The sequence below is a fragment of the Melampsora larici-populina genome, assembly GCF_000204055.1.
Source record: "Melampsora larici-populina 98AG31 unplaced genomic scaffold MELLAscaffold_38, whole genome shotgun sequence".
Taxonomy (NCBI): domain Eukaryota; kingdom Fungi; phylum Basidiomycota; class Pucciniomycetes; order Pucciniales; family Melampsoraceae; genus Melampsora; species Melampsora laricis-populina.
In genome coordinates, this window is record NW_006768802.1 from 31,913 (window position 1) to 104,001 (window position 72,089).

A 72,089-nucleotide genomic window follows, 5' to 3' on the forward strand; every position below is an offset into this window, starting at 1 on the left:
TGCCTTCTCAACTTTATCTTCAAACATTTCCTCATAAGTTTTCACCCTTGCATCGCAGTGCTGCTTCCATTGAGAATCAGTCATCCCAGCTTACTTCTCACCTAGTAGCCTAATCCTATTCACCAGAGCCTCAGATATCTGGCAGGAGGAACCGTATAAAGTGACTATGCTTTTTTTGTGGTCAATCTCCTTACCTTGACCATCATAAGCTTTCGAGGGAGTTGTATAATGGGGAATCTACATATAAACAATCTTGGATTAAATAAAACCAAACAAATGATCCAAATCAAAAATATAATGACTTACGGTTGTATCCCACACCATATCTGCCACACCATTACATACACCCATAGCTACCTCAATTCCAAAACTATCTATACAAAAATTTGCACCTTTAACTTCTCCAAGCTTCACCGAGCCCTTTTCACCATTCTCAATTCCTTTCTCCTTATCATATAGTACTCCTGATGCTTTTAGAATCAATCCCCACATTCCAAAACCGTATCTAGTATGATCCTTGTCAGTGTGTGAGTAATTGTAAAACCCTTCACACGTAACCACAAGATTAGAAGCAAATACCAAACCATTTTGGGTTAATTGCCATTTTAATTCGTGAAAACCTGGTACCTTTGCTTTCAAAGCAAGAGCAACATTCGTTTTAAATACCTTCAATGATAAACTAGAAAACCGTTCCGCCCAAAAATCTCTTATCCGATGATACTCTTCCATCCGTTCTTTATCCGTCTGGATTCTATCTATATTTGCAGAGGTGAAAGCGTTTAAAGTATAGGGACCTATAGACAGATATTTCCAAAATGGTGATATCTTATCCGAATCAGTAAAGAATTGGAATTATCCACAGAAGGCCAATCACATACCTGCGGATTTGTCTTTCTCACATCCACCTCGCCATCCAGTACAACCCATCCAGCCAGATAAAGGCTCTTCTTCCTCTTCTCCTTCTTCTAGTTCGCCTTTTTTAAGCGAGGAATGAATCTTGCACTGATTTCTAGCTCGGGCATGAAGAAAGGTTGTTGACATAGAATGATTATATTTATCCCTAAGATCCTTATCCATCTTCTCAAAAGGAGTGAATCGGACAATCAAAACAATAGAAAGATCCTTTTTATTAATTACCACTACAGTACCAGAGTCGATGATAATTTTTGAAGGTACTACTAAAGGTCTGTCAATGATACTATAACGAAATATGAATTTAGTATTTAGAGGTAAACCTAATTCTTCAACCAGTTGTCTTTTTAATTGTGTTCGCTTTGCATGATGACGACGATAAACCTGACCAATCGTTTTTTCTTTCCTGTATTTAGCACGGGATTTGTAGTAGCTCGGAGAGGTTCTAGACTTGAAGCTACGTACATGACTACCCGCTTTTTTCTTTCGAAGTGTACTTCTTTGACGTGTCATCATAAAATCAGGTGTAAAACGAGGATTGTGAAGTTACACTACACCAAATCAAAAATTTACCATGGAGTTTAGAAAAGTCAAAATGAAGAAAATTCTGAGCAATGCTTAAGGGGTTGAAAAAAATTGAAAAATTATGGTTGAATCCACCTTTGATGTCTCCTTCTTTTGCATATTTTTTCATATTTTTACCTTTAGTGTTGAAGATGTTTCAAAGAAAAATGATGTTGAGGTATATTTGGTCAGAAACCCAAATTATGTCCAAAACTAGCAAGGTTTGGGCAGAAATGTTTGAATATTCACAAAGACACCAATTTTTTTCCAATCAATTTGGTAGTCACAAATTATGAAAGCCACACCCAGGATCTACAATTTTCATTTAGATGCTATAACCATTGCGGCAAAGATTTATAAGCTTTTCTTGCTTTGCTGATGGGGACTGTGATTGCTGTACCTTGGTCATTTTTGGACACATACCGCCCATTCCAATGTGTACATTGTAAATCACACATTCAGCATTTAGAATGCAAAGAAATTACATATGGTGAACCAAAATTGACAATTTTATTTGTCTCACAAGATTAATGACTAAATAAGTGCCAGTTTTGGACAAAAGCTGGGTTTCTGACCTGATATACACTGCTGCCATAACAACATGAAAAATATGCAAAATGATAGGCACATGCAGGGCTATGCAACCCTTATTTTTTCATATTTCTCTGACCCCTTCTGCCGTGTGTATAATTTTCTATGTTTGCCTAATTTTCTAAACTCAGCGGTAAATTTGCAATCTGGTGTAGTGTTACAAACTACAGATAAAAGTTAAATTGGGTACCACAATTAGTTCAGTCTATCCGATCATTGATAAGCAGATAGAATCAATAAACATCATAATGAGACTCACAAAAGGAATAAGATCACCAGTAGTATCAGAAAAGTCGAGTCCAGCTAAGAAACTAATCGCTTCTAAAAATCCAAAATGTGAAGGGGAAAATTGTTTGTTTTCATAAAGGCAGATAGAGAGAATTGAGATAAGTTGATTACTTACCAAATCCTTTGGAATGTACTTAATGAATTGTTGGTCGCTGAAATGATAACCTGGGAGCTTTATTCTGGTGAGTTAATTATTGAAATGAGATGAATAAAGAATAACCCAAAGATCTGAAAGATCCAGAATTGAATGGATTTAAGAAACGATCGATCAGTTTCCAAGTCAATCAAGTATAAGAGTAGCATGATGATTCTACTAACCTAAGCCGATTCCTAGCACAGAATCCAAGTAGTGAGACTTCGTTCGATAGTTTGATTTATGGAATGAAACCAAGAGAATAAGAGCGAATAAAAATATTTAATATAGAACTTCCTCCCTGAGAAGGCCGAATTCTCCCGGTTCGTAGCACGGAGTCCGACAACAAAGGAGAAAGCAGCTTCAATCTGCAGGTGGAGAGATCTTGTGGCGATGAAATAATGATTTGGTCCTTCGCGATTCAATGATCGCAGGTGGAGGCTGCTGGAGGTAGTTTGTTCATTTGAGCTTACGCGGTATCCGGATTAGGTCTGGTTTGTACCACCCGGCTCAAGCATGGGTTAGGTTTGGGCTTGTATGTTTAAACCATTAAAATTACCATCCCTACTTCCATCTCTTTGCTTTGAATCAGACAACGAACCCCAACCTCAGATAAACGAACTTCCTTAAGATGGACCTTTCTCATCAGTACGACAACTTTACCTTTGGTCGGTTCAACAACATTCGTCACTTCTATACTCGTGATTACCATATGGGTGTCGGGGAACCTCTTACACTTGAACATTTCAACAATCACAAACGATATCCAAACCATGAACGAGTAAGTAATCAACTGTTTCGAAACCATGTTGCAACCTCGCGTACTAATACTAATATATCTCATTATCTAGGCGCAACCTCATACTTGGGATGGAGAGACGATGGAGAGGTATTGGTCAAACTTTTGACAAGATTATCAAGTAAGTAAACAAATATTCCCAAACTTATTAATTAAACAGTTTTTGGTATTGAACTAACCAATTATCTCCATATGTAGCCTGAAGATCATCCACAACAACATCCGGTCGCTTGCTTGCAAGAAAAAACAACTGCAACGCCTTGCTGCTCAACATGCTCGAAAGACTCAAAACCGTCAACTTGCACCTTCTTTTATCATTCATTTTTAAGAATTGACCACCACATAAGCAATTAGAAAATGATAAAAGTTTTTGCCTATATTCTATAATTTTAATTGATTTCAGATGTTGAAATCAATTTGATTGAATTATGAAATCGGATCAAATTGAAATTTTACTTGATTTTTCTTTGTCAGTCTCAATCTTTCATTGAGACTTACTTATGTAGAAAACAGCGGGCTGAGAGAGTGAGATAAAGTGTCCTATGTGAGAATATTATTAAAGTCTCACGCATATGTGAATATGTTTCACATATGCGTGAATATGATTTTGATATGTGAAACATATTCACGCATATGTGAAATGTAATCACGCATATGTGAAAAGTATTCACGCTTATGTGAAACATATTCACACATATGTGAATTTATATGTGTGCTTCACATATATGTGATCCACATTCACGTATATGGGAATATGTTTCACATATGGGTGAATATGTGAAACATATTCACGTATATGTGAATTTATATGTGTGCTTCACATATATGTGATCCACATTCATGTATATGGGAATATGATTCACATATGGGTGAATATGATTCACATATGCGTGAATATGTTTTACATACATGTGAAATGTATTCACGCATATGTGAAACATATTCACCCATATGTGAATTTATATGTGTACTTCACATATATGTGATCCACATTCACATATGCGTGAATATGTTTCACATATGCGTGAATACACTTCACATATGCGTGAAATGTATTCACGCATATGTGAAAAATATTCACGCATATGTGAATTTATATGTGTGGATCACATATATGTGATCCACATTCACGTATATGGGAATATGATTCACATATGGGTGAATATGATTCACATATGGGTGAATATGATTCACATGTGAAATGTATTCACGCATATGTGAATCATATTCACCCATATGTGAATTTATATGTGTGCTTCACATATATGTGATCCACATTCACGTATATGGGAAGGAATATGTTTCACATATATGTGAACTATGTGACTGTCCATCACATATGTGTGATGGCAGATTACGTATGTGTACCTCTGTCACATGTGGGTGATCTTAGATTTCACGTATATGTGAAATCTGATCATCAAAGTATTGGGGTGAACGAATTTTCAACCAACACCCCTACTTCTCTACCCCATCAAATTGAATTCTTCATTTTTCACCTACCTCAATTCCTCACCTCAAGATGGACCCAAATACTAATACGACCATTAGCTCTGACCCTACTGCCGATACGAATCCTGCCGATAAGAATCCTCCTGATACGAATCCTGCCGATCCGAATCCTACCGATACAAATCCTGCCAATATGAACAGTGCCAATAACACTTCTGCCGATTCTTCGACTAGTGCCAATCCAACTCTTCCTTGTCCTCCTGCAGGAGGATCCTATGAAAGCAGCGCGGCCGCTGAGATATTTCTCAAGAAGTTTGCCCAGTCGAATGATTACGCTTTATCATCGATGGATTCAAAGGCATGGTTCAAAAAATGGAAATGTATCCAAGGCCCAAATCAAAAGCAACTGCAGAAGCTAGCGAAGGATCCACACGCCTCGATTCCGACTTGTCCTTTCATAGTTTCCGTAAAATACCAAACCAGTAGCAAAAAGTGGACGATCGTTATCGATCATCCTAATCACGATCATGGCCCCATACCGAACTTGAAACCACCTAAGCTCCCGTCTCTGGTACCCACTCAGCCTAAGAAACGAAAACAACGAAGTGATGCGATTGTTCTCGACCTTACTCATGAATCTGAAGACCCCGACGAAAGTGATCAAGAAGCTGTTGATGATTACAAGACCCTCAAGAACATGATGAAGAAGTTTGATGATAAAACCCAACGCTTGCTGATCAGAAAATTCATACGAGATTGCGAAATCACCCAGGTGCTTTACGATTCAACAAAAGACGACCAAGTTTCAGCCAAGATTGTGAGTTCTTCTTGTATGAGTGCGAATGTTTGTGATTAAACCTCTCAAGCATTTGTTCCTCATGTTTCTTTGTTTGATATGTTTTAGGAAGGAAAAAAGAAGGGCGAAGCGAGCATCATATCCCGATCACCCAAAGATGAAGAAGAAGAAGAGGATGGTGAGAAGGTTTGTTTATAATTTTTATTTGATCAGTATTGAACATCAGCTGGGTATCTGATTGTTTCTTTAATGTCTTTTAGGAAGTTACGAATAAGGGCAAAACGGGCATCATATCCCGACTACCCAAAGAAGAAGATGGAGAAGAAGACGATCCTGGCACGGTTAGTTTCTAATTTTTGTTCTTATAATCTTTGTTCGATTAGTATTGAACATAGTTGGGTATCTAATCCTTCTCCGTAACGTTTAGAAAGTTACGGAGAAGGGCAAAGCGAGCATCATATCCCAAACCCCCGAAGAAGAAGATGAAGATGAAGAGGACGCTGGCAAGGTTAGTTTCTAATTTTTATTTGTTCAGTATTTTACATTAGTTCGGTAGCTGATCATTTCTTTAATATGTTGTAGAAAGTACCAAACAAGGTCCAAAGCGTCATCGAATCCCGATCATGCAAAGAAGACGAAGTGGATGCTGGCAAGGTTAGTCTATAACCTTTAATCGATCAATATTTTATATTGAATAGCTGATTGTTTGCCATTGATAGGGAAAAGCCACTATAGAAGACAATGGAGTTAGGCCTGAAAGACCTGACTCCCCCCTCACCTCGCAGGGGGAGGATCCGGATCCAACCCCTGTCACCACTCGAACTCGGCATGCGGCTCGTGCGGAGAAGAAGGCGACCCCGTCTGATAATATAAAAGATGGAGGTCGTGGGACTCGCAAATCTGTGAGAGTGATCTCACAAACTTTGGATGAAAATGTAGGTCCGCTTTGAATGTTCAACTTTTCAAAGCTCTCTTTTCAAAGCTCTGACAAACTTACTTTTGGTTTGGCAGGATCTCCCAGTAAGCAAGCGCCCGAAACGTTCTGAGATGCCAAAAAAACCTGCACCGGGGTCGAAAAATTTGGAACCTGTAAGTCTTGTTTGGAGCTTTGATCAGTCTCCAAAACTTGCAATCATCAAATAGGATTTGGCTAACATACCTATTAGTTTTCGCTTGAAAACATATCCGCCACAGCACAAGAACAACGTGAAAGACAAAAAAAAGAAAAAGAAGAAAAGCTCTTAAAGGCCAGCCCAGAGGAACAAGTGTTGATTGTGAGTATCTAACCTTCAGAGTATCAATATCACGATCTTTAATATACTGACATACCTGGCCTGGCGTTTTTAGAAGTGGGACTTTCTAAGAGAGCTGCCTAGGATGCTCTATCCTTTTGTCAAATCAGCAACAAATGTCGAAGGGAACGGACTATGTGCTTTTGCATCTGTTGCGGTGTCACTTGGACGTCCTGAAAGCGATGCTGTGAAGGTGCGAGCGACAATGGCTAGCGAAGTACGAGCCAACTACGAATGGTACAAGGAGCATTTGCCAAGACTCAGCGCATCCGGCACGACTGTCACCCATATGTTGAATATACTGGAATATGGCAAGAACCACGCACCACGAAGGTTGTGGTATCCAATGCCCGGTGGCTGTTGTGTTATAGCAAATGCTTTCAAGAGACCAGTCATATCATACTCCTCGGTGGCTACTGCATCATGTACAACTTTACCTTTTTTTTCAGCCCCAATAGGTACTACTCGACCAATCATTCTTGGCGTCATCTGGGATACTCACTGTATTTCTCTGGACCTCAAGTTTTCTCCCACCCTACCAATTCCTTACCTCCATCCGGATTGGCGCACCCTCAGTTCTCCTAAAGCCAAAGATTGGAAAGATTGGTTTGCTGATAATATCGATGTATATAAACAATGGCGCCGGGAATGCTTAATGATCACTCGTCCAAACTGTGAGAAGGGTGTGATCTCAGATGATGATTAATGAGCAGTCCCTTCTTGTTATACCTTATAAGTTCTTGAATAGGTTTTTTAATCATAAATTGAATAGATATCTTGCTTGTGACTTGTTTTTTTCAAAGCTTGTTCTTATTTAATTTGTGATGAATCAGCCTAGTAATTTGAGTCTTCTATATATCTCATGAGATTACTGATGGCAAATTCCCCTGATGTGCTTGCCTTCACATATGGATAGATGAGGTTGTGAGGTCAAAGTCTATATGTGACTGAAAATGACAATCACGCACGTGTGGTAGCATATGTAATGCATGCCGCAGTGTAGCGGTGAGGCTGATTCCCATATGTGTAATATGATGTATTGTATATTAACATGTGTGTTTTGTTATTATAGGGGTGTTTTATTTACATATGCATTGACTAAATTCGCAGATTAGGATTCCTAAATTCGCACATTGGTGTTCACATGTATGTGATTGGTATTCACATATATGTGACTGGAATTCACATATATGTGATTGAGATTTACATATATGTGATTGATATTCACATATATGTGATTGAGATTCACATATATGTGATTGAGATTCACATATATGTGATTGAGATTCACATATATGGAGCTGGGATTGGCGTACATGTGAATCAGATTCACTTATATGTGAATGGCAATCACATACAATTCACATATATTTGATTGAGATTCACATGTATGTGATTAAGATTCACATATATGTGATTGAGATTCACATATATGGAGCTGGGATTGGCGTACATGTGAATCAGATTCACATATATGTGAATTTCAATCACATATATGTGATTGAGATTTGCATATATGTGATTGAGGTTCACTTATATGTGATTGAAATTCACATATATGTGATTCATATATGTAATTGGAATTCACAGTATTCACATATATGTGACTGGAATTCACATATATGTGATTAAAATTCACATATATGTGAATTCAGATTCACATATATGTGATTGAGATTAACATATGTGGAGCTGGGATTTGCGTACATGTGAATCAGATTCACATATATGTGAATGCCAATCACATACATGTGATTGAGATTTGCATATATGTGATTCAGGTTCACTTATATGTGATTGAAATTCACATATATGTGATTCATATATGTGATTGGAATTCACATATATGTGATTGATCTACATGTATGTGAATATCAATGATTAATATTCACATACAGGTGATACACTTTCACCTAAGGGTGATACACTTTCACCTACGGGTGACTGGTTGGTGTAGGTGTGTTTTGTATTTACGCATAACTCAATTCACATATATGTGATTGAAACCACATATATGTGATTGGATTCACATATGTGTGATTGGATTCACATATGTGTGATTGGATTCACATATGTGTGATTTGTTTGGATTGGCTTGTTTTGTATTTGCACGTGAATCAATTCACATATGTGGCATTGGGATTCACATATGTGTGAATCCTTGGTATAGGTGTATTTTTTGTATACACATTCCGTGGCAATGACAACATTCACATGGGTGTGAATGGGATTCACATATATGTGATTGAATTTCACATATGTGTGATGCGGATTTCCAATATTGTGGCTGACCTTGACATATTAGCCATTATATAGTGGCGGACGGCGCTACAGATGTTTCCATGCCTTTTCCCAATGGAAGCAGCCCTCAGAAATCACCTTGAGTCCGACGCGTCGGGACGGCGGCGCGTCGGTGGGTGGCGTTACGGCTACTAGCCGCTAGGAACGGCACTTTTCCTACCGGCTTATACTCGTGGGGTCGGGTAGCCACAGGTGGATTATTCTAATCCCCTTGATTGTATTTCTAGTTCCGCACTCTTTAATCAGAAAAAACCCAGCACAGTCGAAAAGTAATGAGAAAAGAACAATAGAGAAAGAGATCACCCCCATACCTAGTTCCGCACTCTTTAATCAGAAAAAACCCAGCACAGTCAAAAAGTAATGAGAAAAGAACAATAGAGAAAGAGATCACAAAGAAGAAAGAGAGAAACGGAAGAGAGTTTGTAGAATCTAGAGATAATAGCCCTAACTGTCACAATCCGTGATATCTGTCACACTCTCCTGTCACAACCTCTCTTACACCCTCCCCACCTAAAATTCTTCCAACCCCTCCTCAAACATTCCCCACTACTAATCCATTATAATCCCAATGAATAACTAACTTTATATAAAAAGAAGAAAATCGAAAAAAGAAAAGAAAGAAAGAAAACAGAAAAAAACAAAACAACACAACACAAAACTCAAAACCAACACGTCCCGTGCTACTACGCCATTGACCACGTCCTAATCCTTAATGACTGTCCGCCTTGCCTGTGAAAAGAACACAAATTGTCCGGTGCTCACACAAGTGGCCAAGGTAATGTTATGAAAACAATAAAGGGAAGAGAAACCCCTCGGACTGGTGCATACGTAAGGAGGAGAATTACTTGCACCAAGTAGTTCCTCGCCAAAACCTCATTCCATCACCTCCGTGTCCGCCATCTTGTACAACTTGCGTTTTGAAGTGTGGAAGGTATCATGTGTCTTATCACCGTCGGGTAATTCGAGCTTGAAGTCCCTGCCGTCGTTGAGTACACTCACAACTTGATAAGGACCGTCATACCTAGCCCGTAGTTTAGCAACCTTGCCTCCCACCACCTGAGACCTATTCGCACTGTCTACAAGGACTAAGTCTCCCTCCTGCGCACCCAATTCTCCGCCCCGTCTCTTATTGTCACTACTCGAAAAATTAAGTTTTCCGGGCGGAACACTTAAATGATTTATGTCACTAAGTGATATTCAGAACACAAATACCCCCTACCACTCAATTCTGGGGCCTAGAAAACAAAAGCCTGCGAAGCTGTTCTTTTCGTAACAAATCCCACTTGTATCCCCAATGATTAAGCTTCTGAAACCTGGCTTGGATCATCATCCTTTGTTGTAAATGGCCTCTTTTAAATTCACCATGAACCGGATTACTCTGCGGCTGTTTCTCGTTTGTACGTCGAAGCCTTCATGGAATCTTGATTTTGTAAACATATCTTTGTTGGGCTTTGTTATCTAGAGTGACCTGTTGATAAGTCCCGCAAAATCCCCACTCAATGTGGTCAATAGAAATAAATTCCGATGTAAGTCTCCTTTCATTCCTTTGATTACAACCCTTCACAACCTCGTATATCTTCTCAATTCTTGTGAGCCCCAAATCGAACGACCTGCATGAATAAGTTGGACCACAACCAATTATAAAATTTTATGCTACATCAACACAAAGTATGCACAAGTCATATTTAGACACCAGTGCAGAAAGATGAACCATTATTTGATTTGTTCTTCTATCCGGCAGTACTTTCTTCTCGATACATTTTCAGCCAACACCTCTCTAATTTGATGCTTGAATTCCTGTGGATTTTCTATTCATTCCGCTTGAACCAGACTCGATACTATTTTTTGTGAACTTTTATATTTCATTTGGTTGGTTTCTCCAAACTATCATATTCTAACTTGCTCATGCATGTATTCCTTTATTGATCAATCTGACCTTGAACTTCTTAGGTCGAAGTCCTTCATCAAGCTCAAACTACGTTCGGGTACGTTGGACTGAAGTAAGTAAATATCTCCTTTTCCAGTTCATTCGTACTGATCAATCTCATCCATCAGATAGATATAAAAACCTCGCTTGTCGGGTTCTACATCGTGATGGCCAACAAATCAAACAAGAAGAAGACTTCTCCAAGCAATGAGTCGACTATAATGGATAGCAATACTCAATCAGAGGGTCCGCCACAACCGCCACCACCACCACCACCACCACCAGGTCACTCTTCTTCCAAGCCGCCTCATGAGCATCCTGCAGCTTCGCTCAACTCTACCTACTTCTTGATTCAAACACTACCGGACAACCTACGAGGATTCCTCGATCACGATTATGAAAATAAAAAGGAATCTTACAAATGTATTGATTACTACCAAATCTTGACTCACTTCGATCCGGCAACAAAATCTCGCCCCAACCACAAGAAGGCCAAGTTGATTGACGAGTTCTTGGTGAAAGTTCTGCCTCTCATCAAGCCGTACCAACTGCCTGTGCCACCGTTACCGATGCAGACTGAACGGACTACACCGAGGGACTTCAACCCACTCTCTCGAAGAGTTTGTCGACAGGATCTTGCAAACGTTATCTGGGAATCCGATTCGTCTGTTGTTATACCTAAGGCAGCAACATCAAAGGGTCTACTTCATCTGTATAAAGAGCACGTCGACAAAGATCTCCGGATCCCTGGAGACACCAAATACATCAGCTCTCCCAAAGTTGTTAAACGCCTTGAAGTCAAGAGCCTTCTCATGGAAGAGCTTCGACTTAGCTTACAAGATCACGCTCCACATTTCTTCATTCACTCCATTCCAATGACTCACACTGTCCTTGTAAACCTCTACATAAAATTTGTTCTCGAAGAATCTGTCCAACCTGGACTCTTGGTACGCGGGTTTCATTACTCGCTCTTACGTGCAGCCCCCTAATCTGGTGCTCAAGTTAGTCCAAAGTTTCTTCATCCGTTTTGAATCCTTCACTTGTGAGAGTTTGTAACTAACCCTCCTATATAGTCTGCTTAGTTTGATGCTTCCCGATTTTGTCTAGTTTAGGTATGTCCATCTATCTCTATGTGTGTTTCTTGTATCACACTTATCTGACTCCGTGTCCATTTTCATATTGGTGATATGAAAGAATCTCATATAGTCCCGTGTTTGTGTCTTTGTGAAACAGCCGTTCAATTTCCATAGCTCATACTGGTCAGACTTGTTTTCCTTCATGTAAGCCTTATCGTTCCCCTGTTGTTGCTGGCCGAATGATGACAGCAACTCACGTAACTGACCACCTTGCATCTTTTTTTTAGACAAACTTCAGCATGTTTGAGTCTCAACTTGAGCATCTCACGTTCTTTTATATTGTTAAGCCATGTGTCATTTCCAACTACTCTTTAACTCCCGATCTTGTACTTTTGTGGATTGAAACAAACCCTTGTATCAGCTGTTTTGATTTAAGATATATATTGTATGTGGATAATTGAGAAACTTGAAGGTCTTTGAATGTGGATATAACTCCATCTGAGCACCCAGCAGAATTGTCTTTCTCACCCACCGTAGCTCTTATAACGTGAAATTTCTTCTTTCATTTCTTAACTTTTGTGGACTCATACTCTCACAGCATGCCATTGGGCGCAAAGAAAAAGCAGACCCTTCATCGCGTAAAATGTGTATGTCGCGCATATGATTGTTATCTTGGTCAATATGTTGACGCCTCTGGGATAACTCAAACTGGAGTGGAAGTCTTACCTGACACACTTGCAGCCCACGAACTGGCTGACCAAGCAGCACAAGCCACCTCCAGTCTTTCTAATCAGAGAACAGCAACAACTTCTCGTGCAAGCTATCATACAACAGGTCAAGATACACTTGTTGGGACTATATCACGCCTGAACTTAAATTCTAGCAATCCTGAATCTCCGTCCCATCGCTCTAACTCTCATTTGTTCTCACACAGTGATCTATCTCAGGTGACTCCTCTTACTACACAAGATGTCATCTTTACCAGGCGGTAAAGAAAACTACTGACATAGAAAAGTCCTGAGGAAACAGGAAGAGAGCTAAAAATCTGAAAAAATATGCACCTTGTTCCTAGATGTTGGGGCGTCATGACGAGTATTTTTTTGTATTTTACACACAGATATTGGTTAATGTACTAACAATAAAGGCTGAGAATCATCAAAAACCCACCTGTAACAATACCTGAAATTTGGCCCTTGACTTTGAAGACAGGATTTTGGAATCTTCAAATATCAATAACTTTTGAAGTTCTGGATCAAATCACTCGATTTAAAGTGCATTGCAAAGGTGAGCCTTTCCTCTACATTTTTCATTGAGACATCATATCTGTAGCTGGTCTAAAAAAGATCCTACAGAGCTATTCATGCAGAACTGTTTGAACATATGTAGAGTGTTTAAATGACTAGATAGCACCTTACTAACATTATGAAGTGTGAAGGAGAATAGTTCAGCTTTTGAATGAACCAAAAATCGAGTTATTTGGAGCAGAATTGCAAAAGTTATTGAAGTTTTTAGACCACAAAATATTGTCTTCATACTCATGACCCATATTTCAGGTATTGTTACATGTGAGTTTTTGATGATTTTCAGCGTTTATTGTTAGTACATAAACCAATATCTGCGTGTAAAATACAAAAAAATACTCATCATGACGCCCCAACATCTAGGAACAAGGTGCATATTTTTTCAGATTTTTAGCTCTCTTCCTGTTGCCTCAGGACTTTTCTATGTCAGTAGTTTTATTTACCACCCAGTAAAGATTACATTTGGTGTAGTGTCAGCTGGAATTGGTTCTTGGCTCAGATATCAAGACTCACATTGATTTCAACTTGATTTACAGGATCACCCGCCGAACCCAACTGCTTGCTCAGGAACAAGAACATCACTTGACAGGGACCCCGAACAATCGTCACCCTTGTTAAAAACATGTTTGGCCGCTAGAGAAGCCAAAGTAGCTGGCGTAGAAGTCTACAACTGTAGTATGTTGGTTTTTACTTTGAACTGAGTGTTGTACAATTTCCTTATGCCTCTCTCCTTTATGGACACGCAGACCGGTTTTACGGATTCACATTGCAAGAAATGAACCCAGTACTACTTCATGTTGTTCTGGTTGTTACGATCCTCAGCATCCTTGGCAATTTGTCGATGAATACCGCTACATGGCTTTTTGACTGTCTCAAGATCACAATCAAACTTTGGTTAAGCGGAAGAATCAACATCTTTCAACCCCAGATCTCTCTTACAAAGCCCGAGGAACTTGTCTTGAGTTGTATTCCTAAAACTATCACCACTGCAATCAAATGGCTGAATGTTGAGCCTGTTCTTGTTGAAATGAATTGCTGTCAATCTTGCTTTGCGCTCTACTCACTCAACTGTACCCCAGAAAAGTGTACTCATCACTACGCTCAAATCCCAGGTGGACCTCCCGAACCAGCTGACCAACACACTGAGACACTCTCTTCAGAACCTGCGTATGAGCCTGATAACTCGGATTTTGTAGACAAAACCTGTGGTCATCCGTTGCTGCATTTCAAGCACAGAAAGAAAAGACCGCTTAGGCGATACGCCTTTCAGAGACTTTCTGATTGGATCGCTTGTTTGCTCTCTCGTCCAGGAATTGAAGCCAGACTTGATGAATCCCTCAAAGAATCTCAAAAGGCCTTCAATTCAAAGGTAAAATGGAGTGACATCCATGAATCAAAAGTATGGAAAGATTTTCGTGGTCCCAATGGCAGTCAGTATACAGCTACAAGTGGAAACTTGATGTTTGCGATGTTTGTGGACGCCATCAATCCTTATGGAAATAAGATAAGCGGTAAACATGCATCAATCACATTTGTTGTCTTGGTATGTCTCACTCTACCACTTGACATTCGATATCAACCGGAAAACATTTTTTTAGTTGGAATTGCACCTGGCCCTCGTGAACCTGCACTAGAGCAGATGAATTGGATATTACGGCCAATTGTGACCGAACTGAAAGGTCTTTGGGACCCAGGATTACTCTTATCACGCACCCATCAATACAAAGATGGCCGTCTAGTAAGGGCTGCATTACTAGTATTTATAGCTGATATCCCAGCCCTTAGAAGATCATTGGGTTTCCCCAGCGCAACAGCAATTAATTTTTGCTCAATCTGTCACCTAACTAAAAATGAGATCAACAACTTAGATCAAAGTACTTGGCGAAGACGCACCACAGCACAGCATAAGATGTGGGCATACCAGGCGCGTGACTCAAAAAGCATTGAAGAACGAAAAAAAATCTTCAAAACTCACAGTATTAGGTATTTGGTATTAGTTGAACTCGAATACTGGGACATCATTGATTACCACGTAGTAGATTCCATGCATAACTTGTTGCTTGGTCTTCTGTCATGCCATCTGCGCAGATTCTGGTCAATGGAGGATATAAAGAACGACAAAGACAACCTACCTCCAATAACAAAAACAGAGCTTCAAGATCTTGTCTTTGAACACTCAGAGCTGCGACCATCAAATGACAAAGAAGTTCAGGAGTTTGATAATAAAAACGAGGAAGCAGATGGGGTTTCCTTTGGAGATATGTCTTTTGACAAAAATACCAACACCAGTGATGAGGATTTTGATCCACTTGGTGACTCCGGATGGAACGGAAAATGGGACGCACCACCTCTTGATGAGGTCATCTTTGATCAAAGGATGTTGCAATACATAAACTCTCAATTAAAACTAATCAATATCCCGAGTTGGATCAAACGTGCTATCCCAGTACTTGGAAAAGCATCATTCGGCAAGCTCAAAGCCAACGAATGGAGGAACTTATTCACTCTTCAATTACCACTTATACTGACTCCGTTATGGTTTGGTCAGGATCAAGTAAAGACATCTCTCCTGAAGAATTTTCTTCATCTTGTCTCGCTAGTCAATCTGGCCCTCAATCGGGACATAACATCAGATCAAATCGGAAGATATGAATATCATATCCAAAGCTACCTAAGTAGCTCGCTGAAACTATTTCAACACTGTCATCTTGCGCCCAATCATCATATGGCAATTCATTTGTCTGATCTCCTGAGACGTTTTGGTCCCGTGCGCGCATGGTGGTTGTTTCTTTTTGAAAGGTTAATGGGAGGAATACTGAAAGGTTGCCATAATAATCATATGGGTTGGTCTCTGAACATTTATCAACCTTTATATTAGATACAAAACTGACTTTTGAGGTTGATGTTTCCCTGAAATGCAATCAGGCGAACTCGAAATCACATTCCTGAAAAGATATAGCTCGGCAGGCAACTTGGCTGCGCTTTTGAAGGATCACAAACTCCCACAGCCTCTTGAAGCGTATGTTACCAGGCTTCAGTCATTGTATGAGCCAGAAGAGTGCCGGCCAAGACGACAGTCAAATGGAAATATGCTTCCAATTGATGACAATGTATTGGAATTGCTGATTGAACGATTGAATAGGCAAGAAGGAGATTTGTGTCAATGGATGACACCTGCGGATTTCTGTTTGCTGAGTGAAGACGACGCAATTGGGAAAGCCCCAGTGCAGGCTCGAGCATTCTTCCACAAACGTGTAACGCACATGGGTGTCTCGTTTTCAACTTTCTCAAGTAGTCAAAAGGATAGTTTTGTCGCCTTCAGAGTTGGTAATACCAAGAAAGTTGCTTATGGAAGAATCTTCTCGATCTTTACTCACTCAAAATCGTCAAAGGTCTCACCAAACTGTTTTCAAACTTGGGTACAGGTTCAGTGTTTCCCCGAAGTTCCATCAAGACTCCAAAAATATGATCCATTTAGCCTAGTAACAGCTCCAGATGCACAAATTCACCTACGTGCTTGGGGACCGACAAAAGACAGTCTTGTGAAACTAGAGGAGGTATTAACGCACTGTGCATGGATGATGTATAGACCAGGCCTGATTAACAAGAACCTCGATATACCTACTGTGGCTCTAGTCTCAACCGAAAGATAAATTGGTTTGTCAATATCTGTGAGATTCATTCACATATGATTAACCATCATTGATAGTGTTGATCACTTGTATCCGATGTAGTCTGCTCATTCTGAAGTGTAAGTAGCATTGAGTTCTCACATCTGCAAATTTCTCTCTGTGTCAAAGCGGTGCTCTATCAATTGTACATAATCCTTATCACATTGACTTTGGTAAAAAGGGTAGGTTCAGATCATGATCATGACCACTGAGCTCACGATCAGTCAGATTCCTGCTGCACTTCATCCCTCCAATCTATACCATGAAAGCGGTTTTTCTCTTGAATTGTTCATTCTACATTACTTTTTCCCAAGAAGTTCATTTGCTCTACATCCTAAAGTAGTCCATCGTTGTTTTTGATAAGTTGTTTATCTGCGAATGGAATATCTCATCAATAAATTGCGAATTGCGTGTATAATTTACATGCGTTGGGTATAAACATGTTTGTACTTACGCTGAATTGTGTATAGTGAAACGCCATGGATGAAGTGGGCTAGACATTTTCAAAAGCCGAGGTCATTCAAGGCTGTGTGGATGGCAGGTAGTATCAGTTCAGCATCCGCATTCATCAGTGCCTTTTCCTTGGCCGTGAGGCTGTCCCAAAATTTGTCGGAATAGCAGTCCCTGGGCAGGTTATCAGGAAGTGGAATCCTACTCAAAGGTGCATTCAAAACTCGGATACGTGGACGTGAGCGGCGACCACGAGGTGAAGAGGCGGTGCTTCCATTGAGGCTGTTTCTGCTGCGTTTTTGGCACTCGTCGAGGCGTGTCCAGATATCTCTTAAACTGTCACTGCGCCATTTGAGGTGTCTAACATGTATAGGTGTCTTATCTCCGGGTCCATCGTCCAGCGAGGGACTTTTGGGGTCTGTTTCATCATCACTGCATGTTGTTTTGATAAGGGGTAAGAGACTCCATAACTGACGGTAATCCATGACAGTCTTCTTTCGTGCTTTTCTGAGCTGAATGTCAAATTGAGCCTAGAGTCAGCAACAATTGAAGTGTTATGCTCGTTTAAAAAACTGACACGACCAACCCTTGTTGTACGCTGGTTCATATCTTCGGCGGCCTTCTGTCGATCAAGCTCCCACTGCTCCTTACGGTACCTGGGCAGAGCAAATAGAAATCAACAGTCAAGGTACAATTAGCTCAGAAAAGCACGAAAGAAGAATAATCTATGTAGTTGAGAAGTTACACATACCGTTTCTTCAAAGTTTGAAAGTACGTAGAAAAACATTTCTTGATGTACTCCATATTATTGTCACTCAAATATACCCCCGGATATTCTCCACAACGAACTAGCTTGACAAAATTTTTTTCCAAAATTCCCCAGAGCCACTTATTTTCTGGTGATAGCGCTGATTCAGAGAAATCGGGACGGAAACTTTCCAACCCAACCGAGTTCATGACCTTCAAGATCACAGCCATCTGCTGAGCAGTGGCATTTGGATGCCCAGGGCCATCCGGACCCTGGAGATTCGGATTGTACGCACTTCCATCGCCGGCAGGGTGTGGCACATCAGGAACGTCGAGAATAGCATCGAGGTCTGTCTCATAGAGCCACTTTTCCTTCTCTTCAGGGCATGCTGGAGGTGGGAGTGGACTTGTTTCGGATTTTCTACCCAGCATCACATCAATATGAAAACGAATGTAGGCCTTCCGTAAAAAATCAATAGATCAGATATGTGAACTATGACTGAAAGACAATGTACGTGACTTACCGATGTTCGCCCACCACGCGTCTTTTGCTTGTCAACTTTCTCACCATTCTTCTCTACAAGGTTTTCAACGACATGTGTTAAAGTCTTGAAGTCGTTGGCTAGGTTGTCAACCTCTTGCCTTGTCGCCAGGTACAAATTCTTCAGCTCTTTGTATCGGTCGCTTTCTTCTACACAAGGCCCTGAACACTATGAGCCCATCACTCTTTGCTCCAAATGTAAAGCTTCCACTATACAACAACTCACCTGAATGACCTGAGTTCTTGTCTGTTCTCTCTGATTTCGTATTTGCAGTATCTTGAGTGTTGAAGTTACATGATTTGATTATTTCTGAGCTTGTTTAGGAATCATGGTCGGAAAAATGAATACTTTGAGAAGCCAGCTCTGGTTCGTAGTTGTCTTGAGTTTCTTCTTGAGCTCTTTCTTTACCTTTACCTTTCTCATTATTTGAAACAGATGGCGCTTTCTCAGATGAGGCCGTTTGATCTTTTTGCGCGTTCGAGGATTCGTGATGCTGGAGACTTGGAGACACAGATTTCGACACCGTAATTGGGTTTGATGCCGGCTTGTCTGTCGTTGATTTCTCAGGATCAGCTGCGGAGTTTTTAATGAGAGTGTTAGTGCATCTTGTATCCAACTGAATGATCATACTAGAACGTTTGAGAACTGACAATACTCACCCTGACATGTTTCTTCTTGAGCTCCTCCTCTACCTTTACCTTTGTTCTTATTCTTGACAGTTCGCGCTTTAGAACATGAAACAGCGGGATCTTTTTGACCATTCGAGGATTCGTCGTGCTTGAGACTTGTTGAGACAGATTTCGACACCGTAATTGGGTTTGATGCCGGCTTGTCTGTCGTCGATTTCTCAGGATCAGCTGCGGAGTTTTTAATGAGAGTGTTAGTGCATCTTGTATCCAATTGACTGATCATACTAGAACGTTTGAGAACTGACAAGACTCACCCTGACATGTTGTTTCTTCTTGAGCTCCTCCTTTACCTTTACCTTTGTTCTTATTCTTGACAGTTCGCGCTTTAGAAGATGAAGCAGTGGGGCCTTTTTGAGCGTTCAAGGCTTCGTCATGCTTGAGGCTTGTTGATACAGATTTCGACGCCTTAATTGGGCTTGATGTCGGTTTTTCTGATGTCGATTTCTCAGGATCAGCTGCGGATATGTTCATGAGACTATCAGCGCATCTTGTAACCAACAGACTGATCATACTATAGTGTATGAGACTGGAAAGACTCACCCTGGCGTATCTGCAATCTTTCAGAAACAGCCGAGTCAGCGCCGGCACTTCCTCATGAAGCTGCTGATTTTGACATTTTCTTTCCGTGAACTACGCGACGAGTCTCGGGTATCATTACTGCAATGAAGTCCAAAAAAGAAAGCTTTTACTTGAGTCGCATTCTTTCATATCCATTGATGACGTACAAGGTGTCTAGAGCTTACTCAGATCTCTAAATTTCTCGCAGTTCCTGATTAAATCCGATTTGTCCATTCCCCAAGGGTCTACGCCTACTTCTGAAACCATCTTGAAAAGGTCCTGCATTTCAAAAGTTGAATAGTCGAAATGAATTTCTTGTAAGTCTGGTTGATCTTGGACTTCTGTTTGGGTCAAACTGATTGGTGTTGTTATCTTTTCGACTGTTAAACTTGAAGGAGAGGCCCTCGATTGCCTGAGTTTCTTCTTGTTTATGTGCTTGTCAAGGAGTTGAAGAAGGCGATCTCGGGATCCACTGGCAACCAAAACTCCGGGTTCTAGCGTTCCTTAGATTGTGGTCAGTTGACGTACATTGCTTATATTCTGAAAAGACCTCACCATCTATTTGTGGTTCATCTTGTAATCCACCCTTCTTCCTCTTCGTTGAACCAATAGGTGGATCAATTGGAGTTGCTGCATCATCATCCACAATCCGCTCGACCTCTGCTTGGATTTTGTTGTTCAGGTTCCTATTGTGGGTTATGCGAGAACTTATTCGCCGGGCCATGAAGACTAGTTTGTGAATCAGGGAGATAGAAGAACAGAGTCGTAATCATAAAACAAGGAAAAGAAGTGAATCAAGCTGGTAAAAAAATGTCTATGAGTACAAGAATTTGACCGGTGGATCAAGCTCTCCAGATACATAATTTCCCGGTGATCAACAAGCTTGTGCATATCTTTCAAAGGAGAATTTGTTAGAAAATTAAATCTCGTTGTGGGGATAAATCTGTCGCTCTAAGTGATAACAAGGCTACAATCCCATTACCAGAACCTTTGTGGGGGGTTAAAGCTTCTTCAATCTATGCATTGATATCGGAGTTTGACAATGAGTCACTAATTAGCGGTCTTCCATGCTTCCCTTCATAGATCTCTTTTTGGTTTCTAGACTGCATACAAGTTGGATAATTAATCGATTTGAACACAATATCGTACGATCATGGGCCTCAAGGGGTTTTATATAACTACGAGAAGGTTCTGGATGATCAGGTTGCTCATCATACTTATAATCAGAAAGGATTGTTCCAACCGGCTGCTTATCCAAATTCCCTATCTTCGCTCATCTCTTCTGATCAAATTGTAAGATCATGTCAACTCCAGTACAATTCCACATCTTCCTACCTAGTTACATCCTTCAATATGTTGTCAACGAACCTAGGCCTCGGATTGATTCTGACCTCTTTCTAAGCAAAGCTACTACCTCCCAAATTGTGGAGGTGATCCTTTCTTTTTATCCGTATTTTCGCTTTACTCAAAATGCGCAAGAAGATCACGAGCTACTCCTCAAGATCTTCGTGGAAATGATAGCCCCTCGTCTTTACTACATACTTATCCATGTTGGCCCCAACACAGACTATATCCAAGCCCAGCTTAGCCACCCAATTAGTATTATTCAACCGTCCATCAGATGGGTGAACTCAAGTGCTGATATCGACGCCGGACGGATCGATCACTTCAACGAGTTTTGCCTCCCGAACCTTAAAAACGGACAGTATCGTCTTGCGGCTGAGGCCATCAAAGAATTTGCCCGGAAGTTTGAGTATCTCAATCATAACGAGATCGGCGAAATCCTCAGTACTCACGACGATGCCCTAGAGAACTACCACGAGCTTGGCGGTAACCTTCAAGTTGCCTACAAGTCGATCGAAAAAATCAATCTTCAGCTACTTGAGCCCAACCTCTCACTTACCTCCTTTCAAGACCTTGAAAACAAATTCAAATTGGCCAACACCTCACTCAAATCGCATCAGGATGCCATGGAAGTTGCCACCAAAGATGCTGCTTTGCTTCATGCTTTGGCCAGTTATCATAAGTAAGCTCCTTGGTACAATATCTGTATCAACATTGAGAGTTTACTTATAGTTATGATATTGATCAAACAACTTGTAGGGAGGTTCTCGAAAAACAAGAATTAAATGGTCAAAAATAGTCTTATCAACAGACATGTATCTCAACAAATAACCTGGACTCAAGATACAATTCAAGTACAACCGGCATGATGAAATCAAGATCTTACAATCTTTGTTTATTTGGTTTCTTTCGCCCATCTTTCTCTTTCTCTTCGTTTCAATTTCTCATTTTTTCATGTTGGATTTGGGATTCATAAGTCAGGGGAGGATACAATGTAACTCAAAGATGGTTGTTTATTTTTATGTCATGGATGAAGTCAAAAGACTCTGAGATGAAGAAAACATTAGAATTAGTAGGTACAGAATCAATGTCGTAGTAAAGATGACTAGTTTTATTTTTGCCATGTTGCGGGTGGGTTTCATAAGAGGAGGAAGGATATGTTTTGAATTAAACGTATTTGTTCACTTATTTAGTAGGTATAGGATTGAAGTTGTAGTAGACCTACCTCGTATGATTGAAGAATGTTATACTTTCATCTACAACATACTGCTCTGATAAATTGAAACACAGAGTTTGTGCAAAACTCAGACAGAAGTTATGCAAAATTGAAAATACGGATGAGTGAGCCATATCATCATAACATTTAATCCCAAAGGCACTTCGCTTACAAAACTCGACAAAATCCACCATTAGCGTGATTTTCAAGCTTTGAACATGGGCAGAAACCTATCTTTGTGGATCGATTTGCATTCACCATCAACATCATCTTCAAATGGAATCATTTACCCGCCGCACTGCTACCCCTTTCCTCAAAACCATTTGCAAATCACCAATGCTGTGAATACTGTTGCACATCATCTGTATCTGCATGTGGAGTATACACATATTCATGCCCCATAATCACACAAACCATCCGATACTATTCAGCTTGGTGGAAATTGAAACCATCCTCAACCAATCAAAAACTCTTATCCTTGCATCTAAACAGAGATACGTTCCATGAGCAAGGTTGGTATCTAGATCTACACTACATCACAAAAATTCAAGCTAATTTTATCTTTTCTATACTTGATAGTGGTCAGATGCATGATAAATCAAATTGACTCATAATCAATTCACTACGACTCAACCCATCGTCGATCCTCTCAACTAAAACATGGCAGCAAGTGGCCCTGGGATCAAACAACACGGGCTCTCAATCAGTGGCTCAGGAGTGGGTCGTGGTCCTACTTCAAATTGTGTACTTGAACTCAGCTTTCATATTTTTCTATTCAATGTTCTTTTTGAATCTCAATGCTCACAAATGGAAATTGGTACCTGGTTACTCAGCTTTACTCGATGGTGGCCAAAAATGGTGTCAAAAAGGATATCAAGATCGAGCATGAATTGGCTCTAGATGAATGGATTTTGACCTAATAGCCTCATCCCAACTGCTGACTAAACTCTTGGTTTCACTTTCTGATTTGATTCAGCTCAAAAGACACTACAAGACGTGAAAGTGAATCTCATCTCAGTCCACCAAGAACTTTCTTTTTGGAAAGAAATGTCGGGTATCTTGATTCACGGAGCACATTGCTAATTCAAAATGTGAGTGATCAAAAGCTATCACTTTTTCCTCAAATCTATCCAGCCCTCTGGGGTGACATGTTTTTTTGAACCGCTTTCATACACTACGCCAAATTGCAAATTTACCGTGGAGTTTAGAAAATTATAGAGAAGCTGGCAAGGGTCAGAAAAATATGAAAAAAAATGGAAGGGCCCTTTGATGCATTCCGGTTGTCTGCCGTATTTTTTCATATTTTTATAACCACAATGCATATAACACTACACAAAATATAATATCTTCTGGGCAGAAAATATAAAACCCAACGCACAAAGATATTGAGCAATCTGGGAGAGAGACAAAAATACACAAAAATATGCATATTGTTCCTATGGTTGAGAGCTTTGATTTGCGTATTTTTTGTATCTTCAGTGTGAAAAGTGTTGATTGTACTAACAAAAAACCTCCAGGATTGTCAGATTACGGCCTGTAACAGATATTGGAGGGCATAATTTGAGTTCAACAATCCCTTATATCTTGGTCAATTCTTGGTCAAACCACTTGATTTTTAGTTCATTGGAAAGCCAAACTCTGTGACTATATCTTTCATTGAGACAGCAAATATGTGTCTAAGTCCAAAGAATATCTATGTGGCTATATAGGAAATTGTTTCAAAGACAAATAACTTTTTTTGTAGTGGAGCTACAGATTTGATGCGTTAACATAACACTCCAATGCTTTCCATGGCTTCTTAATGAACTAATTATCAAGTTTTTTGATCCAGAATTGCAAAAGATATAAGGGATTGTAGAATTCAACTTATGCCCTCCAATATCTGTTACAGATTGTAATCTGAGAATCTTGAAGGTTTTTTTGTTAGTACAATCAACAGTTTTGACACTAAAAATACAAAAAATATGCAAATCAAAGCTCTCAACTATAGGAACAATATGCATATTTTTGTGTATTTCTGTCTCTCTCCCAGACTGCTCAATATCTTTGTGTGTTGGTTTTTATATTTTTTGCCCAGAAGATATTATATTTTGTGTAATGTTATATGCATTGTGGTTATAAAAATATGAAAAAATATGACAGACAATTGGAAGGCATCAAAGAGCCCTACCATTATTTTTCCATATTTTTCTGACCCTGGCCAGATTCTCTATAATTTTCTATGTCTACTCAATTTTCTAAACCCCACGGTAAATTTGCAATTTGGCGCAGTGATAGCAAATGGCATTGGATGAATTGAGAGGGAAGAAGTTTGGGTGCATCTCGAAGAAGCAGACAAAAGTTAAGGACTTGATCTAGATCATGATGATAGACGGACTTCAATCTCGTCAACTCAACTCATAATTCAGTTTAACAATGTCGGTTTATCTCACGTATTAATAGGTGAATCTATTGTTCTTTCAAGCAAACCAAGAAATACCTCTGGCTTGTGTAGATTAGTTTCCATAAGCAAAAACGATACTTTCCTTCGAACTGTGATGTTCACAATCTATGGCAATCAGTACGAAAATCAAGGAGAACACTTGCCCTTAACCATCTTTCAGGTCTTGTCTTCAACCTCTGACTGAATGAATTAAAAAGGTGGACAACTGATGTCACCTCTCTATCACCCTCAACTTCATTTGAGCATCGGCTTCTTGAGCTAACTTTACATCATCTGATCGAGGTTTTATCTTGGATGAATCAACTGAGGAGAAAACTGATGATGTTGTACCGGAGTCAATCAGTTTTCAGAACAACGGAATCAAGACCAAGTGGTTAAGGCGTGAGTTCAAACTTGACTCCTTTAATCATGTTTCTAATAACACACACTCATTCTTTTTGTTTCATCCTCAAGAGTCTCAGTGTTGCAGTTAGAAGGAATCATTAAAACTTCTATAACTTGGATAGCGACTAAATGATATTTGAAATTGACTAAATCGATCTCTCGTGATGAATTCAAAAGTGGTCAACATTATCGAATTCAAATCTAAGTAAATTTTACTGATAATCATTGATCGAGTGACAACGACTTCAGTCTTCTTTTTATGAAAGGGGACATGGCTCAAAACGATTTCGCGCTTGTTGAACTCATTTTAAAGAATGCAGACGATCTATTCATATTCAAATCAAGAAATTGACTGATGAAGTAAAACTCAACTCATTAGATCGTTTATTATTTTTTGGAATCATTGATATCAATAGTTTGAACACAAGGATTTAAAGAAAGATGAAGATTTAGCATTTAACATTGCTCCTGAACTAGCCTTCATCAGAGTTGGTCTCTTTTGTATATGGTCATGAACTTATTGCTCAAAATTGGTTGAAAACTCCATAGCAGATTCTGCTTTTCATTCTATAAACAGTATCCAAATTGTTCACTAGATAAGTCGATTGATGGTGGAAACCAGGTGAGGTTTAACAAGACATTCAAAAAGCAGTACGAGAATTGACCTATGAGCTCAATGTTTTGGGATCCTAATGAAGAATCCTTTGACGCTCTCACAGCCCTTGATTGAGTATGTCCACTTTTCTTATTTCTTTCCTGACATCATATTGTAGCTTATTCTAAGAATCCCACCAATAATCAATGATAGGGTAAAGAGAGTCTAGGTCTGATATACACAAAGTGTTTCAAAGTTAAGCAAACAAATCACAATATCTCCAGTAGTATTGTGACATCTTTTACCCATTTTCTCTGATCTTACTTTCTTCACTATGTAGGCTGGTATCACACAATTTTTGTTTGCATTCATTCTTGATAGACATGATCCTAATTCATACTTGATGTCCAAGAGACATTGCCCTGGTTTATCACACACCAAGTCAGGTAGTAACAGTATTGAAGATTGGGTCAATGAACTACACTAAGAGACCCAAAAATTAATGGCACATGATCTCTTTGTCTATTCTGGTTACTTGATTCAAGTTTGAATATGAAGTAGAGCCACCATCACAATCACAATGTAACATCTTATCATCAATGACTTTAGCAGATCAAACCAGCTTATAATTTAAAAATCAAAATCCATTTCCAAAGTGATGATCAAATCCAATCAGAAAGTTTGTTTACCAAGTGTAAATAAATTTTATGTTCCATTTCATACTACTTCTTTACTTAAAACCAGATTAGAAATCTGTGTGGAACAGATCATTTGGATGATTTGATTGCAATTTTAATTCAAGTGGATCTATTCAACTGATTTCTGCGTACACCAACGGACCAACACTTGAATTGGTTTATTCTCAGTGTACACAGATACCTCTCAATAACTTTGTGGTTGGAAGATGTCAAGCAGTTATGATCTTCATTTGAGTTAAGTGTTTTTTGGAATTTGGCTGTTCAATTATGATTTTTGCATATCCATCTCATCAGTCTTTTTCATACCCACTGCTCAGGCTATTTGGGTTTGTGATGATCTGTGAAGTGTTTAGATTAATTTGTGTTATGATGTGATAGTGTGATCATTAAGTGTATGACATCATTGTGATTATGCTAATACTTTTCTCTGTATAATTAGCCTTATAACCTATTGTTGTAGTTCATATATCTAATTACGTTTTGATGTTAGATGGATGGGTTTTCTTCCTCACCTTTCCTATTCATTCTAATATCTTCATTCTTGGTAAGTTGTTTATCATCGCAATCTAAACCTTTCCTATTCATTCTAATTTCTTCATTCTAGACGTGAATCCATCTTATCAATTTGCAATGTATTGAATTACCACTTCAATACAACCACTTCAATACAGAAACCAATAATACCCCTCAATTATAGATGATTGAGGAACACTCTTGCAGAAACCCTTCTAAATCATCATTACAAAGCACCTAGATAGAGGAAAGGCTCATACTCTTTGTCAAGATTTAGGGCATTCGAGTCAATCATATTCCCAAATTGTGTGATACTTAAATATGCAATGCTGTTAAAGGCATAGTTTCCAGGGAGAAAGGTATTTCTACAAATTTGATTGGAATCATTTAATAAACCAAAAACTTGTTTCAAGGAAAACAAAAAGTATGTGTATATCATAGGCTGATCTTAGATATGCTTAGAAGCTGATTACTCTACTTGGATTTACCATGTTGAGAATCACCTGGAAACCTTGCATTGAATTCAGATCCTGTCATGGTAAACTCAGTCTTGATGCCCTGTTGATGTTTCTTTTGATAAGAATCACACAGTCTGTTTGGTTGCATTCCTAACACTGCATGCAAAGTGCTGACCTCATGGATGTGGGGTTGTGGTGACACCACACAAAACCCAAGGGGGGATCTTGCAAAAGAGGGGGGTTGATTGGGGGTCAGGTTTTCCTGCAATTGTAACAATCAAATAAAGATTCAAGACACCTACTACACTTTTTTTTATCGCTTTGTAAATCCTGTTTTGTCCAAGCATATTCAAGTTTCTCAATTTTGTGACTTCTCTGTTGCAAACAAATTTTGTCAGGTTGAGTTCACCAAGGTCAGTGTATATGTATGTGTATGGAATTGTGGGTTTGTCATGCTTTTGGGATTGCAATGTGTTTGGTTTATACATGACATGGCGGCTAAAGCGGCGCCCGCCGCCAACAAGTTGCTAGTTATCTTATCATGGGAAAGTAATATAAGAAAGACTAACCTTCGATCAACCATACGCATGCCAGTCAAACAACCATTGACGGTCTTGATAATTCAAATAAGTGCTTGGCCTTTGAAGTAATCATATGTGTAATGTACAAACGCATTTAAAACATCAGATAGTAACGACATTGGTGCTTGCAGGGTATTGTCAATCATGGTAGATATTGCTTCTGGTGAGTGATCAAGGAGCTCTTCAACTTTATAAGAATTGCCATCCTGGATCATGACCATATTGAAAACAACCTACAATATTTATACGATTAGTATCAATATTCAAAGGTATCGTGATATGCAAGACCCACCTGTAAAGAGTTCAACATCTTCTTTTGAGCAATTGTGACATTGTATTGCACAAACATATCCAGTTTGAATTCTTCAAGCAGGCATGAGGTTTGATGGTAAACAACTGAGTCCTCAAGGTAGGTGGCTTGATCACCACCTCCTTCAGTAATGATTTCCTTAGCAACAACTTCACGACATCCTCCATCAATATACAAAGTTGCCCTAAAAGAGCGATGCCTTTTCCCCTCACCAAAGAACTGATCTTCTTCAACTGCTGCTAAAGCCTCCCACTGACCAAAAACAAGAGGTTGAGAGTTTTCATCCAGGGAAGACTGAGTGTTCGATTTTGAAAGGGCCATGAGTATAGTGTTGCTCCAAGGGATGCTATTCCTCAATGGTCTTGCCAAATTGTCAACACTTGGCAAGACACCTCCAAATGATTGAATTGAAGAATGGGAACATAAGGCAATGTGGCGTCCTATGATATCAAAAAAAAGTTGTTAATTTTGATTGAAGATCAATGAAACAAAAATTTTCTGAACTGACCTATCCCAAGTCGTAATTGTAAAGCATCACTCCATGAGATGGTTGTGATAATTTGACCATCGCCAGCAGGATGACCATCCGGGAGAGGGGTACCGATTTCTTGAGGGAAAGGTGTATTTGCAATATCGTATTGATCTTCAGCAGCCACGACCGAGGAATTTGGTACTTCAAGAGGGTCAATGCCTTGATCAGCAAGCTGATGTATCCGCTTAACCACCAGTGATACACTTGTTGCTATGATAGTGGGCCATTTTGAAGTGGAAACAGCAACAATTGAAGATGTGTTGGTTGGTCGAACTTCAATGAATGGAAAAGAAAATCAATCAGTCCATAGTAGAACCCCAAGAAACCAATATAAAAAAATGACTTACTGTGAGTTGTCTCTGATTGACTACTATCATCTTCAGTTTCAGAATCCTTCAGTTCAGAATCACTGCCAATGTTTGAGCTGGGTGGCTTCATCAAAGCCAAGTAGGTTGCAGCGGCAAAAAATAGAGTGACCACTAGAGGCCCTGGGACCGATCGCTGACGTGGATTCCGCTCGGGAGATATAATGCTTTGTTGAAGACGATCTCCTGACATCATCACATCACGGATACCAAGAGAATAAAATGAAGAATCGAAATCGGGAAGAGCAGGTAATCGATCTATGCCTCTGTTTGTAGGGGGAAATATTCCGACTGAGGTCTTCTGGAAGTGTTTGATGGCTGTTTTCATGATCTTGATCTCCCAATCCGGATCAGTGAAATCGATATCATGCATATGCTGTGGGAGACTGTGTGACTTTGAACTGGTTTGTACATTATACTTGAGCTTAACCGCAATTGATTTCAAAGCTGGGGTGACCGGAGTTTCAACCTTCTTCTTATGCTGACGTCCAATTGCAGTCAGGCGTGGTATCTTCTTGTTTTCCTGAATCCTATTCAAGCGGATCTTCTTGGCTGCTGATTCTCCGTGTTGAAAAGCTTCTTCACGCTCCAATCCAACTAAGGAGGTTTGTGGGATCTGTGCTGGGCGTTTGTTCGGTCTAGAGGAGCCTGGGACAGGGGGGGGCAGGGATAGCTGGATAACAAGACAGTGATTGAAGTTGGGGTAAGGTGAAGCTTGATTGGATTGCTGATAATTGTGCTGGGTCGACCTCATCAACAAAGACAGGCAGATTGGTTGACTGAGATGTAGGCTGATTTTGTTGATTCTCTTGTGTTTTTCGCTGGCAGGGGCGACACATGCCTTCATGAAATTTGGCAGGTAATGTCATTCCACACCCGTCCTTGCAGTACTTCAAAGGTGGTACTGTTGAACGATCTTCGGCTGAATTAAGAGCGTTATTGTGTAGGCAGGCTCCACATGTTGGACAAGTTTTGGGATCCATGTACGGATATTCTTCAGTACAAGTGTCGCACATCGGAAGTGGTGTTGAATCCATGTTGAGATAAAACACAAAGGTGGCGATAACTTTGGATGTCTGAAAGTTTATTGGTGAGAAGTTGGTAACAATAGAGATGATAGAATGGGAAAGAGATAATAAGTGAATCGATAGGGCCAAGAAAAAAAATGTAAAGATGAGTGATGCGAATGATCCAATGAACGCTTGAAGCATGGATGAGATAAAAACTTACCTCGAATTGTTTTGCCAGGTGGGCGAAAGTTTCCAAATGGCAAGTCCAAGTATATAAGAAACGCGAACCCCTCTCATAACCTTACATTAATCTACCATGACCCACCCCCTGGATATGAAGCCAGGGATTTGAATGTTGTCGCCTATCATCATATTACACTAACAAACAAAGCACACCATTCATAATAAATGACGCTTAAAACTAGAGCTAAGAGGATATTCGATCGGAATGGATGCCATCAAAGACACATGCTACAAAAGATGTAAACAAAATTGGGTCAGCTGGATCAAGGAACACCGATTAAAGTTGTGCTTACTTTGTTCAGAAGTGGATGGAGTCACATTTATCCTTGTGATCGATTGAGATGCGGATCCAATACACCTGAGGGTGGAGGTTCTGTTGATGAAATCGAAGTTCTTCCTAACCTGATGATGTTACAAGTCCGGTTGTACGCATCAAAAGGCCACCAGAGAGACAAACCTCCTGAATCCGGTCAGGTGCTGGTCTCCCTGGCTGGAATAGTTCGTTGAGGCCGGAGTCGGAGCTGGTGAAGAGAATCAAGGAGCGGTGTTCAAAATGGAAAGGGTGGGCTTTTGGGTGTACAGTAGTGCCACACCTGTACATAATTTCTCACATATGGCAAGCATAATGCATAATGCATAGCGCACAACACATAGTGCACAGTGCATAGGATGTGGTCCTCGGTCGCAACTCTCGTCCTCCATACCTGGAGGCATTACAATGATTGGGAGTTGAAAATTTGCTGTGAATGCACTCCATATCATCACTGATGTTTGACCACTTTGAAAAGTAGGAGCTAGACAGTCAACAAGGTACTTTTCATGAGGCATTCTCCAGACTAAAACTTGTCTGCAGTTTTTGCCGATTTCAAAGTAGCACTCATCTGTCCAGATTACCCTGTTCCAGTCTTCAACAGTAAAGTGTTGGTACTTTTTAGCAAACTCTAGCCGTCTTTTTTTGTGTGTGTCATTGAGGGCTGGCTTCTTGGCCGCTACACATGAATGTATCCCAAGTTTGTGGATTTCTCGCCGGACATGTTGAGCTAACTTTTGTGGGAAGGAGCTTGGTGATTTCAGATAATGTTGCCCTTCTGTTTTTCTTGAGGATTTGCTTCAAGGATTGTTCATTGTGTTTTGTGAGTTTCTTTGGTCGTCCAGCGTGATTTTGGGTAGTTATCTTTGTTAAATTTCGATTCCAATATTACCATCCTATAATCTCTTAACTACCATTTCCGCATTGGTCATAGTATCTTACATTTCCTTTTCTTCTCCTCAACATCAATTCGCATGTTTTACTTGTCCCAAAGCAGCGCATGAGAGACGCAATCCTGATTATACCTAACCTATGTCTAAAAGAACTACTGCCGTATAAAGAGCCATTGTTTGTGCTACATCATTGTTTTTCCTCACTCAAACATTGTCATCTTTTATCGTGCCACCTTCCAACAGGTGATTAGTTCTTTCCATCACTCCTTAGTGATCTCTTAGCCATAGCGCTCTTCTTAATCACTAACTCGTGATTCTTATCAGGTCTGCATATAGTTTATATCTTTTTCTCTTTCATTTCTCTTAATGCTGCTCATGGAAATATAATACTCAAACATTGTCATCTTTTATCGTGCCACCTTCCAACAGGTGATTAGTTCTTTCCATCACTCCTTAGTGATCTCTTAACCATAGCGCTCTTCTTAATCACTAACTCGTGATTCTTATCAGGTGATTAGTTCTTTCCATCACTCCTTAGTGATCTCTTAGCCATAGCGCTCTTCTTAATCACTAACTCGTGATTCTTATCAGATCACCTCTGAATTGCCTACTTTATTAGGTTATGAGCCCAGACAACTCATCTTAATCAGATTCAAAGCGCTACTCATACTTCATGAGCGACGGACCAGCTACATCCGCACCATCACCTACATCAACTATCACCACTGAAACTCACAACCACATTACCCAAGTAATGTCAAATCACAACTCAGCCAACGAAGCCTCTCACATTGCTCCTCTGGAGCATGATTGGCAGCGCTGGTCACCTCTCATGCAAGCCCACTTCATGGAAGGTGATCTTGACGGAATCGTTGACGGTACCGAAGAAGAACCGGCTGAAGATGCTACTGCTGCAATCAAACTCGACTATGTTCGTCGACGTAAGAAAGCTGCTGGTTTTATCTCTAGAAAGCTAAGCCCTGAGAATCGAGCTCTTGTCATTAATGCCGACAACATTAAAGATCCCAAAGCTATCTGGGATGCTTTAGTAAAATTATATGCTTCAACCAAAGCTCGTAACCGTGCTCATATTCTTGGAAAGTTTCTCAATCTTAAATGCTCCAACAACCATCTTTCTTCGTTTCTTACTGAATACCGTAAAATCACTCATGAGATGACTGAAGTCTCATTCAAGATTGATGATGACATTTTAGCGCATATGCTATTATAAAAACTTTCCTCTCGTTATCATTCTACTTGAGACTTACTAGCTCATACTGCTGAAACCGCCGACACCCTGCTTACGCTTGATCAAGTCTTTGAACACCTTCAACAAATCGTACTTGACTATCAACCTTCCAATGCTTCTGTCTCTCCACCTGCTGCTTTAGTTGCTCAACGAAGAACTCCTACCTATGAACGCTGTTTAAACGGAACTCACAATCCTTTAACGTCTCATTCGGAAGATCAATGTTTCCAAGTTCATCCAGAATTAAAACCCACTCAAAATAATCGATCATCTAACCGTGGCACTGCTAACTCCACCAACACCATCAGCGGTACGGTTCTTGCCACTTATGTCTTCAATGCAACCTTAACCGGCAAACCAGTCCTTGATTCCGGTGCTTCTCAATCCATGTTCAGCGCTAGATCTAGCTTTGTTAGTTATCGACCTTGCCACGCCGCCATTCATGTCGCAAACGGACAACAAATCTATGCGGTTGGAACCGGAACTGTCTCCGGAACTCATGATGGAAAGACCATCTCAATCACTGACTGTCTCCACGTTCCTCAACTTGCAACAAACTTGGTCAGCATGGTTTCCCTGGTTCAAAAAGGCTGCTCTTTCAACTTCTCTCCGGATTCTAGTTTCAATGTTATTGTTGATTCTAATGTGGTACTTACTGGGGACACCAAGACTGGTGTTATGGAAATTAATTTCGATCTGGGAAAGTCCTCTCCACTCTCACTCACTGCATCGACTCAAATTAACGCTAGCACTCTTCACAGGCGCCTAGGCCATCCTGGACGGATTCCGTTCGAGAAAGCTTTTCCTGGAGTCCACTTCCCTGATCCTTGTGAACCGTGCATCTTGTCTAAAACTCATCGCCTCCCATTTAAAAGCCATCTTCCCAATGCCTGTGATTGTTTATCTGTAATACATAGCGATCTGAGTGGTCTAATTTCTCCTACTTCCCTTGGCGGCGGCAAATATTACTTTAAAATCACTGATCAAAAGTCCAACTTTAAATTTGTCTATATTCTGCAATCAAAATGTCAAACTTTTTCTCACTTTGTGCAATTCAAATCACTTGTCGAGAATCAAACAAATCTTCGAATTAAAACCATGGTCAATGACAATGGTGGAGAGTACACATCCAATCAATTTGCTGAGTTCATCAAACATGAAGGCATTCAAATGAATTTCACTGCTCCGTATACGCCTCAACAAAACCCTATCTCTGAGAGCGGCAATCGCACAACAACTGAACGCTCAAGGGCTCTGCTTAAGCAAGCTAGTCTACCTCTAGTCTTTTGGGCGGAAGCTGTCTCGACAACCGTCTATTTATAAAACTTAACTCCTATTGTCAGAGATAACTTTACAACTCCTTACGAAAATTGGTTTGGGAAGAAACCGACTTACTCACATCTTCGTGTGTTTGGTTGCTTGGCTTATGTTCACATTGGCAAGGAGCAAAGATCCAGCAAGTTTTCCGACGTAGCTAAGAAAGGAGTCTTCCTAGGTTATCAAGGAAGCATGCACAATTATCGTATCTATCTTTTTGATGAACATCGCGTGATATACAGTCATGATGTGGTCTTCAACGAGGAAATTTTTCCCTTTTCTGATCCTGCCGTCTTGTCTTCCTTTAATGATAAATTTGGAAGCTATGATGCTGTAGAGCTAAAAGAACTGAATGATGACTTTGATGAATCTGTCGAACATCTTTCTCCTGCAACTCCTATCCATCCACTCTTCTGTGATGAAGACATGTCTACTCCCAGTATTCCTCTTGTTTCGACTACTTCTCCCATTCCTGATGCTCCTAGACCTTCGACTCCTATTCGTGAATCACCAGATCCTGAAATCCTACCTGAACCTGAAGTCACTCAAAACGATGTTATCACTGATCAACCTGACGTCAACTCTAATCGCACGACGGGAAGTTCATCAACTCGACCCTCGTTCACCATGGTCCCAGCTAATCAACCAGCTCCCAAGGCAATCACCAGCTCCATCGACCCTTCCAACATCATTACCTCAAGACGAAGAGCACATTTAGTCACCAATTCTCTAGTCTCCATGTGTCGAGCCAACCTGGCTAATCTCAAGTCTGAACCTTACTCCTATCGCGAAGCAATGAATAGGCCCGACTCGATTCATTGGAAACAAGCAATTGAAAAAGAGCTGAGCAACTTAATTGAGATGGGCGTCTTTACTGAGATGGAACTCCCAGAAGGAGCACACGCATTAGGTACAACCTGGGCTTTTCGACTTAAAACCGATCAAAACAATGTTATCATCAAGCACAAAGCTTGACTATGCGCCCAGGGATTCTCTCAGATTCCAGGATTAGATTACAACGAAACCTATGCTCCCACTGGCAGAGCAGCAAGTATGAGAATTGCACTTAGCGTTTGTGGTATTGATGATTTGGAAGTCAGACTCATGGACGCGGTCGGTGCCTTCCTGAATGGTATACCAGAAGAGGTACTTTACATCAAGGTTCCGCAAGGCTACACAACAAAACTCAAAGGCAAGAACATAGTCCTATTGTTGAATCGATCGCTTTATGGTCTCAAGCAGTCGCCCAGATGCTGGTACAACATGGTTAAGGCTTTCTTTTTATCCATCCAATTCTCTCCTTCTAAATCCGATCCGTGTCTCTTCGTTTCCGATGATCCCTCTTGGTGGTGCTTCGTTCATGTACATGTTGATGACATGCTCATCATGGGTAAGAATACCGAACGATTCTCAAGCCTCATACAATCTGGTTTCAAGATGGAGGATATGGGTGACTGCTCCTTTTATCTCGGAATGCGACTGGAACGAGACCGTGCGGCTAAAACTATCACCTTAACTCAAGATAAGTACATCCTGGCCATGATCGAGGAATATGGCATGACTGACTGTCATCCAGTCACGACTCCAATGATACCTGGTACCTATCTCTCTCCAGCCTTGGACGACAATCATCAACAGTTTCTCACGACTGGCCTCAACTACAACCGAGCTGTGGGCCTCCTCAACTATCTTGTATTGTGCACTCGACCAGACCTGGCGTTCGCAGCGGGCCAGCTTGCTCAACACTTGAAGAAGCCCGGTCAAGAACATTGGGCTGCCTTCAAACAAATTCTACGTTATCTTCAAGGTACTTATCAGGAAGGTTTAGTTTTAGGGGGGGGAACCATCAATTTAAAAGTTTATGCCGATTCAGACTATGCTGGCTGTCCTACCACTCGTCGGTCAACTTCAGGGTTTGTGTCAAAGGTAGGTAATGGATGCGTTAGTTGGCGATCAAGGAAGCAACCTCCGGTGTCAACATCATCAACTCAAGCTGAATACCGTCCTGCATATGAAGCGGCTCAAGAAACGGTCTTTCTACAAAGAATTTTAGAAGACTTAGGATGTCCTCAAAATGGCGGCACCCCGTTTTTATGTGATAATCAGAGCTTGTTAGCATTACAGAAAAACCCATTATTTAAAGACAGGTCAAAACATTTTGAGGTACATCTTCACTGGATCAGAGAACAGGTAGAAAGCGGTATTATCACTCCCACATATATTCCCACCAAAGAAATGCTGGCTGATGTATGCACCAAGTCACTTCCACGTCCACAACATGAATATCTTACGAATCTAATTAGATCATAGGATGTTTAGATTGAGGGGGGGTGTTAAATTTCGATTCCAATATTACCATCCTATAATCTCTTAACTACCATTTCCGCATTGGTCATAGTATCTTACATTTCCTTTTCTTCTCCTCAACATCAATTCGCATGTTTTACTTGTCCCAAAGCAGCGCATGAGAGACGCAATCCTGATTATACCTAACCTATGTCTAAAAGAACTACTGCCGTATAAAGAGCCATTGTTTGTGCTACATCATTGTTTTTCCTCACTCAAACATTGTCATCTTTTATCGTGCCACCTTCCAACAGGTGATTAGTTCTTTCCATCACTCCTTAGTGATCTCTTAGCCATAGCGCTCTTCTTAATCACTAACTCGTGATTCTTATCAGGTCTGCATATAGTTTATATCTTTTTCTCTTTCATTTCTCTTAATGCTGCTCATGGAAATATAATACTCAAACATTGTCATCTTTTATTGTGCCACCTTCCAACAGGTGATTAGTTCTTTCCATCACTCCTTAGTGATCTCTTAGCCATAGCGCTCTTCTTAATCACTAACTCGTGATTCTTATCAGATCACCTCTGAATTGCCTACTTTATTAATTTTACCGGTTCTCTTGAACTTTGAAATCACAGTATATACCGTTGTTGGTGGGTAGCCTAATTCAATTGCAATCTGCATGCCCCGCAGGCCTCCTTCATGCATCCCAACAATCCTAGCCTTCTCCTCTGGTTTCAAAGATCAAGTTCTCATGATTTTCAGGATGAACGTGATGTGTGAGTTGTGAGGAAACAGTTTTCAAGAACAACAGTTCTCTGGGCTGAGGTCAAAATACATTAATATTTACGTAAAATTTTGGTAGGGGACTGTACATACATACATACATACGTTGGGGATCAAGGGGGTCAGGTTGTGGGCGCGCTGAGTTTTTGGGAGGCGCGTTTTTTAATGACAAAAATGGCTAAAAGATCAACATATTTTGTTATTTCATCATTTTAAAGTCTAAAAAAGTGATTTAGTCATAGTCTATATCATCAGGGTTCCATGGTTCACCAGAGCTATCTACCACAGAAGCATTGACATTTGAAGGCGAGACAGAATGGACAGAATTGATGTCAAAAATATCAAAATCAAATAGGGTATTTATAAGCCCATCAAAACCTAGATTCATTGGCAAAAGAAAGGGATCAATGGGTGCATCCTCAGGAAGAAAAATTCCAGTCTCAAATTGTTTGAGCTCATCAGGTCCCAAAAAGCCTCCAGAAGTGTCCTCCGAACTGTCTTTGACAACTTCGATTTCAGCGCCCGTGTTGGATTCCTCGGGTTTGGTGTGATTTAATAAGGTGAGCCTCACTTGCGAGATCATAGTGAGATGAGTTTTGGTTAGTCGTGATCGGTTTTTGGTCTTTGTTGCCCCCATGTCCGAAAACAAACTTTCGACCCCTGCCGCATGAGCTACAAGCTCAAGTACTTTGATCGCAAAAGTCTTTAGTTGAGTGGTTTGGAGGGTTGAGGGTAGGTTGAGCCAGTAATCAAGTGCTCGTTCATCTGAGAAGAAACAAATCAGTGGCACTCGAAGCAGGACCGAAGGCAAATGTAAATAACTGACAATTCTTTTTACTAGGAAAAAGACCTGTCCCATCGAGGTAAAGTTGTGCTTGATCCTTCAGATTAATACAGTCTGCCTTTGAGTATCCTCAGAGTTGAGCTAATGTGACAAGCATTTTCTTGATGACCTTAATTGGATACTCTCCTGATACAGCAACTTGACGATAAGCAGGGCTGAGAAAGAATGCGATAATGTAAATTGGTTCATTGTATACTTTGGCTCGTTTATCGACATACAAGAGACATTGTTTTTTGAAATCGATGTAATTGGGCCAGACCGACACGTCGATCTTGCTGATAGATAAGTAGACACCTAAGATCTCCTTCCATATGTCACCAAGAGAGGTTGTGGCACGTTCTAGACGAGCCAATGCATCGACTACAGGCTTGAGAAACATCACAAGAGCTTTATTTGCAGTAAAGTGATCACGCGTACGAACAATGTTCCAAACTTCAGGTGGCATGCTCGGAGTCGAGATCGATCGGTCTTCAGCCATCTCAAAACATTTCAAAAGTCCGAGTTCATGCTCATCAACAGACAGGCACACCTTTGCAAAGGTGAACCATCGAGTCATACAGGCTGATTGTAAACCATGCTTTACCTCATTTTCTTTCCTCCAAGAAGCTAAGTGTTCACTGAAGAATGCGGAGGAATTGAAGTAATTAACTATTTTTTTATTTCCATTGACAGCTTGTACTATGAGTGGGTGACTCAGTATGTCCTTTGCAAGGTTGTTGAATGCATGTAAGACACATGCTAATCCAACAACATGCGGATGAGCTTTGTTAATAAGGGACTGATTGTAGTAGCAATCAAAGATTAGAGACATGTCCAAAAGGTAAGGAATGAACCAAAAGAAAAACAAAAGACTGACTCGAAATTTAACCATTGAGGATGGCGAGTCACACTGCGAATATAATGTATTTTTCCGAGGTGAAAAATGATTACATTTATTTCACAAAATGATTAAAAATGCATTAATTCTGCATTAATTCTGCATTTTTCTGCATTAATTCTGCATTATTAATCATTTTGTGCATTAATGTCAATCATTTTTCACCTTGGAAAAATACATTATTTTTCCAGTGTCAGTAACAACTGCATTGATCTGATCCCAATTAACTTCAGATCGTGCCAGAGTTTCGTCGAGTGCCAAGACCAAGTTTTCAGAGGTGTGTCGGGTCTGGTGAAGGTCTAGTGCCTTGATGAAATGCTTGACCTCAGTTCCACATAAGATTAGGACAGCGTATACACTGTTCCTTCCAACATCAGTCCATCCATCTAGAGATACTGTAAGACCGCTTTGTTGTTTAAGATCTTGGCGCATCTCAATCACACATTTTGCATGAAGCTTGGGAAGAATCCAATCCGTCATCATATATCTAGAGGGAGTATTGTATGCGACAACCGAAAGATGTTGTTGAAATAGTTGAAAATGTTTGTTATGGAGGAAAGCAAATGGAATATGACCTGTTATCAAAGACCTGAGAAGGATCTCATATAACTCGTCACACTTCTTCTCACTTCTTTCACTGAAGTGATGAAGGTTGTTCTTGTTCTTTGTAAAGTCAAGATGGATCTTTTCTTCAGGAGCTACTGAGGGAGGGATGACAGGAGCAGCAGAGGATGAAGTAGATGCTGGTTGTAGCGTCTTGTTGTTGTCGTCATTGATTAGTTGCCAGTATTCGGATAACTTATTGGCTGGTATTGATTTGCATTCAGTGGTCATATGGGCCTGGAGATAGGAAGGCTTCCCGTCCATTATTTTCTGACAATATTTGCATCGGGCTGTCCGTCGCGCCGCGGTTGAATCACGTTCTTCAGACATCTCAAAGCCAGTCCATCGTATAGTGCAGGTGTTTGCCGGTGGAATCCACGTGTATCTCTTTGGTGAACTTTTAGAATTTGAGAGCTTTGGCTTCAATCGTCGGTCTTTTGGCATCGTGACTTTATTCTGGGATTGGATGGAGGGCAGATCACAATTGGTAAGTGGGAAGTTGCAGTATACATCATCTTACATGCTCCCCCCAAAAAAGGCGCGCCTACCCCAACTTTTGAGAAAAAACCTGCGCCTCGGCGCGCCTACAATCAGGCGCGCCCAAGCGCGTTTTTTGCGCCGCGCCCACAACCTGACAAGGGGGACTGAAGGTTGGGATGGATGTTGTGCGGTGCGAGTGAATCTTTTTTTTTGAAATGTTTGTTCGAAATGAGTCAAGGCAGATCACGATCGGACTTGGAGAATGGCTGCGGGTGGTCTATTGAATTCACGATTGATCCAAAATGAAAGTTGTGTGAGATATTCATCGTTCCTCGAGATGTGCACAGTGCGCGTGATTATGTACAAGAAAAGCGCGTCTAAAAGTTTGAAGCTAAACACAAAATTAAAAATTAAATTCAACACAAGCTCTCATCCAGAACACAAGCTTTCTTAAAGTTGTCTCTCGTCAAATCATCGATCTTCAAATCCAATCAAAATGTCTGACGCTCCCGCAACCAGTACGACTGCTACCAAACGAAAGTCAACAGGCTCTTCTACTGCTCCTAGAAAGAAAGCCGCAGTAAAGGATCCTCATGCGTCGGCTCGTGATCTGGTTGCGTCGATCAATGAATCTCCTCTTACTTTCACCTCACCTGAAGGAGATGATGAAGTACGAAAGACATTTGTGGCTATTGCTGCATATACCAAATCACTCGAACCAGTACGAAAGTCTGCATCGGATATCGAAGACGCGAAGGAACGATTGAATCGTACAATTGTGGGTGGTATAAAAAAACTTATGACAGTGAGTTCTATGACGATTTCCTCTGGCTTTATGATTTGTGTTTTTCTTTGATGCTTTACTGATTTTTGATATTTGAATACAAAGTGGAAACCTTCTTGCAAGACCGGTAGCGCTAAATTTTCACACGATGGGATTTGTACCGATCCAATGGTATTCGGAGCTCTTCTTGGACTAGATGATAAACCGAATTGGAAGATGAAAAAGTATACTATCAACGAAATTGAAAATATTCTTGGTGAACATATTTCAAAGGAGATCAGGTACAGAAAAACTAAAATTCTTTCGCTTTGAAGTTAATCTCTTCAAACTAATCAATTTGGGTTTTTCATCAGATATGATTGTTTATATTTGACTTCTGATGTCAATGTTCGTTGGAACGAAGCTACTGGTGAATTCAAATTCACAGGCTCGTATGGAAAGCCTGTCTGAAACAGTCTCCAACTTCCCTGTTCGCATCAACAGAAATTGTCTCGGTGAATTCATCTTCAGGCTAGGCTTGTATGAAAAATTTTGGATCAAAAAAATGTGAATCTATGCTACACTAGGTCTCTGCAATGGAATGCAAACTGCTCAATTTCTATCAGACGTATCTTTTTGCACTACATGTATATATTCAAAATGTATTAGACTCAAAGTGGATATGAATGAAGATATGCTACATGGTGTATCCTCTTCAACACGTTCTGTCCTTTGGATAACAACACATTTTCAGTTTAGAACTATCTTTCTGCAATATCTCTTCCCAATGGATGTTTCAAGTTGATGATCATTAAGCTGGAGAAGCGAAATGTCCGTTCCACAGTGACTTGATAAATGTGTCTAGTTTCCAAGGAACAATTAAGCAAGAGAAAGCTTTGGTTTATGAGTTTATAGCTACAATGATGTTAGCTTTACAATGATGATACCTGAACTCGATCAACTCTTTGCTCTTCCCAAGTGCACTTATGCACTTGAGCTTTGAGATGAGCAGCCAAACTGGGTTTAAATATTCGGATTGGATGTTCTTCCACCGGAACGTAGTGTCAGTGATATGAATGTACCAAAAGCCGAAGCTTGGTGTGTGATCTTTTCCAATCAGCTGGTTTTGGCTTTTGATCAGCAATTTCATATCCCAATTCCAACCTGTAGAACATTTTCAAAAGCTTTCAAACACTTCCACGGACTCATGAAACAACAGGAGCGAAAAAAATGCCAAAAAGATTAAAGAGCACTCGAAAGGTAAACATAAATAACACCCATGGTCGCTGATCAAGACAACATCAATCAAGGTTCATGTACATTCAAGAAGATAGTCTCGTAGAGCTGTGATCAATGTCTAAAAGATGAGATATTCATTATTCAAATTCAACTGATATCTTATTATTGTAACAGAGAGAAACCTTTGTATCATGAGAGTAACGAAGAAGTAAGATGAACAAGACTAAGGACAGCCAAAAAAAACAAAGGAAATGTGACAGTAGGAAACGAAAAGTAGAGGTAATTAAATTGGGTGTTCATTTCAACCAGAAGACACATCATCAACAGGATCAAGTGCTTGAAAAAACATTGCATCCCATCTGCATTTTGCACAAACTCAGTAGTTATATAGCTCCTTCAAATAAAGTGCAATGAAGGCCTAACCACAAAATGGGTGAATTGGATACAGGTTAAAGTCTAATTTATTAATGATGCAGACTCGAATTTGATTTATATGAGGACCATCATAAATCTACGATCCATCCACACCTATCCACACCATCAAAGTAGCAGTCTTACTGATTAGGTAACAATCATCACATTACTAAGCAAGATATTCCATGGTTCTGAATTGACAACAATCAAAATCCACAATTACCATGATTTGAAATCTCTGTCAATATTACAAGTATCAAACTTTGCATGGTTGTTTAGCTTGTAGTCTATTCAGGATTACACAAAGGTTCATCTTCAAATACTTCATACTTTGGAGTTGTATCTGTTGATAGATCCTAAAGGAAGATGTTCAACTCAGGTTGTATGATTTGATTGAATCCGCATCACGTTGATAATTCAGATATGACATATTTTGCACTTTGAAAAGTCTAGCCCACACTTCTAGTCTTGGGATCAAATGCTAGAGAAAGAGTTTGATGAACTTATGGTATAACCTCTATAGCACTTTTGCTCACAGCTTGGAGAGACATTGTGCAGTTCAGAGAGAAATAATCATGTAAGTATATACCAAGAGGCAGGTGAAATGAGAGGCTTTTCCATGCTGGAGGTAAGTTGAGCTACATAATCTCATGTCAAATCCTCCAGAAATATAATGGTTTCATGGCAAGTGGCAAGCATTGGATAGGCATTCTGTGGTTTATGAAAAGTGCAAAGTTTATCATGGGAGAATGCACAATCTACACAACAAATCAAGCCAAGGACCACTTACGTATGAATTCGATGGCACATGGGTTGTTGGTGCATATATACGAGTTTGAATTTAAGCATGCTGTTTCATGGTTAATGAACATTTAGAAAGATCTGCTTGAGTTCATCTAGACAGATTGTGACGACTTTCAAGTTGAGTGCAATGAATGGATAGAATACTGACAAACCACTCTCTGGTCAGTGAGATAAGAGTAAGTTTTGCAGTCTTGCTTGCCTGAAGGGCCACCATTGCCATCAGAGCAACTGGCCATTGTGACACACAGGTCTTTGTGATCTAGCATGATGATTCATGTAAGTCTCAATCAGCTTTCAGTAGCATACAGCTTGGGATTTATCAGCAATTCTCTTACTTGGCACATGGCATTTTTCTATGGTACAGTCATATTGATTAAATTACGTGTTGTCTCTCTGGTTTCACTTGACTGATCCCAACAAACCAAGCAGACATAGCAGAAAAGACCCCCGCAAGATTTTTTGGTGCCTGGATGGGCACATTTGGAGCACCCACTTCTGTCATCAGCAACAGAGACACGATACGGGCATCCAAATTTGGAAAGCCTTGGTTGAACGTCTCAACATCTCTGTTTACCGCTTGTCAGAAGACCATCCTCAGGTGGCCGGCAGAACAATAAAACTGGGGTCGGGTCCTGTGCACATTCACAGCAAAGTGGCAGACACAATGGTTAGAAGCTCTCCCTTCAGTAGAGTTTGCAATCAACAGTGCAAAAAATGTTGTGACTGGCCTATCACCAGTCCAGGTAGTGTTTGGACAACCGGCAAAACTTTTCCTGTTGACCGGATCTATTGACAACTCCCCACCCTTGCTTGAAACCTGACTTTGACAACAGGAGGGCACATGGGCCCAAATGCAAGATAACCTGTGGACCAGCAGGGTACAGCAAGCATTGAAACACAACAAATGTCATGTCAATGTGAAGATTCAAATGGATGGATGGGTTTTTTAAAATCAGGTCATTGGTGAGGTAGAATCTTGAGCAGAGTCAATAAGCTCCAGTAGTGGTACAAACAGCCATATAAAATCCTGGAAATGTTTGACAACAGCCAGAGAGTCCGATCAACCTACCAAATGGGGACAAGAGACATACAGTAGTTAAAGTCTACTCTGTGCTACACCTGACTACGGGTGGCCCCGGGGCTGGCCCCGGGCCCAATTGTCAGGCATTTTTGATTTTGATTTTTGGATTCAAAAAAAAACTATGTACAAGGGTCAGGTAGTGGTTGGTGAACCACATAACTTGGTGGCTAGGTGCTCAGCATGTCAACCACTTTGAGTTTTTTAGTTACACTATACATGTGAACCTTTTTTATCAGCCAAGATCTGCCAAGATATAATCTGAACATCACCTTGCAAGGTATTTTCTCAGCACTTTTTTGAACAAGCACTTAGCTCAACCAATTCAGCTCCTCATCACAATGGCCTTTTCTAACCGGAGGAAAAATGGACTGACTGGGCCTGAGGCTGAAAAGATGGCCAAGCATTACCAAGGACATTGCATGATTGCTAAAAATGCTTCCATGCACATTACTGCAATCTGCAATCACGAGGACACAGTGTAATCTGTTCACTAAGAAGATTGATGCTCAGGCTCAGCGTCAAGATCAACATGAAATATCATTTCACCTCATCTCACTCAATCACTTTCTAGTTTTACTTGAAAATGATTGTATTCTTCATTGCCATTTCCTTAACAACCTTCTCAATCCTTTAGTTCAAAAGTGAACTCCCAATATAATTTGAGAACGAGGTTCATTCATTGAAGCTTCAAGCCACATGACCAGGGCCGGGATGTTCAAGTATCCGTTTGTACCAGGGCCTTAAGATGTTAAGTACCCAGCCTAAGATGCTAAGTACTCAGCCTAAGCTGTTAAGTACCTAACTTAAGGGGCATAAGTACTTAGCCTATGTGTAGGCCCAAATGTTGACCGTGTAGTAAAGAAAAAAAAATTCAAAGCCTCAGATGATCCCAAGGATATATGGATAGATTAAGCTCACTCTTATAAATCTACTTGTCTAGGTATTAACTCTAAAGGTAGTGATTGAGGTAATGTTTTTTGATCTCAAAATTGAAATTTTGTTTGGCTGGTCGGAAGGTAGTACAAAGTAGACGTTAACTACTGTAATGTCTTCAACATCTCCAAATTGAAATCCTTTGTGGAAAACAAGGGATTAGGGCTTGAGGCCACAAAGGTTTTTCTCTCAAGTATGCACCACCAAGCTTTCTACACTGTTTTATTTGAATTCATTACCTTGGCCACTATGTGAGCGTCAAATTGGACCTCTGTTGTTTGACTCCCATGATTAGGTCATTGATACAACACATCCAGATTCCCACTTGACTCAGTTGGGCCAGCTTTTATTCAATTCTTGCTCATGTTTCTTGATCTTTATTTTTTTCTGTTTCCTTTTTTTCTTTAAAATTTTGTTTTTGTTTCCTTTGCTAATCATGATTTTTTTACAGGGCACATTTTTCAACACTTCAACAATCAACATCGCTTTTATATTCAGAATTATCTTTAGTCAACTTTTTTTTACATCTCATTACTTCTTTTGTTTCTCTTTCTTAATTTGTTTATGGCTCTTGCACCTCGGCACTCAAGCCTTCTTATAGGAGGGGAGAATGTAATGTTACAGACTCCATTACAAGCATAAGGCAACCATAAGCCTTATACATGTTCACACAATGTTTTTTCTTTTTTACTTGCCTCACAGTAAACTAACTCATCAGGGAAAATAGACTGATCTATTATATCATCCTCTGGAGTTAGGTGAGAACATCCTTTTCTTTTATTTTTAATCTCTTTCTTTATGTCATGATTGTATTGTCAGGGAAAATAGACTGATCTATTATAAAATCCTTTGGAGTTAGATAATAAACACCGTACTTTGGTTCTAGAATCAGTCCAAGATCACAATTCTGATACTCAGTTTCCCTCAGCCCATATATTCAATAATTATGAGAGCTATTAGTGAGGACCAAAATTAGGTCCTTTACACTTGACCATGGCTTACCACAGGGATTGCCATTGTCACCCCTAATCTATCTCTTATATAATTCTTTGCTGCTAGGAATAACTGACAATATCCCAACACCAACAGCTTTAGGATTCATCAACAATGTGGTATTAGTCTCATTGGCCAACGACACCACCAGCTCGGCTCCCAGATGCAAACACTCTCTTTTTGCCAACAAAAATTGGCAAAGGACCATGGCGCAATCTTTGATACAAAGAAGAAGTTCTGGGTCCTATTTAGCTTACAAACACACAAAATTACCCCAACCATTGACATTGCCAAAAGGAAGCACATCAAACCGTCCTCTTTTGCCAAATGGCTAGGGGACAAGATAGATGACAAACTCACCTTCAAGCAGCAACACCTTGGTGTCATCGCCAAAGGTCAACAATGAGCAGGCTTATTGCAAACAGGGGGGAATCTCACCAAACCTTGTCAAGATATTGATGACAACCACCATCCACACGGCCACAGACTATGGTGCAATGGTGTGGCTCCCAACAGAGCCTTCAGTTTTCTTTGTTGATCAACTCACACTCATCAACAACATCTGTTCCAGAGCCACCTTAGGGTCCCTGAGCACCGCACCAACTGTCTTCCTTTGCCATGACCTCAACATGCTCCCTCCTAAAGCTTGCTTACAGAGCAAATGCCTAAGTTTTATGGACAGATCTCTAGCCAAATCAAAAACTCACCCATTCTTTGCGCTGGTCCAACAGGCACAGCACACAAACCCAAAATCCCACCAGAACCCTGTCCATCAACTCTTTCAACACAGCCTTCACAAGAAATTTGAAGAGTTTGTGATCCAACTCCCAGTAGGCCCAGCATCTACTCTCATAAAACCTCAAAATCACTCAACTGTACTACAAGAAAACAAAAATGTTGCAAAAATCAATGCCATTCAACTAAAACCGTCAGCTCTGCATTCATTAATTTTCACAGACGGGTCTATGATCCTGAAGAAATCACGGCAGCAGTGGCATGGTGCGCCAACAACAAATAATCAAAATCTGAACATTCTGGGCGAGCACATTTGCATGGGATCTATCAAGCGGAATACCACGGAGTCCAGCTGGGACTCACAATAGCCATTCAACAAGAAACACCCACAACCCGCCAAACAACCATTGTTTGTGACAATCAGGGTGTTGTCAAAGACCTCCAATCCAACTCATCATCAGTCTCATCACTCGACAACCACCAATGCACATTCAAAATCCTTCAATTCCTACATCAAAGTTTACCACACATGTGTGTCAAAATACGGTGGTGCCCCGGACACAAAGGTATATCTGGAAACAAAGCAGCCAATGAAATTGCTATCACACTGGCAAAGTGATCTATGCCCAGAACTTTTACTAACACCCCTAACTTAGCAGCTTTCATTTCCGCAATCAAGGAAATTGATGGACAACAGAACAATCAATTTTTTTCAATGACAAACAAACCAATTGATGCCTTACACATGCAACACAAACAAAAAAGCACCTTGATGGCCTCTTGAAGTTACCCAAGCACAAAGTCGCCACAATCACCTGTACCTGAACTACTTCAAACAGCCTATTGACCCAGTATGTGACTGCCAAGAAGGACTAGACACCATTGAGCATTTCCTACTTATATGCCAGACTTATGAACAGCATCACAACACACTTGAACACACTCTTCAAGAATTTACCACAAAAATGGACAAAAAATTCTTATCAAACCCAAAAAGTTTCAAACTTATTGCCACTTACTGCAACTCCACACGGAGATTTGCTAACCATTGCATCTGGGCAAAATCCACGGATCAAGCACCGCCGCCAAACAAACCCCAACCTTTAGAATAGGTACCTCCTTTTTCTTACCCCATATTTCATTCCCTTATCCAACAACATACTATAATACATGTAAACTAGATGAAACAGCCAACAGCAACCCTTTCCCCTGACACAGCCAGAGGGGTTTTATTGGTGCCGGGCATATTAAGGAGTTTTTGATAGCCTAGCAGCTACAAAACCACTTAAAACAATGCAATAAAAAATGGTGGAGGTTGTCTTGTTGGCAACCTGCTTCAATTGTGTGGAACAAATGGGCGTGTGCACTATAGCGGGCGTGCCCGCCTGTTCTCCAGTTTTAAGAAAAAAGATGCGATCGTGCCAGGCGTGACCAAGGGCACGAGAATTGTGCTGCGCCCGCCACATGAGCCCCTATCCATGTAAATGCTGAGTCAATCGTGAAGCCCTCAATGAAACTTCAACTCAACTCAACTCAACTCAACTCAGCTCAGCTCGTCAATCGATCAATCGATCAATCGATCAATGGAGCCCTCCTCTTCTTGCCAATCATCATCGTCATTATCGCTTCATGCTTCGAATCGTGTCGATATCGAAATCTCACTTCGAATTCAACTCAAAGAATTGAATGAACAATTAAATCAACTCAACTCTAAAGTCAGTCATCTTTCTCACTGCATCTGTTTCTGATTCAATCTGATCCCTTCTCTCCGCATACCTAGCTCGTAGGTTCGTTCGAAAGAATCGCCAACTTAGAGGACGAACTTCATGAATCGACACAAAACCATAATCTAATCAAATCAAGAGTCGGTAATCCATCTCCCCATAATATTCAACCCTTCTGGTATCTTACTGTGGTCCATGTCATTGCAGAACAAGGTCCTAGAAATCGAAGCTGCCGAACATGAAGAAGCGCTTAAAGGTGGTCTTCTGGTCGAAAGTGTTAGCATCTATCGTCATTCGAGGTCCGATCTCTGAACTTGCATCCATCACTAATCATGCTCCTGAACGTCGATAAATCAGGCTGACGTACAAGCCGAACTTCAGCGTCTGACTCATCGCGCTCTTCAAGAGGCTGAGAAAAGGTCTCAATCCGAAGCTTCACTCAGCACAATCAACAAAGAATTAGATGACTTATCCGCAAGTCTCTTCTCGGAAGCTAATCGTCTTGTGGCAGCCGAGAAATTACAGAGAATTAAAGCTGAACGTAAGGTGGTAGAAGTGGAAGAGGCTATGAAAGGCGTGGAAGAAGTGATCGAGTCTCGTAGAGATCAACTCAATGATCTCAGGGTTTGCCTCGAGAATGCTGAACGCGAAAGGGATGAATACAAGCTGCAATTGATGGCATTTCAAAATCCTACACACGCATCAGATTGTGGACAACATCCTTTAGCCAACGAACTGTCACAGGAATATATCGCAAGTACATCTCATCCTACGCTGGCGTGCAATCCAACCGACACCAGCTCTTCCATTATAGCCTCAGTCTTGCCCGATAACAATCACGACTCCAGTATCCATCGGATCCCTTCTTTGCCCTACACTCCTGGTCGCAGTCCTGGTATATTCCCTTTTCAGCAGCAGCAGCAGATCAAAAACTTGGAAGATATTCTTCCCTTTCAGGAGTTTGTTCAATTTACAAGATATCTCATCCGAATGCGAACAGATGCCTTGGCTCGACCTGCACCACAGCAAAATGGTTTCAGTGAATCTTACTATTCGGCTGCCGCAGCCATGAATAACGTCACAACTAACCCCTCATCTACCTTCAGTCAATACCGTCATTCGATGGCTGGTGGCCTCGTTAAAGATCAGCTCAATCCCATTAGTCCTAAGGAGCTTTTGGCTCCCATCTTGCCAATGTCTCAACATCTATCTCAAGCCTTCATCAAGCGCTGTATTGACGAAGACTCGGATCCAGCCTTACGTCTCGACCTTGCGCCCGGCTTGAATTTTCTATCTCGACGGTCCATCTTCACAGCCCTCGTCGACGGTCACTTGGTCATCGAACCTGTCTGGAGTGATATCGGAGCAGAGTTTGACAAGTGTTCCTTATGTGGCTGCCCTTTGGATAGGTGGTTCCCCGCTCGCACTTCACTGGGTAATGCGTTCCGTGCCAATGCCAACAGGACAACCTCCACCATCGGCTCTACCTCTGCAAGCTCCACCATGAGGAAAATGTTGGGTGGTGGCGGCTGGACATTCGGATCTCTAAGCCGTAACAAACAGCAAACCGCGACCGCGGGTGTCTTCATGTCCAAGCCTTCAAACTCGTCGACCTCTCGTAGCTCTCGGCACGTAGAAACTATATTTTCTGCACCAGCTCACAGCGCAACTCCTAGCGGTCGTACTAGTCCCACTCCGGAAGAAAGCGAAGCGGTCTATGTCCACACTTTTCGAGCAGCCGACACCTCATCAAATCGATATCCGATCTGCCCGACTTACTGTCTTGGCCGTCTCAGGTCGGTTTGTGACTTTTGGACTTATGTTCGGTCAATTGAATGTGGGCTGCTTCTGGACGAGAGCTTTCGTTTTGCTCGTCGCCCGTCTCAGAGGGGGTCGAGGAGCCTTGAGCCTCATAGTTTAGGCTTAGCTTATGACACAACCTTAAAAATGGTCAAACAAAAAGGAAGGAGTTCAGAGTCGGTCATTGATTCCCCAGTCCTCACACACTCTGTCCTACATTCGTCAGATTCGTCACGAGAGGACACCACTCATACCTCCATCCACCCTGTCCCCTCATCAAACACGCCTCCTGCTTCACTGACCGCCGCCGCTGATAACACTAGCTCGTCCTCGGGATCAGGTCCTCTACCTTTGGCTGACTTGAACAATCATCAAGATGTCAACAAGTCCGATACCAGCATAGCTGCAATTCCAGAGCCGTCCTCGGCCAAGGCTGTTGTAACAGACTCGCAGTGTCAACCAACATCATCATCCCAGTTATCAAGGACCAAGACAGTTTCTCTTCCTGCCCCACCGCCTGTTCCTCGCCGGTCTACAGTGCGCGCTCAATCTATTCCTCCTCTCGAAGTTGCACCTATCTCTCCTAAAACCACCACTGGAACATTCAGTCCTTCAACTTCGAATTCCATCATTGTCACTGCTCATGTGAGTCGAGATTCGATCTCGAGTGAATTCTCTTCAGCACCTACTAGTGATGAACCAGGCTCCGCAAATCGAGGTAAAACCACCCTTTCTTCGCAAGCTATCCCAAGATATCTCACTCGTAAGACGTCCACTACTGGAAGTACAACTGAAGGTGAGATGGATCTTGATGGCTTAGAAACTGGTTGGGAAGAAAAATGTTGGTGTCATCTGATCAAATTGAAGGAAGACATGTTCCACAAACGAGTCGGAGTCTCGATCATTTTGTGATTCCTGTTTTGACTTTTTGCATCTTGCTTTTATTGTCATGAGATGTTTCCCACCTTATTGCTGTCTTTGTCTGCCTTTCTGTTTGTTTTTCGCCTTTGTTTGATGTGATTGTTGCATTATATGTATCTCTAGAACTTCATATTATGCTTTGACAAAACTCGATCGAGTTGCATTTGACCATTTGATGGTCTCAGCATTCACAAAGTATTACTCCATACTCATTGCACATCTGGGTTACATCAACAGTCTCAAATTTCTGTATCACAACAATGTTGTCTCCGATTTTTCTTGACTTGGTCAAAGCCTACCAAAGACGAACAAATGGGGCTTTGAAGAGCTTTGAACATATGAAGAGGCTCAATCTGGAAAAGGTATGGTTAATCAGACAGTCTCATATATGTATCTTGAACAAGTCTAGGGGTTGGGAGTATGTATCCTGATGCCTCACGGGAATGATGGTTTTCGGATTCGGCTATGAACAATAACCGTTGAGGATACTACATACATATAGTGAAAGTGACGTCATGAGAGAAAAGTTAACAATCGCCACAAATTGGCTGTTGACCAAGATCATTCGTCCCATTTTACTTTCCACTTCATCACTCTTAACATCAACTTTTATTCGATTTTAATAAACATATCTTGACTCAGTGAGATGCCCACAATGCTTCCTGAAGGGGTTACCATAAATGCTGTGATCGAAGAAGGGCATCGTTCAATTCTCACCAATGAAGCTCTCAAGTTCCTCGCCACTCTACATCGATACTTTGAACCAACCCGTCGGACTTTGCTCCAACGTCGTCAACTTGAACAAGCTAGGCTCGATGCAGGTGGACTTCCCGATTTCCATTCGGAAACCAAGTGGATTCGTGATGATTCGTCTTGGCAAGCAGCTAGTCCTGCGCCGGGTTTGGTAGGTTTATCTGTGCATTACAACTTCAAGTGTCCATCAGGCAACTAACGCTAGCATCCACTCAAAAAACTGCAGACAGACCGCCGAGTAGAGATCACGGGTCCAGTTGACCGCAAGATGGTGATCAATGCACTTAACTCGGGATCTGCCACCTACATGGCCGATTTTGAAGGTTCGTCTGCTTGAATTACATAGTATCTGCCTCGCAATAAGTCCACTGAGATTGAGGAGACACTCCCTTTTTAGACTCCCACGCCCCGACGTGGTTGAATAACCTTGATGGACAAGTCAATATGTACGATGCCGTCCGTCGCCAAATCTCCTTCAAGGGGCCGAATGGAAAATCATATCAATTGAACCCCAAGATTGCCACTCTCATTGTGCGCGCGCGCGGTTGGCATCTAGACGAGAATCACGTCTTGATTGATGGTCAACCAATCAGTGGAGGGATTTTTGATTTTGGTCTTTACTTTTTTCACAATGCTCACGAGTGTGTCAAGCGCGGCTTTGGTCCATACTTTTATCTTCCTAAAATGGAGCATTACCTCGAGGCTAGATTATGGAACGATATTTTCAAGTTATCTCAGGTCAGGGAGTCAACTGTGAAACCAATGACGAACTTCCAGACTGACAATTTTACTATTTCAACAGGATTACATTGGAATCCCACGCGGGACGATCCGTGCCACATGCTTGATCGAAACCATTCCTGCTGCTTTCCAGATGGATGAATTCATCTTTGAGCTCAAGGAACACTCTTCTGGTCTCAACTGTGGGAGATGGGACTGTGAGTCATACGTTTTGATCAGATTTATCGTACGCTGATGCTTTAACCGTCATTTTTAGACATATTCTCCTTCATCAAAAAGATGCGAGAGCATCCACAATTTGTATTACCTGACCGCTCGGATGTGACTATGACTGTTCCATTCATGGATGCTTATGTTCGCTTGTTGATCAAGACCTGTCATCGACGAGGTGTGGCGGCGATGGGTGGGATGAGTGCCCAGATTCCCATCAAGGATGACCCGAAGGCCAACGAACTGGCCATGAACAAAGTCAAAGCCGATAAGCTGAGAGAAGTCAAGGCGGGACATGATGGAACTTGGGTAGCTCATCCCGCCTTGGTTAAAGTCGCCCTTGACATTTTCAAGTTCAGTTTTTCTCCGATGATTCTGCTTCGAGATATCTCTGTGCTAATTTCTGTTTCGACTCCAGTGAGTATATGACTGGGCCTAATCAATATCATGTCCGCCGCGAGGAAGTGAAAGTCACTGCACTTGATCTTCTCAACACCAACGTTCCTGGAAAAGTCACGGAACATGGTATTCGGGAGAACGTTTCGGCTGCGCTACAATATTGTGCCAATTGGGTTTCTGGAGTTGGATGCGTTCCGATTGCAAACTTGATGGAGGATGCTGCCACCGCGGAAATTGCTCGGCTTCAGATTTGGCAATGGGCTCGTCATGGTGCCCTAACTGATGCTGGTAAAAAAGTTACAGCAGAGTGGCTCGAGGGAATCATTGCAGAGGAATCTATAAAGGCTAAGCAAACCACTGCTAAGGGACTCAATCCTGCCAAGGTCGATCTTGCGAAGCGATATTTGACCGCGCAAGTAAAGGCCCATCTTCCTGATGACTTCTTGACTTCGGCTCTTATGACTAGGTCGGTGAACTTATGCTTGGACAGGATCCCTTTGATAATTTGTCTGACTGATTTACTTTTTGGGGATTTGAAATTATAGTTTGGATGATATGGCTGCTCCTAATCGCCCCAAACTTTGAGTAGATAGATCTGCCTCTTAGTAAAACGTGGACAAAACGTTGGCCCTCTGGTCTTCACTATAAATTTTCTGAATTCTGATCAATAGTAACTAATTCCATTGTACAAAATATGATGTAGAGCTTAGTGCCCGCCAGTTTGTAAAACAATGAAGATATTTGAACTTGTCCTCCATGATCAAAGTAGATATCAGACCACTTTGAACTTTGCTCTAACAGCGATTGTGAATGTAAATCTTCCATGCCAATTATGCAGGTCCAATATATTAGTATACTCAAGCTTGAGTCATATTCATCAACTGTACCTTTAGATCAAGTACGGGTGTACATTGAATCATGTATGGTCCATGGACTAAATGATGCATGTCTTCTGAGGAGTAAAGGGTTGTCCATGTAGACTCTGGAGCTGTAGAAATCAAGATTCAGGGACTGGTCATTACAAACTGATTGATTCTTGGGTGACCATGCATGTAAATTCTTGAAATGGCTTGATAGGACATGCGCAGTTCATAAATAAGTGGATAGTCTTAATCAGTTCTAGGAAAACTGTCGATTGGCACATCAAAAGCATCAGTTCTGATAGCTAAACAGTAGAAGTCATCCTCTATCATCAAGTGGTGGGTCTCCTCTAACATAAAGCTCCAACCTCTGATGGCACCCGTGACTCACGAAGGCGAACCGTTTTGCCTTCATTGTATGTACCGCTAGCCTCGGTCCCGACTTCATCAAGGAGACCGGGACATTCCCGCCCCGCCCCGTAGACAACTGCAGTGGAGATCAGTGGCAGACTGGCAGTGCAGGGAAAGGCAATTCTTTACGTCATCTTGATTCCCAATATCATCAAGTCATGAAATACTACTGAGACCCTATATATTCTTGATTCTGCAATAAGCAAGGGCTCAACCTGAATTCCAAATTGACTCACTTTCAATCAAAGAGAAACAATCAAAAGCGAGTTAATGAAGAAACTTTCCAACAGAAGACTGTTATCTTTAAAGAACCATGTCAGTTTATGATATTTTCGAAAGAATTTTGCTAGATGAAGACCAGCCGAGCGCTCCACCTGGTAGTCCCATCGATAGGAATGGTAAGTGATCATTTGAGTCTTTGAAGTTCAAGTCATTCTTGATTCATATTCTGACTTGGTTTGTTGTCCTTGGATATCTGATAGATCGATTAAAGAATTCGAATTGGTTCGAGACTCAATTAGCATTAGCTTTGTTCATTGGGATCAGTTCTTTCTTGATCTTTTGTTCGGCTAGAATTCGGTTCCCTGCTACATTCTCAACTCGAACTTATCTTCGTCATCAAACAAATTCCCTAGGATTCTTCTCCTGGATCTTACCTACTCTTAGAACTCCTGATTCGACTATTCTCAACAACAACGGTTTGGATGCTTTAGTAGTCAGTCATCCTTTTGATCTTGACTTTGAAGGATGATTCTGATTTGATTCTTGACGATTAGCTACTCTATTTCTTCAAATTAGGATTTTACTTTTTCCTTACCATTGCCATCCTCGCTTTTTTGATACTCGTACCCATCAACGTACATGAGAATGGCACAACAGAAGGTGTACCAGCCGATCCTACACCTCCCTCTCAGAACTTTCTCCATCATGATAAATCAGTTCAGCTTCGACTAGTAGTTCCTATCAAGACCCTGACTCAGCATCTTACTCTGTATCATATATCACATCTAGCATTTACTTACATCTTCAGTTTAATCTTACTTCGGTTTTTACAGCATACTTACTTCAAGCTTATCAATATCAAACCTCGTGTTGGTCTCTCAAATTCAAGTTCGTCTCTTCGTACGGTTCTCATTGAGAAATTACCTGCTCATCTTCGAAACGATCAAGCTTTGACGGACTATTTTGACCAAGTGATTGACTATCCTGTTCAATCTGCTCACGTTCTCAAGGATGTCACTAGTTTGCTACCTCTCCTCCAATCTAGAACATCAGCACTCAAACAACTTCAACGAGGTTATCAGATCTATCAGCAAAAGTCTTCTGAACCATTCGACTCGTCAGCACTGGCAACTCAATCTAGATTTCGACCTCGATATCGTCCAAGTTGGTTTAGTCTTAAAACTGTCGATTGGATCGATCATTGGAAATCTGCATTTGATGAAGCAGATCGTCTTGTCCAACAAAGAAGAAAAGGAAAATTCAAAACATTGTCATTTGCCTTTGTTACCTTTAAGAATTTGGATCATGCTCAAATCTTATGTCAAACTATCCATTGGCCGAGACCTGATCAAGCTCTGATCTCATTAGCACCCGATTCAAGAAACATTCAGGTAGATCTATATTTCTTCATTTTCTTTTGACAATCAACCAGCCTTCTCAGTGGATTGTTTTTACCTTCCCAATCTAGTGGTCGAACATTGCTATCTCATCTACATGGCTTCGTCTGCGTCAGACAGTTGTCTGGATCTTAATGGCTCTTCTTTATGGGTTTTGGGCCACTCCGATTTCATTTTTAGCTAAACTGATGTCTTATGAAACATTAGTGTCCTGGTTGAGTCCGGTCGTGGTGGAGCTGATCGAGAGAAGTAATGTTGTAAAGGCTTTGATCCAAAACTCCTTACCTACTTTAGCGATCATCATCTTCAATGCTCTCTTACCAACCCTATTGGATTGTAAGATTGAAACCTTTCCTAATCTCACGCTCACCATCAGGATTGTCAGCAATTTACTTACCTGTTGGATTTACTTGTTGATAGGGTTATCCACGTTTCAAGGCTTCAAATCGAGGAGTGAGATTGAATATTCTCTGCTCAGGAAATATCATCTCTTCCTCCTTGTGTGAGTCTATTATCACAAACATGGACTATCCTTTGCTCTCTGCCTTCTTTTTCTGACCCTTTTTTCGTATCTTGCAGAACTGTACTATTCATTTTCGTGGCTGTCTCGACATTCTCCCTCTTGCGAGATTTACGGGACAATCCAGGAGGGCTGATTGACAAACTAGCAACCTCCTTACCTGGTGCTAGAAACTTTTTTATCTCTTATCTCACCCTTCAATCACTCGCTATTCTTCCACTTCAACTACTTCAATTGCCTACACTTGCTTTAATGCCTTTCTATAATTACCAGAACACGTTGGAAGTCATGAGTCTCGGCACAATTTATCCACAAGCCTTATTGGCCTTCAACATCTGTATGGCTTACTCGGTCATTACTCCTGTGATACTTATCTTCGGGTGCTTATACTTTGGTATGGCGTACTTGGTTTATAAGTACAAAATCATCAACAGTTCAGTTCCTTTTCGTATATTTTCTTGCATACTCTCTGTAGATGTCTGATTGTCTATCACTTCTCATTCAGTTTATTGTAGACCATACGAAAGTAGGGGTGAGGCATGGCCTATTGCGTGCAATAGGATTGGATGGGGTTTAATAATGTTAGTGTCCTCTCATTTCTTTGAACGGGGCCATAGAAAGGACTGATCAATCAAACATCTTGATCAGTTTTCAAGTCTTCATGCTTGGACTTTTGTCCCTTCGACAAGTGTTCTTGCTTTCGACTTTGGTTTTACCCTTGATAGCTTATACAATCTGGAGACTCTTTAAACTAAACCAGGTTTATAAGAAGCATCTCAAGTTCATCAGCTTGTCTCAAATTCGAGAATCTTCGGTTGCAATGGAGCCCAATGTCAGTAGCTATTTTTTCACGCATCTATCATGTGAAGCTCATTAAAATGATCTTTTGTTTTTAAAACGAGGGTAGACTGATGGTTCAGATCAGGAGGGTAAACATCTAGTTGCAATCTTCATAGGGATAGTAGATCATGATGAGACCAGACCATATGGTCACCCTGCCAGTTGCGTCCCATTCAAGCTTCATCCTTGTTTTCTCACTCTGTGACCTAGACTGATATGTAATCTTTGGACGTGATAGTCACAGGCCGATTACCCATGCCAGAGGTACCTGATGAAGGGGTCTATCAGCCAATTGGTGAATGACGTGTTTTGTGTGTAGTTTGAATGAATCTTCTCCAAGTATCATATAGTAAAGTTTGTCTGCGTAGCATCTGCATTTCTTCTGTTTGTCTGCGTAGCATCTGCATTTCTTCTGTTGATCTACGTAGCGTCTGCATTTCTTCCATTGGTCTACGTAGCATCTGCATTTCTCCATTTTTTCTGTTCCAAGTCTAAGATGCATTCAAGAAGTTCATTGTATGACTTTGAGTATACGTGACGTATCTGTAGTTTACCAAAAAGCACATTTGTAACATGCAATCTAACATCCATTTGCAATTGAGTTTTCCATACAATGATAAACTTGACTGCTTGCCATAGCCAGCAAGAGTTGAAGTCAGAGGTAAAAGTAATCTGTTGTGTACACACATGATACATAGCTGGTGGGAATACTTTTTGATCCTCTACTTTTTGTAAATGGCTTCAGCACATAGACAAACAGTAATTTCTGGATTGAATTTGAACCAACCTACAAAGGAAGGACTAGGTGAAATAGTCCATGGCTAAAGGGAGGAGTGTGAGGAAGATGATCATTGGATGTCACAGCCAGTGACAGGCAGAGGCACAGCCCCGTGTCATCCTCTAGAGAACGAGAATCTCCTAACCTGAAAAATATTATCAAAATTCTCTATCATCACCTGTCTACACCTGTCTACACTCTAGGGTGGCTGTTGAGCGCCAAATGAGTCAAAACCCCAGAGTGCAAAAAATCAACCTGAACCTTGCCCTCAAAGCTCTGTCCAGCCTATCCCAAGTTTGACCAACAACACTTTGTCCATTGTCACTCCCTGTCTGCTGAATGTTTATTCCACCAAGTGTTTCTTCATATCAGTGACAGAGCGATCCTTCTCTGGAGTTATTATAAGGAGCATTGGACTTACAATGCACTAAGATTCTTCTTCTGAGCAATTTCTGTTGAAAAACATGTTGCATTTTTTTCTCAGTGTTTGCTGTAGAAAAGCAAGCTGCACCAATTGCTTAAAAAACAATCATCATATCCAATGATCATCAATGTATCACAGTTCCATGGTCACATCACAGGGAGATCACAAGTATATATTTGAAAGATCTGTATGATAAACACAACATTACTCATGAGGATACTTTTAAAGATTGTCATCTTGAACAACTGCATTTTTCTAAAAACATCACTCACTGGGTGAATGATGATCTGAGATTTAGGACCAATATTTCATACATAGATGATTGGAAAACAAATAGGAAAAGAAAGACAAATGAAAGAATGAGATTAAGTGGAATGAAAAGATTTTTTGGTCTGGGGCAACAGACTTGCAATGGACTTGCGCTTGGAATAAGCTTGAGCGGTCTTGCAGGGGGAGTTTCATGTGAGAATTTTGCATTTTTGGGTTTTGACTCGTTTGGTGCTCCACAGCCACTTACGGGATACAAAGTTGAAGCTGGGCACATGCCTGGCTTTGTGCCCAGATTTTTTTTGGCAGTAAATTCAAATTCTGGGCCCAGACTTTTGCCCAGAAAATCAAAATTTACTGCCAAAATAATTCCGGGCACGTTCCCGGATTCTACTTTGTATCCCACAACTGTAACACTCCCCTAGTACAGCCATTGTAAGATCCATTGTTAGCTTAATGCAAGCCCTCTCTGTGCGTCCACGTCTGCGTGCCTTGCAGACAGGCAGCCGATTGGCAAATTCTGGCACTGAGACACCAACCCTTCAGTCCTCTCAAGTTGTTTTTTTGCTTTTTCCTGCTTTCCTTGCTGATAAACACCACTTTACCTTGCAGGCAATGTTGTTTGGCATGATTTTCTACACACACTGGTAGATGTTGTTGGCACTCTGAGTGATGTGACCAACCAAGTAGGTTGAAAATTTTTACAACCCCTGCCTGTACTGTCTGTTTTTTGGATTCCAAGGCATGTACGTATAGGGGCAAACAGACAGAAACCAAAACTATTGAACTAGTATTAGTTATAAAGTCTACCAAAACAAAGTGAGTTGTGATAGAGACCAAACACAAGATAGGAAGAAATGTGAACTCTTTCCCTGAAACAGGTTTGGCAAGGCAATACAACAATGATGTTAAGAGAAATAGTGAAAACAGTTCCATCCCAAACTTCCTACAACTTTCAACTAGGCTGAATCAAAAATGGGTGAGACTGGGCTGAATGCCTAGCCATCCATGGTGCTTTTTCACCTCAGCTGTAACAGTATGTTTCAAATACAGCGTGTACACCCCTTTATACAAGTGAGACAGAAAGCCTGGATACTTGTCTGGCAAACGGAATGATAAAGCATTCTTTCCTGGTTGATCAATGGCTGAAGACATGTAGAAACCAATCCTGCACAGCCAGCATATTTGCCTCAGATGCAAAAATCCGAGGAGTCCTTGGATTTTGACACCAAGGCAAGCTCCATCCAAGGAGCCAATACAAAGCAACGGCCAGGGCCAGAAATTGTCTCAGGGGTTTTCCTGGGGTGCCCTGTTCCTTGGGGGGGCATCCAAGGACTCCTTGGACATTTGTTGCTGAGGGAACTATGCGGGCAGTGCTGAAGATAGTTGCCTGCAAGGTAAAGTGGTATTTATCAGTGATAAAAGCAGGAAAAATCGAAAAACAAGTACTTAAAAGGACTTAAGGGTTGGAGTCTCCATGCCAGAATCTGAGACTTAGCTGTAAGCCCCTCTGCAAGGTGCACAGACGTGGCTGCACAGAGAGATCTATCGGTAGATTTTTGCCAAGTTGTTTTGTTGCCAGATTCAACTTTCAAAGTCAAAAACTCAAGATTATTTCACTTTCAGGTTGAACTCTATTGTCCTTGCTCTAGATTGGAAACCTGGACAGTAGAGTTATCAATATCAAAAGGGCTTTTTAGAGCTTTTGACCGCTAGATTAAATCTGGCAACAACACAATGACCTCAAAATCTGCTGATAGATTTTACAACGGCTGTACTACCATAGTTCAGAAACTATTTATCTCTCTCTCTAATTTTTCAACCATCCACCCACCCAGCAGAGTATCCAAAGCCAGAGTTTTTGTGTCACTGAGAATTCAGGAGCACACAAAAACCTCCGGCCAGGCGCTTTGTTTACCCATACCAGGTTCGAAGCAAGTTGAGGAATTGACTGAATTTGAGCCACATAGCTGGTTATGTAAGGACAAGAGTTTATACCCATGTATTGCAGTTTTGACAAAAGACACCACCTACTCTTTTTATTCTTTGAAGGTTACACTACAAAAGATTACTCACCCAGATTCTACATAAGAGGGTAGTCAAATTATCAGAATCTTGCTTATCTTTTGCACTCCTTGCTGTCTTTTCATCTGAGATGCACAAACTTTGACATGGTTGCAACCAAAGCTCAGCATTGCAATGCACATCCCAGCAACTGGGGGAAAAAGCATCTCCAGCTTCATTCTGATCCTACCACAGGTCAATGGCCAAAAAAGTGAATATGAGTTTCATTTACTTGAATAATTGGAGGCCAAAGAGGTGGGGTGGTAATGAGGAGCAGGAAGGTGGGAGGATACTTGAAACGTGGATTGCAATCTACAAAGTTTGGCACATCATTGACTACGGCTACTCTATGTAGAATCTAGGTCAGTAATTATTAGTGCAACCTTATATAAAACACGCAGGTGACGTTTTTTCTTGAAACTGCTGTAATGCAATAAAATGTGATTACCTGTGGCAAACTTGCATTAGTATAATGGACTCATAAGACAGTAGAGCTAAAGGAGTCCTGCTGAATCATGATCTATGAATACTTTGGGAATAAATCAAAATAAATTCATGATGGTCAAGTTCTTCAAGTTACAATTCTCAATTTTACTGGGGATTATTCAGTTATTTATTGGGTACAGATATTATTGAATGTATTATACCTAGGTGATCAAATGAGAAAGTAAAGCTGTGATTGAGAAAAGCTGAGAAACAATAAGGTACTGTAGTTGAGTTATAGTATGAGTATGGTTCAGATTATTTAATTGTGGGAGGAATTTGATATGTTTTTAATTGCGGATGTGTGTTCTCTGTTCTTATGTTTTTCTTTGTATATATGTGCACTTCTGTTTGCCTACAGAATCTTTTTCCTCTGTCAAGGAAAAAGATTCTAAAGCCAATGTATTAATTATTCTTCATCTTATAGCTCCTAAACTGAATTGCTTCACTGTATTATATCTTCATTTCTCTTTTACAATATGTTAGATTTTCTTATCATCTTTTTCAGGTCTGTTGAGTTTAGACCTTGTCCCATCTCTGTTATTCAGCTGTGTCTCATTAACACAAAACCTGAAGAGATTGTCTTCAAATTTATCAGGGTGTGTTTGTGGGTCATACTTGCTCCTTAGTCAAAGAAAATGATCCTGAAAAGTTTCTTGCAATCTTTGTCAGGTCTGTTGAGTTTGGAACTTATCCCATCTCTGTTGTTCAGCTGTGTCTTGTCAACACAAAATCTCAAAAGATTGTCTTCACCTTTATCAAGGTGTTTTATTTAGGTCAATCATGTGATAAGCTGTTAAATGCATCTATGTGAAGAAGCCCAAGGGATGGAGTGTTACCTTGGCCACCAAGTGGATTGATTGTTTGTTGAGCCACTGAGAACCACAAGAAAAATGTCAAGATATCTGATAGGTCTTAACCCAAAGTAAGATCAAAAGACCTTTACTTGTTACCATGTTTTGTAATGTTTTTCTCCTGTTCCCCACTTGTATAACCTTCAAAGCTACATTGGTTGTGCTGTAGGAGTATACTTGATGTACAGCACCCACAGTGCAAGTTCTACACCACAGGGCAAGTCCAGCATGAGGGATATGTGTCTCTACCGGCCCCCTCATAACAAAGTGTGACAACTACATCAGAACAACTGTACATGGGATCAATACACCTTGATTTGTAACCATTGGGTTTGACTGGTACCAAAATCTGGCACCACATTCCTTTCTGCATAGATTTCCAACTATGTACAGATAAATAACTTCAGATTCTTATCTATGCTTTGTTTGATCAGAAAACAATCAGGAATGTTGGCTTCAAGTGTTTTGATCTATTGACAGATTTGAATTGACTGATAATAAAGATTTAAAATTGTCAATCAAAGGGAAATGTGCTTTTGCTGTGGTACCGCTCAAGAAATTGAGTGGTTTTTTAGAGCACCTGAAGGGGGCTAAGATCTACACCAGCCCTTTTTTATGGGTGGGCTGGTCTGGGCTGAGCCTGAATTGCTTAAAATAGGGGTGTGGCTAGCCCAAGGTCAAAATGTGTCAAAAAAATGTTCAAAGGGCACAGCTCATTTCTTTATTCAGTGCAATCTCAGTGCAATTCGTGATTCATGTATTTTTCAGACTGAGATACAAGATAACACATAACAAACATTTTTGAGTAGTTTTGATTGTGTGAAATGAAGACAGCTTGTCCTGGCTTTTGAGGCAAATGGATCCCTTAAAATTCAGTGGATCAATAGGGCACTGTTCATCTGTCCACACTCTCCTGACAGCAGAAAATTATTGCTCAGAGGGTGTACTGGTAGCACAAATAGACAAGTATGCTGAAGCCATCTGCACCAAAACAGGAAATTCAGTTGTGTGAAGTCTCCAATAGTCCAAAGGAGCCATACTTTCATCTGCACGTCCACTGGATAAATACATATCAACTTCTTCTTCAACTGCCAGTGCTTATTACATGTGATGAAACAATATGGTGCATCTTCTTTGGGTTCTGAATCAGGTTCTTCAACAGTTGCTAGTACAGGTTGGTGTATACCTTTCTAAAAGGTTGCAGCCTCCCTGATAAATTTCGATTGCAAGTACTCTTGGTTGTACAGACCAGCCATCTCAATTGTTGATGTTGACAATCCAATGAGTTTGCTTCAAGGATCAAGAATGTTGGCAAACAGATAAACATGTTTTTTGAGAGTAGCTTGCTGGTATTCCAGAAGCTTGATCCTCATAGTACCAATAGCTGCTTGAAGTGGTTCATTTGTATTGCCTTGCCAAGCCTGTGGATCATCCTAACAAGTTGTGCAAGCAATTTGTGAAACATGATGGGTATGTTTTGGAAACATACCTTGTCCAATTTTTCCAAAATCCATTGATAAACGGGTGCGGTGTTAGCAGTCGTTGGGTATTGAGATCCCAATAATATCTTGTTCTCTGTGTTAAGTGGTGTGAGAAAGGCAACAAGATGGGAAACCAGATTCCATTCACTTTTGGTGAGAGCAAACTTAACATATTTGTGATTGTGCTTTGTCCAATAATCAATTGTAGCCTTGAGTCAATAATATCTTTAATGAGCTTCACAATCAGAGTTCCAATGTGTATAAACCTATTGGATAAGTCAAAGATGATCCTTTGCTGGGAGCATCCCCTCAACAAGGAGTGAAAAAGACTGGACATGTTGTGGAGAAGCTTCAACATAGTTGGAAAAACTAATCAGACAAGATAGAGTGCTAGAGACTCAATCAGTGTCTTCATGTAGCCAAGCAGCAGGCGTGGGAGGGATTGAGGGGGTATTTTTGGCTAATTTCTCTCGTAACACATGCAGCCCATCTTTAGCAACCAGGTTAATGACATGCGCAATGCATCCAAGGAGGTGTTTGTCAGTGTGGAGTTGAGGACCCACTGCTTCCAAATGTCTTCCCATGACAGAGTTGGTAGACACATTATTGGCAGTGAGACAAAACAGTTTATTTAATAAATCATATGTTTTCAAAGTTTCAGTCAAGTTTTAACAGAAATTCGCCCCAGTATGTGGGCCTTTGATTAGCTTCATTAGGACCCTGGAGAGCGCAAATACACCCTCCTAATTGGTACCCAAATTTTGTTTTTGTTGGGTTTTGGGATTTTTCCACACAGCCATGACCATTTTCCCAGTTTTGAAAACTGCAACAGGTTAAACAAGGCCACAGCTTTCTAGTACATATACTTTTACTAGAGTAGGTACAGTGATTTTGGGTAAAACCCAATGTAGAGACCCGGCCTCAGTATGTTGTAACTCACCCAAGATCATCAAAAAAATAGGTTTTTTGCATTTTTCTCCTCAACCAGCACTCCAAACAACTTGAGGCTGGTATCATAAGATAGCCCTTCTTTGCCTAAAAAAAGGCTATTTTGCACCTTCATAAGTAGTTGAGTGTTGTGTGCATGGGCAGATACCCAAAAAGTGTGTTTTGTTAGGAGGGTCTGTATGCGCTTTCCAGGGTCCTTATTCATTCCAATGATTGCTTCAAATAACTTGAAGTCTTTCAAAATCCAGTGATCAGTGACTCCAAATATCAATTTGTTATGCTGACTCCAGCCATTGCAAGTAAAATTGATGAGAGGAATGTCCTTGAGGTGATGAGTAAGCAAACGTCTACCTTTGATACATTGAGCCTTGAGGGTACTGGTCAAGGTCTTATTTCCAAAAGAAATAAGGCTGAACATGTGGATTGACTAGCAAAAAAGTGTTCTGTAAGTTCTCAGATGCAACCAGTGAGGATGGAAGTTCCGCATTGACAATGAGGTGTACAGTAGCGGACCAGAAGGTTGAACTCAAGAGCTTATCATTCTTTGATGAATTAAAAGAGGAGAAGGACATAATATGGGAAAACTAATCATGTATGAGTCAGTTTGAGGCACTTACTGGAGCAATTTGGCCTGTTGTAAGGCGCTTGCGCATGTTGACTCCTCCATTTTCAATGTGGGAATATTTGTCAAGGCCGTGCTTGAGTAGGTGTTGACTCATGAATTTTGTACTGTGAGTTGCATCAACTATATATATAGCTGCTTCCACACTCTTTACCAGGCTTGGCATGGAACATGCAAATTGTCCTGTTCTTGTCTTCCTTGGTGATTGGATTGACAAAAGATTGAATCTTGAAGTATCTCCACACCCACAACATTTTGCTGCCGGTTCTAGAGTTGATTTGACTACTTAGGTTAGAGTGATTGGATCTGATCTATTGTACGCTGACACTGATAGGGGTATGAGAAGTATTGGATTCTGCTTCAAATGAAACAATCACCATTTGTGTGGTACTTTCTTTTGTATTTGAGAGACAAGTCTGTTTGGTCTTTGAGGAGGGAGGGCTGGTGTTGGGGCCTCTCTTCCTGGTTGAGCCCAATGAAGTAACAGACTTTATGATATAAATATAATGACATTGGAATAGAGTTTTCCAATGTAGATGAGATGATAGGGTGGCAATATTCTTCCTTCAATTGAAAAATACAATTAGAAAAAGGGTTTAGTAATTTCAAAAAAGGAACTTACAGCAGTTTTGAGAATAAATGTTGTCTGCTTGTTTTTATTTTTTAATTTCTCAAGGTTACACTAAAACTTATTCACCTAGGTTCTACATAGAGCTATAGTCAAGAATTCCGGGAAGCCCGAGGCCCGCCCAATCTTCCTGCTGGTAGCATTTGGGCCAAGAAAAGCCCGTCCAGGCCCGGCCGGGTGCAGATCTTAAAGGGGACCGAGCACGTGGTACGTCGCAGTCTTCAAAAGGTCCATTCTTATGCCTCAATCCAAGTGAACTAGCGAACTGTGTCAGCTAGTTCACTTGAACTAAATGAACTAGCTGACACATTAGCAGGCGAAACAGCGGAAAATCAAGAACAAGCGATGAAATTACCGACCAGTCTAGGTAGCTTAAAAAGGAGAATTAAAGAAGAATTCAAGACCAAGAGATTCCCTTTCAAACCAGGCAACAAACAATACAAGACGAAAGCAGAGCAAATAGCAAAAGGTTTAGAAGACCTGGAGAAAGGAGCTACAGCAGCTATCTTCCAATTACGTGCAGGCTTTAGCCCATTAAACAAACATTTATTCAAGAGAAATCTAACTTCATCCCCTCTCTGCTCTAAATGTGGTAAAACAGAAAACACTCAACATTTCTTATTATTCTGCAGTAGGTACTCAAAAGCTCGCAAATCGATGAGGATCAAACTAAAAAAGGAGAAGGTCAAAGTTGACTGGAACAACTCCAAGAAATTGCTAGACACGCCAAAAGCATTCCCAATATTAGCTGAATTCATATTAGAAACTAAACGATTTGTATTTTTCCATTCTTATCTACAGGAGCAAACCCGAGGAGAGCGACTGCAGAAAGGAACGAGGATGTCTTAGATCGAAAATCACAAAACTAATTACATTACTCCACCGAGAACCCAAAAAGGGACGTGTCAGCATAGAGGGGGAAAGTCCTAACTTCCCCACCGAGAACCCAGTAGGGACGTGCTCACATAAAGGTGTTAGTAAAGAAGAAAAAAAAAAACTCAAAGGAACGTCTTATAACAAGATTATGACAGACAAAGATAGCAATTGAAGCTACAAAATTTTCCACCGAGAACCCTATGGGAAGGGTCTGAGGGCACTTCAATATGCCTTTTAGCCCTTATAGCAGCGATATATAGCGGTATCGGAGCGGTAAAATACCTTCCGCTCCGATACCTTGTGATATTTTTTTAAAAAAAAATATCGGTCAAGTATCGGTGATCTCATAGCGGTTACTCCGCTCCGATACCAAAATGGGTTGAAATCCATAGCGTATCGGAGCGGTTCTGGTGTTGTTCTGGGACGTGTTTGCATAGAGGGGAAGAAAAAAAAAAAAAACTTCCACCGAGAACCCAGTAGGGACGTGCTCACATAAAGGTGCGAGAAAAAAGAAAAAAAAAAAGTATATAGAAAAAAAAAAAAAGTAAATTGAGATCGAAAGACATCCGGATTCCTGTTCTGACTGAAAGCCGTCTCTCCAAGGTAAAAGTCTCTACATTACTTAACTTGTTCAGATAGTGTATTTGCAATTTAGCCTTGAGCACTTAAAAAAAAAAAAAAAAAAAAAAAAAAAAAAAAAATCCACAATCCCCTCACTCAGATCGAATCATGTGACAAACTGGAAGCCGCAGTGATATATAGTAAAAAATGACCCGCAAACCTCGACGGATCCTCAGTAACATCTCCTTGACTTGCAAGATGATCAGACTTGGGGGATCAAGTTCTGGGATTGGTCCCTTGAAGATATCTCGCAGAAGTGATCAGAGTCCTGACATGAAGCAACATAACCTGAAACGTCACATAGATCACATGGTTTCTCCAAGTTATGTATATAATCGGATGGTGTTCAACTTGACTTGGTCACACAGCTGATCAGATCTGAAAGACGTCACACTGGACACTGCAAACTTGTTTGAGCTTGAACATGCCTTCTTAATCATATGAAGGTATATAACAGGCCACAACGCGCTTTCACTGGCGCTGTAGAAGTGGGTCAAAACGACGGTGCCTATCCATTCCGGCCAGTAGAAGCACTCATTCTAGGGCTTAGTCTTATGCGTTGCTTGCCCTATTTGCAGGAGTCAAGTATTTCCCCGAGCTAGACACAATCAAACTTCGATAAAGCCTTTTCAGCGGGTCCGCGGAGATCTGCCTTACGTAGCAATGATGTGATTGTAAGATAAAATGTGATTGATACCTTACTTGTTACGTCTTAAACGAAGATTGCGTGCCTATATGCATGCATGCCAGCTTGACTCTTGATACGTGTGGCAAATGACGAATGCTCAAAGGAAATGCGACGAATCTCATCGGAGCTCAGTATTGCTTCATCACATCGGCGAAAGAGCCGGCGGGCCTTTAATGAAGCATGCGTTCAGTGTATGCGTCTTGTATTTGCTCATTTACAATCAGCCTCACATACCCTTCAGGTATCGAGATGTATTGAGAGGAGTTGTTGGAGGGATTGCACGCGCTTCATCATCGACTTCCGCAGGCTGAATCATGTTGAGTATCACACTTCCAGACCAGTTGTAAAAAATTATAGACATTCTGCAATTCGTCAGGGAAGGTGCGGTTCGCCTGGTCACTAAATCCGAAGGGTTGCCTGAACGCTTGCATGAGTTAACACTGCGCACGTATGTCTCAGACACTATACTTGAACAGGTGGCAAATTTTCTCATCAGAAGTGTCAGAGAATATGTACAATAATTCCCAGTCCCCTTTGCTATAAAGCGATCTTCGCACTTGGGCGAATCTCTTTTTCCATCACCATTTTCACATTGCCTGCCTTACGATAAACTTCCCGACTATTTCAAGCGTTTGTTGTTTCGCATACATTCACCCTCATCCAACTCATACTTCGCTTTGATCAGCGATATTCTTTCCGCCACAATAACCGCTGTTATATTGTTCACCTCATTATAATACCCTCTGATTTCGCTTTCCGCTAGTGCCATTTTTCGACCACACCTACTATTTGGTTGCTGTCTTGAGGACAGACCCCCTTCCCCCATCTATTTGATTGATATCTCCCAGTGACCAGCCAATCTCTCTTCTTAACTGTAACGAAAAAGAAACTCCAACGAGAACATGCTCAATCGTCAGAACGAAAGATTGACGAACTACGAGAATCTCGGGTTGTATGATCGACCTTCTAGCGCTTATGGCATCTCACCCCCAGACTCGAGGTGGAATCGCGACAATACCCACAATTACCGATGTAAGCCTATTCTTTTACTTCGTTTGATAATGAATACCCGCCATATCTTGAAGAGGTACAGCAGAGATCAAGATGCTTGAGTCCGTCTTGAACATAGAGGCTGAACCTGAAACCTTTTTGAACAGCTCGTTCAAATTCGACCTATAATGCAGACCAATACGATTCTTCCAACTTGGGACGCCTTGCGTACGCAAATGAGCGCCTTAGCTCTGCGAGAGTACAGCAAGCCGTAAGTTTTTTGGCGTTGTACATATCTAGCCTCTATAAGTTCACTCGCTCATGACTCGGATACTTGGTCCGCCAGGAACAAGCATTGCGAAATTTCCACGCCAAAACTGGGCAACTATACGGTTCTTCCACGAATGGTTAAGTTTGTTCCCTGCACCTATAAATGATATTTCACCGTTACTCGACTATCAGTCGTCTGATATCTGGTTGCTTCTCTCCTGGGAAACTGTCGATATGGATATCCAGGCTACAATAACGGGGGACATTTACCATATCTTCACCAGGATTTAGAAGCACCTCGGATGAGGGCTATCGATCTGATGTCCGCTGGTGGCTCCTCTTCCTGGAACACCCCGAGGTCACTCAGTCACGGGGATTACGAGTGTGGATTGCGTGATTCCAGCGGTCGCTTCCGTACAGGCTACAGCCTTGGAGAGTCTCTTCCACGCTCCACCATCATAAAAGCCCAGCAACGTGCCAGGAGCAGAGCCTACACAGCGTCCGCTTGTTCCTGTCATCTCCAAGACTCGTGTGAGTTTTTGTGACAATTTTTACCACAAGTCAAAAAAATCATGTGCTATCTTGATGGGCTAAATCCCACTCGTGCTTGTTCTGCTCTCAGATATGTTCCCCGCCCGCGCCAATTATTTGAGTACTGAGTTTGGAAACTTAGGCTTATCAAACTATCATTCAAGACCTTCTAGCAGAATGTGGGGAAATGGTGATTACAACACGCCTTTGAGGCGCTCTTCTAGTGGTACTGCCTTGGCTGGATATGGTTGCGCTTATTAGAGACACATTTATATCTCAAGGCTCTTCTGGAAAGAGCATGACAACTGTAAGATAAGCATCACATTTCAAGACATCAAGGAGCTTTCTGTCATATCACTGTCCTTTGACAGTCCTTTTTCCTGCCGTCGCAGGATCTTTTCCATACACTGTTTGCAATAGTCAAATCTCTCCCTGAGGGACAGCGCTGCGCGCAATTTGTTCAAAGTCATCATGTCTCCAAATTCTCTTTCTCCTCTGCTTATTTCTTCTGTATTATCTACGTATGTTACCAATGCATTGCCATCATTTTATAAAAGTCAAAGGATCAGATTAATAGTCTATCCCACATCATGCTAGTGTACGAGCAGAATTGGAGTAGATGAGAAAAGTGAGAGATCGACGATTACAGAGTAGCTTTTAGCTAAAAATGCGACCCGATAAAACCTATAGTTCAACACGAAATATTTGCAAGGACTTTAGGTTCGTGACAATCATGAGTGGAGCAAGACCTTGATACTGACCACGAGCTTCAGCTACTTGTATCTCGTTAGCAGCGAGTATCAACCAGAGCCCTCACATTTGTTTCGTTTCGATCTCGGCTCTTATTACTTGAAAAACGTTCTACAGTTCGGAAGGGCAGTTTGGAGTAGTTGTTGCTATATTAATCTGGTTTTCTCTCCATCGTGAGATTTTCTATCATGTGTATTGTCTCCATAAGAGCACGTACAGACTTGAGTGCCACCTCAAGTCATGCTTTTCTAGGGTGTGTGTAGCGGTCTCATCCCTCCATCACGATACAAACACTTATTGCACAAAGGTTTGGCTTCAAAATATTTCTACCAAGCCGGTGGCGTGGAACGTTTCAACTGATGTCATCAGCCAAGCTGATTGTACCTTTGGCCAGCAACTTCAAGAGGCCCAATGAGCTGCCGCGAATTCAGGCATCGTACTAGTATCACCTACCGCAAGATACAGGACTGGATAGAGGATCGACATGGATACCACGAGGAAGGAAAGCGGTACAAGTCATAATCATATAGCCTAGCTTATTGACCCAAGTCTTGACAGGAACGGATCACAATGCCCAATATTGCAAGTAAGTCTGAGGAAAGAATGCTATATGAACTGAGGCTC

General features: G+C 41.0%; 8 protein-coding genes across 8 annotated transcripts; 7 read left to right on the top strand and 1 right to left on the bottom strand.

Annotated features, from left to right (window-relative positions):
• Positions 1-11,222: 11,222 nt before the first annotated feature.
• On the top strand, positions 11,223-12,374 carry MELLADRAFT_90480 (uncharacterized protein; the record flags this gene model as incomplete). The annotated part of the gene is made up of 4 exons (XM_007413616.1): positions 11,223-12,002; positions 12,062-12,097; positions 12,163-12,167; positions 12,341-12,374. The coding sequence occupies 4 exons, from the start codon at positions 11,223-11,225 to the stop codon at positions 12,372-12,374; spliced, it is 855 nt and encodes a 284-aa protein (XP_007413678.1).
• A 9,016-nt stretch (positions 12,375-21,390) lies between these two features.
• Positions 21,391-22,232, top strand: MELLADRAFT_90482 (uncharacterized protein; the record flags this gene model as incomplete). The annotated part of the gene is made up of 2 exons (XM_007413617.1): positions 21,391-22,115; positions 22,193-22,232. The coding sequence occupies 2 exons, from the start codon at positions 21,391-21,393 to the stop codon at positions 22,230-22,232; spliced, it is 765 nt and encodes a 254-aa protein (XP_007413679.1).
• Positions 22,233-28,362: 6,130 nt separating this feature from the next.
• Positions 28,363-30,565, bottom strand: MELLADRAFT_109618 (uncharacterized protein; the record flags this gene model as incomplete). Its single annotated transcript, XM_007413785.1, has 5 exons — positions 28,363-28,554; positions 28,614-29,071; positions 29,140-29,436; positions 29,511-30,201; positions 30,278-30,565. The coding sequence occupies 5 exons, from the start codon at positions 30,563-30,565 to the stop codon at positions 28,363-28,365; spliced, it is 1,926 nt and encodes a 641-aa protein (XP_007413847.1).
• Positions 30,566-40,926: 10,361 nt separating this feature from the next.
• MELLADRAFT_90484 (uncharacterized protein) lies at positions 40,927-41,664 on the top strand (the record flags this gene model as incomplete). The annotated part of the gene is made up of 3 exons (XM_007413618.1): positions 40,927-41,235; positions 41,320-41,495; positions 41,568-41,664. 3 exons carry the CDS (start codon positions 40,927-40,929, stop codon positions 41,662-41,664), a joined length of 582 nt encoding a protein of 193 aa, XP_007413680.1.
• A 7,311-nt stretch (positions 41,665-48,975) lies between these two features.
• MELLADRAFT_90485 (uncharacterized protein) lies at positions 48,976-51,828 on the top strand (the record flags this gene model as incomplete). The annotated part of the gene is made up of 4 exons (XM_007413619.1): positions 48,976-49,107; positions 49,173-49,256; positions 49,324-49,392; positions 49,474-51,828. The coding sequence occupies 4 exons, from the start codon at positions 48,976-48,978 to the stop codon at positions 51,826-51,828; spliced, it is 2,640 nt and encodes an 879-aa protein (XP_007413681.1).
• Positions 51,829-52,483: 655 nt separating this feature from the next.
• Positions 52,484-54,525, top strand: MELLADRAFT_90486 (uncharacterized protein; the record flags this gene model as incomplete). Its single annotated transcript, XM_007413620.1, has 7 exons — positions 52,484-52,741; positions 52,817-52,913; positions 52,988-53,328; positions 53,393-53,528; positions 53,588-53,894; positions 53,960-54,406; positions 54,486-54,525. 7 exons carry the CDS (start codon positions 52,484-52,486, stop codon positions 54,523-54,525), a joined length of 1,626 nt encoding a protein of 541 aa, XP_007413682.1.
• Positions 54,526-55,524: 999 nt separating this feature from the next.
• On the top strand, positions 55,525-58,493 carry MELLADRAFT_90487 (uncharacterized protein; the record flags this gene model as incomplete). Its single annotated transcript, XM_007413621.1, has 9 exons — positions 55,525-55,609; positions 55,694-55,926; positions 55,988-56,824; positions 56,902-57,332; positions 57,410-57,783; positions 57,856-57,931; positions 57,999-58,182; positions 58,258-58,351; positions 58,429-58,493. The coding sequence occupies 9 exons, from the start codon at positions 55,525-55,527 to the stop codon at positions 58,491-58,493; spliced, it is 2,379 nt and encodes a 792-aa protein (XP_007413683.1).
• Positions 58,494-69,826: 11,333 nt separating this feature from the next.
• Positions 69,827-70,976, top strand: MELLADRAFT_109623 (uncharacterized protein; the record flags this gene model as incomplete). Its single annotated transcript, XM_007413622.1, has 5 exons — positions 69,827-69,956; positions 70,082-70,185; positions 70,261-70,321; positions 70,431-70,568; positions 70,807-70,976. 5 exons carry the CDS (start codon positions 69,827-69,829, stop codon positions 70,974-70,976), a joined length of 603 nt encoding a protein of 200 aa, XP_007413684.1.
• Positions 70,977-72,089: the final 1,113 nt, after the last annotated feature.